General features: G+C 46.4%; 1 protein-coding gene across 1 annotated transcript; it reads left to right on the top strand.

Moving 5' to 3' along the window:
* Positions 1-40,831: 40,831 nt before the first annotated feature.
* Positions 40,832-71,510, top strand: GPA33 (glycoprotein A33). The gene is made up of 7 exons (XM_073670857.1): positions 40,832-41,037; positions 63,389-63,540; positions 65,414-65,624; positions 67,264-67,428; positions 67,738-67,854; positions 68,165-68,291; positions 70,655-71,510. The coding sequence occupies exons 1-7, from the start codon at positions 40,998-41,000 to the stop codon at positions 70,845-70,847; spliced, it is 1,005 nt and encodes a 334-aa protein (XP_073526958.1). The 5' UTR covers positions 40,832-40,997; the 3' UTR covers positions 70,848-71,510.
* Positions 71,511-72,089: the final 579 nt, after the last annotated feature.

Genomic DNA, 72,089 nt, shown 5'->3' with positions numbered 1-72,089 from the left:
CAGTGGTGGGCTCTATTACATAGGGGGTATAAGAGTGGTGGGCTCTATTAAAGAGGGGGTATAAAGGTGGTGGGCTCTATTACAGAGGGGGGTATAAGAGTGGTGGGCTCTATTACATAGGGGGTATAAGAGTGGTGGGATCTATTATAGAGGGGGTATAAGGGTGGTGGGCTCTATTACAGAGGGGGTTATAAGAGTGGTGGGCTCTATTACATAGGGGGTATAAGAGTGGTGGGCTCTATTACAGAGGGGGGTATAAGAGTGGTGGGCTCTATTACTGAGGGGGGTATAACAGTGGTGGGCTCTATTACATAGGGGGTATAAGAGTGGTGGGCTCTATTACACAGGGGGTATAAGGGTGGTGGGCTTTAGAGATGAGCGTTGTTCTACTCGAACTGTTCGCCAATCTCAAATTCGAGCTGTTTTGGGCGGTGTTCGAGCCGTTCGGCGAACACGAACAATTTGAGAAAAATTCGGCTGTTCGAGGTTATGTTCGATAACTGTTCGTGCACCAAAATCATAACTGGATTTTTTCTCAGTAATGATGAAAATTAATGTTAATACGCAGTTTGAGTGTACAGCGGGGTGGGGGGAGGGGCAGGGGATGGATCTCTGCAGGAACAATGAAGATCTCCATTTTTTTTTCTCTTTCCCGCATTTACAGTGGGGAGGTGCAATCTGTCAGCCTATCAGCAGCGCACACACGGAGCGAAGTGCTTTTTTTCACACAAGCAAGGGCATGTGTGATTGGCAGTGTATGTCACATGTCCTTGCCCTATAAGACCAAGCCATTTTCCCCGTCGCCACCATTTTCTCACTGCTGCAGCTGCGTGTTAGACGGCACCGCTGTTGCTGTGTGCGCTATACCTTGTTAATTTCAAGCCAATTTTCGCACAAATCTACAGATAGCTTGTAAGTAGGGAATAGTTGTGATTGCAGTCCTTTTAAGGACTAGGTTACAGCATTTCCTACGACTTTTATCAGGGAGGTCTGTGCTCTTAAATAGATAGATTGTGGGAGTAAAGACTAATTGTAATTGCAGTCCTTTTCAGGACTAGGTTACATCAGTTCCTATCAGTTTTTGCCAGGCAGGTCTGTGCCAGTGCTGTGCAAGTTTTTTTCACAGCATTTGGCTGAATCTAGCAAAGCTAATCCTTTTTGGCCTATTGCAGAGTGTGTTAGTCAGTGGAGTAGCCTATCTGTGTTGCAAGATATACCACCTGTGTATAGAATACCAATTTTTTTACTGCACCTAGTGAAGTAAAATCTTTTGGGCATAGCATCATTCTATTAGTCCATCTATACTGACCTCCATCAGGTTGCAAATTGAATATAATTTTTTTCTGCATCTAGCTCTGAAAAAATATTGGGCTTCTAGCTGTGTGTGGGACTTGTTGTATTAGTCCATCTATACTGACCTCCATCAGGTTGCAAACTGCATATATTTTTTTCTTCATCTACCTCTGAAAAAATATTGGGCTTCTAGCTGTGTGTGGGACTTGTTCTATTAATCCATCTATACAGACCTCCATCAGGTTGCAAACTGAATATATTTTTTTCTGCATCTACCTCTGAAAAAATATTGGGCTTCTAGCTGTGTGTGGGACTTGTTGTATTAGTCCATCTATACTGACCTCCATCAGGTTGCAAACTGAATATATTTTTTTCTGCATCTACCTCTGAAAAAATATTGGGCTTCTAGCTGTGTGTGGGACTTGTTGTATTAGTCCATCTATACTGACCTCCATCAGGTTGCAAACTGAATATATTTTTTTCTGCATCTACCTCTGAAAAAATATTGGGCTTCTAGCTGTGTGTGGGACTTGTTCTATTAATCCATCTATACAGACCTCCATCAGGTTGCAAACTGAATATATTTTTTTCTGCATCTACCTCTGAAAAAATATTGGGCTTCTAGCTGTGTGTGGGACTTGTTGTATTAGTCCATCTATACTGACCTCCATCAGGTTGCAAACTGAATATATTTTTTTCTGCATCTACCTCTGAAAAAATATTGGGCTTCTAGCTGTGTGTGGGACTTGTTCTATTAATCCATCTATACAGACCTCCACCAGGTTGCAAACTGAATATATTTTTTTCTGCATCTACCTCTGAAAAAATATTGGGCTTCTAGCTGTGTGTGGGACTTGTTGTATTAGTCCATCTATACTGACCTCCATCAGGTTGCAAACTGAATATATTTTTTTCTGCATCTACCTCTGAAAAAATATTGGGCTTCTAGCTGTGTGTGGGACTTGTTGTATTAGTCCATCTATACTGACCTCCATCAGGTTGCAAACTGAATATATTTTTTTCTGCATCTACCTCTGAAAAAATATTGGGCTTCTAGCTGTGTGTGGGTCTTGTTCTATTAATCCATCTATACTGACCTCCATCAGGTTGCAAACTGAATATATTTTTTTCTGCATCTACCTCTGAAAAAATATTGGGCTTCTAGCTGTGTGTGGGACTTGTTGTATTAGTCCATCTATACTGACCTCCATCAGGTTGCAAACTGAATATATTTTTTTCTGCATCTACCTCTGAAAAAATATTGGGCTTCTAGCTGTGTGTGGGACTTGTTCTATTAATCCATCTATACAGACCTCCATCAGGTTGCAAACTGAATATATTTTTTTCTGCATCTACCTCTGAAAAAATATTTGGCCTTCTAGCAGTGTGTGGGACTTTCTCTATTAGTCCATCTATACTGACCTCCATCAGGTTGCAAATTAAAAATAATTTTTATCTGCATCTAGCTCTGAAAAAATATTTGGCCTTCTAGCAGTGTGTGGGACTTTCTCTATTAGTCCATCTATACTGACCTCCATCAGGTTGCAAATTAAAAATAATTTTTATCTGCATCTAGCTCTGAAAAAATATTTGGCCTTGTAGCTGTGTGTGGGACTTTCTCTATTAGTCCATCTATACTGACCTCCATCAGGTTGCAAATTGAATATAATTTTTTTCTGCATCTAACCCAGCCAATAGTTTTGGCCTAATACCACTGTTTGGCCACTCAGCTCTGCTCGGTTCCCATCCATTGTTTTTTTGTGCAAACAACTCCAGAGTTGTTAATTAGTTAACCACCAAAATGAGTGGAAAAAGGCCTGCTGCTGGTGGAAAGGGGAATAGGCATGTTGGGAAGGGGAAAAAAGGTTGTGTCCGTGGGGTAGGTGTTAAAGCAACAGTAACATCTGCAGAAGAAAGACCATCTTCCAGCCAAACTAAAATGTCTACTTCTTTTAGCGGACAATGTGATAAGATCCCTTTCTTACGGCCACGCCAATCGCTACAAATTCCAGATGAGGCACAAAAACAGCAGGTGCTTCAACGGATATCAAGTGCTCCTTTAAGTGGGCTCTCCTCCACATCAATTTCAACATCACAAATACTCCAGTCCTCAAAGGTGTCACCCCAATCGCACTTGCTTCCTCACAGCTCCCAAATCTCCAGCTGCCCGTCTGAGTATGAGGTAGAACAGATGGTTGAGTCTGCAGAGCTGTTTACTCATACTATAGCCTGGGAATCAGAGGTCGACTCCAGCGCTTCTGTGAATCCAGACGAGGAAATGATCTGCACTGATGCCCAGAATCTTTATGAGTCGGATCCAGGACCAGACGCAGAAGGTTCTGACCATAATGTAGACCCTCATTCCCAAACTGTAACTCCTGTTGGTGGAGACAATGAGGAAGACGATGATAAGACTCAAATACCTGATTGGAGCGACAACTTTAGTTTTTTGTCAGGGCAGGAACAGGTTGGCTCTGAGAACGACGGGTGTGATAACGCACAGGGTGATGATGATGAGGTTGGAGATCCCACTTACTGTCAACCCACAGTCAGCCAAGAGATGAGGTCAGCAGAGGAGGTGGAGGAAGATGCTAGTGACGACGAGGTCAGGTTGCGCCTTCCTGGACAGAGACGTAGTACTGGAAGCACGTCAACAACTGCATCCTCAAACACAACTCTGCCTCTCACCACAAGTCGTGGTGGCTCTTCAGGTCGCATGGGTGCTAAGCCTTGCATAGCCTGGGCATTTTTTCAGATCGATAAAGATGACCAACTCGTGTTATCTGTAACATTTGTCAGCAAAAGCTAAGTAGAGGCCAAAAAATACATAGTTTGAGTACTTCATGCATGAACCGGCACATGGACATGAAGCATAAGTTGCAGTGGGAAGCTCAGTGTGCTACAATGCGGCCTAGCCGGCCGGGCCAACCACCGTCTGCCATATCTTGTGCATCCGCGGCCTCTTCATCCCCTGTGACTGAGGGGACAGCAGTCACACCTGTTTTGGGGCGCAGACCTGCCACCTCTTTACCCGCAACAGCCAGCGTGATTGGCAGGTCATCATTTTCTTTGGAGGTGGTAACACCAGCTGGTGTTGAGCGCTGTCCGACATCGATAGCACCACCTTTGGATCAAGGCAACCTAACATGTCTGCCTGCATCTTCCTCACAGACTGGCAGTTTGCCGGGGACACCCTTATCAACCCCGTCTAAGCACAATAGCCAGCCCTCGGTCCCTCAGATGTGGACAAGTAAAAGACCATTTCCTCCTAGCCATGAGAAAGCTAAGAGGTTGAATTTCACCATCTGCAAGCTCTTGGCTACAGAAATGCTGCCTTTCCGCCTGGTGGACACAGAGGATTTTTGAGACCTTATGTCCGTCGCAGTGCCCCAGTACCAGATGCCCAGTCGGCACTACTTCTCAAAGAAAGGTGTGCCTGCGCTCCACCAGCATGTCGCACACAACATCACCGCTTCTTTGAGAAACTCTGTGTGTGACAGGGTGCATTTCACCACAGACACTTGGACGAGTAGGCATGGACAGGGGCGTTACATGTCGCTGACTGGGCACTGGGTAACTATGGTGACAGCAGGACAAGGGGCTGCTGTCCAAGTCTTGCCGCCCCCACGAGTTGTGCGTCAATCCTCTTTATCTCAAAGTTCCTCCACTGCTTCTGCCTCCTCAACCTCCTCTCGGTCTTCCACCTGCACCCAAAGCCTGTCTGGTCATGCCACAAGCTTTCTAACTGCGCAGAAGGGATCCTGCACACCTCCTTACTATGCTGGCAGTAGGGCTCAACGTCATCAGGCGGTTTTTACATTGAAATGTCTGGGAAATGTGAGTCACACAGCTGAGGAGTTGTGGTCAGCTCTGGAGAACCAATTTCATGAATGGTTGTCTCCACTGGACCTGAAACCAGGGAAGGCCGTGTGCGACAATGCTGCAAACCTGGGTGCGGCCCTTCGCCGGGGCAATGTCACACACGTGCCTTGTATGGCTCACGTGTTGAACCTGGTTGTCCAGCAATTTTTAGCCCACTATCCCAGACTAGATGGCCTTCTGCAGAGGGCACGGTCGCTGTGTGCTCACTTCCGCCGTTCGCATCCCGCAGCTCAGCGACTTACATCTCTACAGAAGTCGTTGGGCCTGCCACTTCACCGGCTAAAATGCGATGTGCCTACCCGGTGGAATTCAACTCTGCACATGTTGCAGCGACTGTGGCAGCACCGACAAGCCCTGGTGCAATACGTTCTTACGTATAGCCTGGGCCAACGAGATCCAGAGGTGGGGCAAATCACGCTGGAGGAGTGGTCTCAGATCAGGGACCTATGCACCCTTCTGCACAGTTTTGAAATGGCGACGAAGATGTTTAGTGCTGACGATGCCATTATCAGCATGACTATTCCGGTGATTTACATGCTGGAGCACATGTTAAACAGAATTCGGAGTCAGGTGGTGGCACAAGAGGAGGTGGAGGAAGTAGAGGAGGAGGAGTTGTATGCGGAAGGGCTAACATCTGCAAGGTCCAGACGGTCGGCAGCACCAAGGCGGCAGGCATGTGAGGGTGGGGGAGATGGTTTTACCAGGGCGCATGGTAGCAGCCAAACTAGTGAGGAAGGTGCAGGAGCCCAGGAAGAAGTGGAGGATGAACTGATGGAAGACTCATCAGATGAGGGAGACCTTGATCACATTTCTGTTGTGCGAGGTTGGGGGGAGAAGACAGAGGAAGGAAGCATGATTGTTACCTCGCCACCAACACAACAGGGACTTGGTGCTCCTGGATGCGCAACACACATGAGTGCCTTCTTGCTGCACTACCTGCAACATGACCCTCGAATTGTGAGAATTAGAAATAATCCTGACTACTGGGTTGCCACACTGTTAGATCCCCGGTACAAAAGTAAATTTGCAGAAATTATTCCTGCCATAGAAAGGGATGCACGCATGCAGGAGTATCAGCAGAGACTGTTGCAGAATCTTACATGTGCTTTTCCACAAAATACCAGTGCTGCACGTAGTGAATCTCACAGTTCCAACTTGCCAACCGTGGGACCGTCAAGTGTTCAGCACTCAAACCGTAACAGAACCACAGTATCTGCTGGTAACATCAATTTTGCGGAATCATTTCACCACTTTTTTAGCCCATCCTTTGCAAGGCCACAGGAGACAAGAAGTCTGACACATAGTCAGCGCCTAGAGACGATGGTACAGGAGTATCTCCAAGTAAACATTGAAGCCACGACTGTGTCACTGGACCCTTGCTCTTTTTGGGCTTCCAATCTGGATAAATGGCCGGAGCTAGCCACTTACGCCTTGGAGATCTTGTCATGCCCCGCAGCCAGCGTTCTGTCTGAACGTGTGTTCAGCGCTGCTGGTGGTGTGCTGACAGATAAGCGCACGCGGCTCTCCACTGATAATGTAGACAGACTCACGTTCATAAAGATGAACAAATCATGGATCCGAAACGACTTTTCTACCCCTGTGTCATCCTGGGGAGAGTAAAAGCTTGATGATTGGTTAAAATCACCCTACCAACCGTTTTAAGCTTTCAAATTACTAATCATGTTTATCTGTATCTTGGCTGGAAAATAATTTGGGCTTTGTAGCAGTGTGCAGCACTGATCCTATTAGGCCATCTATAATAAGCTTCACCAGATTTAAAATTAATAATAATTTTTAGCTGCATCTAGCCCGGAAAATAATTTTGGGGCTCCGAGATGCGCAAGACACATAAGTGCCTTCTTGCTGCACTACCTGCAGCATGACCCTCATATCGAAGTAATCATGACTACTGGGTTGCCACACTCTTAGATCCCCCAAACTTTTCGATCAACCTTTTCATTTTAATAAAGACCAAAAAAATGGTCATTTTTGAAATTATAAGCATTAGCAGGTTGTTAGAAACTGAAATCAAACAGTTTTCAACTCAAAACTTTATTCTAGGTGATGTTACATTTTCACATAGGACCCCTTGTTCGAAAGGAGCTTCTGAACTCTCTCGTCCATTGAATTTGTCAGGTTTTGGATGGTTTCTGCTTCAATTGTTTTGCATGAGGACAGAATACCCTCCCAGAGCTGTTGCTTAGATGTGAACTGCCTCCCGCCATCATAGACACTCCTTTTAATGATGCTCCAAAGGTTCTGAATGGGGTAGAGGTCAGGGGAGCATGGGGGTCACACCATAAGTTTGTCCCCTTTTATGCCTATATCAGCCAGAGATGCAGATGTTTTATGTGCAGCATGAGATGGTGCATTATCATGCAGAAAAATGATCTTGCTGTGAAATACACGGTTCTTCTTCTTGAACCATGGCAGGAAGTGCTGTTTGAGAAAATCCACATACATTATGGAGTTCATCTTTAGCGCCTTCAGGGATCCTAAAGGGGCCGACAATCTCTCTCCCCATGATTCCAGCCCAAAACATTACTCCACCTCCTCCTTGTTGGCGCTGTAGCCGTGTTTGCGTGGGGTGTCCATCAACCAGCCATCCTCCACTCCATCCATCTGGACCATCGAGCGCTGCACGGCACTCATCCGTGAACAAAACAGTTTTGAAATCAGTCTTCATGTAATGTTTGGCCCACTGGAGCCGTTTCTGCTTGTGTGAAGTGGATAGAGGAGGTCGACAGGATGGCATATGCACAGCTGCAAACCTCTGAAGGACCCTGCATCTTGTTGTTCGGGGGACGTTGGAGGCACAAGCAGCTTCAAAAACTTGTCTGCTGCTATGACAAGGCTTTTTTGCCGCTGCTCTTTCAACCTGACATAATTGCCTGTAGGAAAGAGTCCTCAATTTGCCCTTATCAGCACGCACACGTGTGTACTGTGAATCAGCTACATACTTCTTGATTGCCAAGACACTTCATCCTGATCATCGCACAATGTTGATTGTAGTCATGCCTTGACCTAAACACTCCACAATTTGTTGCTTCTCAGCAGCCGACACATCCTTTTTCTTTCCCATTTTGGCAGAAAATGTAGGCTGCTTAATAATGTGAGACAGCCTTCTTAAGTAGTCTTGCCTTTCATTGGACACACCTGCCAAACTAATTAGCACAGGTGTCTGCAATTGCTTACAGTGATATAAAGAGCCCTGACACACATCACCATCAATGAGTTTAACTGACAAACAAACAAATTCTTCCCTTATCACTCCTAAACACTTTTTGCATAATAATTTGGAACACAGTGTACATGTGCTTTTCCACAAAACACCAGTGGTTCACGTAGTGAATCTTACAGTTCTAACTTGCCAACCGTGGTCTGTATGGAGTTGTTCAATAAAGGGCCCAAAATTAAGATAACATAGATGGGAGAGGTCTCTATGAATAGGAATTCCTAAGTATTTGATACCCTGTGAGGGCCAGGCAAAGGGAAAGTTGGACTGGATGGAATCCTATATGGATTTAGGGAGGGAGACATCGAGGGCCTCAGACTTCGCTGCATTGATTTTAAAATTTGACCATGTAACAAAGTGATCTATTTCAGCCATAACAGCAGGGATGGATATATGTGATTGAGTGATATATACTAGGACATCATCAGCAAATAGAGAGCACTTGTACTCGGTGCCTCCCACCTCAATCCACCTAATATTGGGTTTATGGCGAATTGATGAGAGCAGGTGCTCCGTCACTAGGATGTATAAGAGAGGGGACAGAGGACATCACTGCCTTGTCCCATTGGTGATTGTGAAAGGTGATGAAAATGTTCTGATGCACCCCCTGGGCCTTGGGACACCCGGAGCCGGACCCTTTTTGGTGGATGCTGGTGGTTGTAGTCTCCGTGGCGGCAACCCGGTTCCGTGGCTCAGGGTGGTCAAACCAGTGGCGGAACTATTTATGTGGTTTTGATGTTTAAATGTCCGACTACGCCACCCGTGGATTGCGGTCAGAGTGAACCGCCGCTCCAGGGCAGACCGCTAAGGCTGGTGTTGTGGGTGCAGCAGAGCGTAGCATAACTCCCCACGGGAGGAGTATAGCCTCAGGGCAGTGTATGCGGAGGATGGGGGTGATGGTGCAGGGCAGCAGCAGAAATGACACGGAGTCAGTGATGCAGTCCAGGGCCTTTACTCACAGTTCTTATTATCCAGACCACGTCTGCAGGTAACGGCTGCCCACGTCGTACTGTGCTCACCAGGTGAGGGGCTCAGACAACTCCCAGATAACTTTGGAGTGCTTCACAGGACCCCCTTTGTGTGTCCTTTGTCTGGCCTTTCTTACCAACCCTTCTGTCCGGCTGCCTCGGGCCTCCTCTTGGTAAACTTGGCGCCAGTTTCCCTGACCCTATGTGGTGCCTTCCTAGCGGGTGTAGCGAGGGGCTGCGCCACATAAAATGTCACAGCCTCCTGTTTCTAGCTGAGGGTCGTTTCCTGCCTCCACTAGTTTCGGGGACCGGTCTCCCCCTTTGGCCTGACCCCTCCACGCAGGTGGATTCGGGCGTGCGGTGGCGACTCGCCCGTCCGCACCCCTGAGATCCCTTCGTTCCTCGTTCCTGGAGCCTTCTCCGCTCCTCTTCCTTCCTTCTCCCTCTTCCAGGCCTGGGCCTCTGTTACTAGGCCCGCCTCCGGAGCAGAGCTCATGCAGAGCCCCTGCTCCCTGCCACTTCTGCTCAGACTTCTCTGCACTGAACTAAGATGGTGCCCACCTTTTATACTCCCTTCTCAATGCACCCAGGAACTGCTTCCTCCCTGCTCCTGCACTACAGGGTTCCCCTTCCTCAGTGTTCCCTCCCCCCACTCCAGCCAGGGACAGGGACTGTCGTGCCCATCTCAGGGGCATATTGGTCGCCCTGCCCCACGGCAATGTGGTGTAATGCATGCAGGTGTCGGGTCCTGATCCACACTACATCCTTACCTGAGAGTGAGATATCACACCTCTGGGTGAGGTGCAATACCTCTGTAGCAACCGAGCCCTCAGGGTGCTACAGTTCCATTTATCTTCAGCCTAGGTGACGTATTGCGATACAGGGCCGTGATTTTGGCTATAAAAGGGTCCCCTAGACCCCTACCCCAAGCTTTTTAAGAGAATCATATATGGCGTGCCAGGAGACTCTATGGAATGCTTTCTCAGCATCCAACGAGAGTATCTAATTACAAATTTTTAACTGCATCTAGCCCAGGAAATACTTTGTGCCTAGTAGCAGGGTCTGCTAGTCAGCGGATTATCCCGGCTGTTAAGCAAGCTACACCACCTGTAGTTTGGACACTTCATTTTTTCAAAGGAAATGCTTCGGGACCACGGGATACTCAGTGAAGAGCATCAGGAGGCACCCCAAGGCATAGGGGCTGGGACTGGCAGTAGGATGCCTTGCGGTGGACAGCCGAGCTCGATCCTTATAAAAGCTTTTTAACTGCAGCAGCTTTAGTGGACGCTACTGGAGCTGGAATTACGCGGCTGCTGGCATGAGACTTGCCCTCCAATAGATCCTTGTAAATGGATTTAAAGTGTATTTATTCAAATTAGAGAGACAATTTAAATTAAAAAGCTTAGAGCTGCCTCCACCACAGGGGGGCTCGCTCGACCCACCAGCGGACAGGCACCAGTATTGGGAGAGGGGGGCTGGCCGTCAGGGTTCACGGCGGCTCTGACACAAACCCGGCGACACGGAGGTGGCACGGGCAGGAGCGGACTGAACGTGTCGGCTTCTCACTTTTTGGATTTTAGAAGGGCATGACATGCCTATATCTGTGTCTCCCCCTCCTTTTACTCCTCCACCTCTTTTCTTTTCGCATGACTATATGTACTTGTCACTTTTCCATGTGTTAGTTGTGTCTTCTGAGCAGTTTGTCAGCTTTTGGACACCTTTGAAGGTGTTTTCTATGTGTTTCTATGTGTTTTTGTTTGCCTGCCATTGGTTTTAACGGTGTTCGAAGGTGTTCGACGAACAGTTCGACGAACAGTTCGGCGAACACACGGGTGTTCGACGAACCGAACCGAACTCGAACACTACGGGGGTGGCTCAACACTAGTGGGCTCTATTACAGAGGGGGTTATAAGAGTGGTGGGCTCTATTACATAGGGGGTATAAGAGTAGTGGGCTCTATTACAGAGGGGGGTATAAGAGTGGTGAGCTCTATTACAGAGGGAGGTATAACAGTGTTGGGCTCTATTACATAGGGGGTATAAGAGTGGTGGGCTCTATTAGAGAGGGGGTATAAGGGTGGTGGGCTCCATTACATAGGGGGTATAAGAGTGGAGGGCTCTATTACAGAGGGGATGTAAGAGTGGTGTCCTCTATTACAGAGGGGGACATCAGAGTGGTGGGCTCTATTACAGAGGGGATATAAGAGTGGTGGGCTCTATTACAGAGTGGTATAAAAGTGGTGGGATATATTGCATAGGAAGTATAAGAGTTGTGGGCTCTATTACAGGGGGTATAAGAGTGGTGGGCTCTATTACATAGGGGGTATAAGAGTGGTGGGCTCTATTACATAGGGGGTATAAGAGTGGTGGGCAATATTACATAGGGGGGTATAAGAGTGGTGGGCTCTATTACAGAGGGGATATAAGAGTGGTGGGCTCAATTACAGAAGGGATATAAGAGTGGTGGGCTCTATTACAGAGAAGTATAAGACTGGTGGGCTCTATTACAGAGGTGGTATAAGAGTTGTGGGCTCTATTACATAGGGGGTGTAAGAGTTGTGGGCTCTATTACATAGGGGGTGTAAGAGTGGTGGGCTCTATTACAGACGAGATATAAGAGTGGTGGGCTCTATTACAGTGGAGTATAAGGGTGGTGGGCTCTATTACAGAGGCGATATGAGTGGTGGGCTCTATTACAGAGGGGGGTATAAGAGTGGTGGGTTCTATTACAGAGGGGGGTATAAGAGTGGTGGGCTCTATTACATAGGGGGTATAAGAGTGGTGGGCTCTATTACAGAGGGGGTATAAAGGTGGTGGGCTCTATTACAGAGGGGGGTATAACAGTGGTGGGCTCTATTACATAGGAGGTATAAGAGTGGTGGGCTCTATTAGAGAGGGGGTATAAGGGTGGTGGGCTCCATTACATAGGGGATATAAGAGTGGTGTGCTATATTACAGAGGGGATGTAAGAGTGGTGGGCTCTATTACAGAGGGGGTCATCAGAGTGGTGGCCTCTATTACAGAGTTCATATATGAGTGGTGGGCTCTATTACAGAGTGGTATAAGTGTGGTGGGCTCTATTACATAGGGGGTATAAGAGTGGTGGGCTCTATTACATAGGGGGTATAAGAGTGGTGGGCTCTATTACATAGGGGGTATAAGAGTGGTGGGCTCTATTACATAGGGGGGTATAAGAGTGGTGGGCTCTATTACAGAGTGGTATAAGAATGGTGGGCACTATTACAGACAGGGGTTATAAGAGTGGTGGGCTCTATTACAAAGGGGGTATAAGACTGGTGGGCTCTTTTACATAGGGGGTATAAGAGTGGTGGGCTCTATTACATAGGGGGTATAAGAGTGGTGGCCTCTGTTACATAGGGGGTATAAGAGTTGTGGGCTCTATTACATAGGGAATATAAGAGTGGTGGGCTCTATTACATAGGGGGTATAAGAGTTGTGGGCTCTATTACATAGAGGGTATAAGAGTTGTGAGCTCTATTACATAGGGAATATAAGAGTGGTGGGCTCTATTACATAGGGAATATAAGAGTGGTGGGCTCTATTACATAGGGGATATAAGAGTTGTGAGCTCTATTACATAGGGAATATAAGAGTGGTGGGCTCTATTACAGAGGGGGGTATAAGAGTGGTGGGTTCTATTACAGAGGGGGGTATAACAGTGGTGGGCTCTATTACATAAGGGGTATAAGAGTGGTGGGCTCTATTACAGAGGGGATATAAGAGTGGTGGGCTCTATTACAGAGGGGATATAAGAGTGGTGGGCTCTATTACAGAGTGGTGGAAGAGTGGTGGGCTCTATTACAGAGGGGATGTAAGAGTTGTGGGCTCTATTACAGAGTGGGGGTATAAGAGTGGTGGGCTCTATTACATAGGGGGTATAAGAGTGGTGGGCTCTATTACAGAGTAGGGATATAAGAGTGGTGGACGCTATTACAGAGGGGATATAAGAGTGGTGGGCTCTATTACAGACGCGGGCATCAGAGTGGTGAGCTCTATTACAGAGGGGATATAAGAGTGGTGGGCTCTATTACAGAGTGGTATAAGAGTGGGGGGCTCTATTACATAGGGGGTATAAGAGTGGTAGGCTCTATTACAGAGGGGATATAAGAGTGGTGGGCTCCATTACAAAGGGGATATAAGAGTGGTGGGCTATTACAGAGGGGTATAAGAGTGGTGGACTGTTACATAGGGGGTAGAAGAGTGGTGGGCACAATTACAAAGGGGATATAAGAGTGGTGGGCTCTATTACTTAGGGTGTATAAGAATGGTGGGCTCTATTACATATAAGGTGTAAGAGTGGTGGGCTCTATTACTGAGGGGGGTATAAGAGTGGTGGGCTCTATTAAAGAGGGGGTATAAGAGTGGTGGGCTCTATTACAGAGTGGGGTATAAGAGTGGTGGGCTCTATTACATACTGTGTATAAGAGTGGTGGGCTCTATTACTTAGGGGGTATTAGAGTGGGGGCTCTATTACGTAGAGGGTATAAGAGTGGTGGTCTCTATTACATAGGGGGTATAAGAGTGGTGGGCTCTATTACATAGGGGGTATAAGAGTGGTGGGCGCTATTACATAGAGGGTATAAGAGTGGTGGGCTCTATTACATAGGGGGTATAAGAGTGGTGGGCTCTATTACATAGTAACATAGTAACATAGTAACATAGTTTGTAAAGCCGAATAAAGACTTGCGTCCATCAAGTTCGACCTGTTAGTTCTGTAATTGCTAAAGTTGATCCAGAGGAGGGCAAAAACCCCAAATGATTTGGCCAATCTTCATCTGAGGAAAAATTCCCTCCCGACTCTGAAACCAGCAGTCAGAATAAATCCCTGTATCAACCTACTATTTTATTTTATTTTTAAGTATATGCTGAAATCTGCCTGGTATCTAGAAATGCATCCAGTCCCCGCTTGAACTGGTGTAGTGAATCTGACATTACCGTCTCCTCACTCAGTGAATTCCATATTCTCACTGCTCTTACCGTAAAGAACCCCTTCCTATGCTGGTGCTGAAACCTTTTCTCTTCCAGTCTTAGTGAGTGCCCTCTTGTTACCGTAATATCCCTCCTTTTGAACAAATCCCGGGCAAGATCTCTATACTGTCCCCTAACATATTTGTACACATTTATTATGTCCCCCCTCAACCTTCTCTTTTCCAGGCTGAATAGTCCTAGTTTTGCCAACCTCTCTGGGTATTGCAGTCCCTCCATTCCCTTTATTAATTTTGTTGCCCTCCTTTGTACCTTTTCAAGCTCATTTATATCCTTTCTATATATTGGGGCCCATAACTGAGCACAGTATTCCAAGTGTGGTCTGACCAGTGCTTTGTACAGTGGAAGAACAATGTTCTCCTCCTTTGCAGCTATACCTCTTCTGATACATCCCATTACCCTGTTTGCCCTTACAGCAGCCGCCTGACTTTGGGCACTCCAATTTAGTTTGCTATCAATCAAGATGCCCAAGTCCTTCTCCATCTCTGAATTCCCCAATGATTTCCCATTCAGTGAGTACTGGTGACTTCCATTTTTCCTTCCCATATGTATGACCTTACATTTCTCCTCGTTAAACCTCATTTGCCATTTAATGCTCCACCTACCCAGCTTATCCAAATCCCTCTGTAGGTCTGCACTGTCCTCTTTTGTATTAATTGTTTTACATAACTTTGTGTCATCTGCAAATATTGATATTTTACTATTTATCCCGTTGACTATGTCGTTAATAAAGATATTAAATAACATTGGGCCTAGTACAGACCCCTGTGGTACCCCACTAGTGACGCTTACCCAATCTGAGTATATTCCATTTATAACCACCCTCTGCCTTCTATCCTTTAGCCAGTTAGCTACCCACTTGCAGACATTTTCCCCCAGCCCCATCATTCTCATTTTGTATACCAACCTATTATGTGGCACGCTATCGAACGCTTTTGAGAAGTCGAGATACACGACATCCACTGGTTCCCCCTGATCTACTCGAGAGCTAACCTCCTCGTAGAAGTCAATCAGGTTTGTTTGGCAGGAGCGATTCCTCATGAATCCATGTTGGTTCGGGGTTAATAGATTATTAGCATCAAGATGCTCCGTAATTGCCTCATTAATGAAGCCTTCAAAAATTTTGCCCACAACGGACGTCAGACTCACCGGCCGATAGTTTCCGGCGTCACTTTTCGCTCCCTTTTTGAATATTGGCACTACATTCGCCTGTCGCCAATCAAGTGGCACAGACCCAGTCTCAACAGAGTCCTTAAATATAAGATATAACGGTCTGTCTATCACATTACTTAGTTCCCTTAGTACCCGTGGGTGTATGCCATCAGGTCCTGGTGATTTGTTTATTTTAATGTTACTGAGGCGTTTCTGTACCCCAGCTTGGGTTAGATTTGTCATACTTAGTGGAGGATTAAGTTTGTCACTTCTCATTTCGCCTGTTAGTTCTTTTTCCTTTGTGAAAGTTGACGAAAAAAATTTATTTAATAGATTAGCTTTATCCTCATCTTTCTCTATGATTTTGCCTTCATCACTTTTTATCGGTCCAATATTATCCGATTTAATCCTTTTACTATTTATATACGTAAAGAACAGTTTGGGATTTGATCTACTTTCCCTAGCAATACGTCTCTCTGTTTCCTCCTTCGCTATTTTTATTTGTTTTTTGCAGGTTCTCGTTTTTTCCTTGTAACACATTAGTGCCTCCTTACTGTTTTCCTGTTTTAATCTCTTGAATGCCTCTTTTTTGCTATTTAACGCCCCTTTTACGTTCTTGTTCAACCATATTGGTTTCCTCTTATTTCTTGTCCTTTTATTCCCATACGGTATATACCTCTCGCACTGAGTATTCAGAATTCTTTTGAAGGTTTCCCATTTACTATTCGTATTCCTTTGATTAAGAACTTTGTCCCAGTCAATAAGTTGAAGGTTTTCTTTCAGCTGATCAAACTTCGCCCTCCTAAAGTTTAATGTTTTTGTTGTTCCTTTATTGACAACCCTACTGAAGGGCATTTTGAAATTGATAATATTATGATCGCTATTACCTAGGTGCCCCCCTATCTGTACCTCAGTTATTCTATCAGGCCTATTAGTCAATATTAAGTCCAACACGGCCTTCCCTCTCGTTGGTTCCTGCACTAGTTGGGAGAGATAATTATCCTTAGTATTTGTCAAGAACCTTTTTCCTTTCTGAGATCTACAGGTTTCTGTTTCCCAGTCAATATCCGGATAGTTGAAATCCCCCATTACAATCACCTCATTATGTTTTGCTACTTTGTCTATTTGTCCTAATAGCAGTTTCTCATTCTCCTCTGTTATATTGGGTGGCTTATAGCAGACCCCCAGTAATATTTTATTATTATTTTTTGCCCCCTCTATCTCTACCCACATGGACTCGACCCACTCTTCTCCCTCTCCTATATCTTCCCTTAGTCTGGGCTTTAGACGTGACTTTACATATAAGCAGACTCCTCCGCCCTTCCCCTGTTTCCGGTCCCTTCTAAATAAACTATAATCTGTTAAATTTACCGCCCAGTCGTAGCTATCGTCTAGCCAAGTCTCTGTTATACCTACGATGTCATACCTCTCCTCCGATATAAGCGCCCGCAGCTCATCCGCCTTATTGGTCAGGCTTCTTGCGTTGGTCAGCATGCAAGATAAAACTTTGGGGTTATTTAGCATCCTATTCTTCTCTAACGATCTAACTGTACTATCCCCACCCCCCTCTCCACCCTCATTATATTCACTTCTCCCCTTCCCCCTTGCTTGCCTCACATCCCACCTATTTCCTTGGTTTCCCCCCCCCGTCTCTAGTTTAAAAACTCCTCCAACCTATTAGCCATCTTCTTCCCCAGCACCGCTGCACCCTCCCCATTGAGGTGCAGCCCGTCCCTACGGTAGAGCCTGTAGCCGACAGCGAAGTCGGCCCAGTTCTCCATGAACCCAAACCCTTCTGCCTTGCACCAACTCTTTAGCCACTTATTCACCTCCCTAACCTCCCGTTGGCGCTCCTGTGTGGCTCGCGGGATTGGTAGTATTTCTGAGAAAACTACCTTGGAGGTCCTTGCCCTAAGCTTCCTACCTAGATCCCTGAAATCATTTTTAAGGACCCTCCATCTACCACTCACTTTGTCATTGGTGCCAATGTGGACCATGACCGCTGGGTCTTCGCCAGCCCCACCCAGTAACCTGTCAACCCGATCCGCGATGTGCCGGACTCGAGCGCCAGGGAGGCAGCACACCGTTCGGCGATCCCGGTCTTTATGACAGATTGCCCTGTCTGTCCCCCTAATAATAGAGTCACCCACTACCAGGACCTGTCTAGCCTGCCCTACACTTCCCCCCTCCCCCTCATTACTGGAGCATACACTCCCCCGGCGAGGGTATAAGAATGGTTGGCTCTATTACATAGAAGGCATAAGTGTGGTGGGCTCTATTATAGAGGGGATATAAGAGTGGTGGGCTCTATTACAGAGGAGTATAAGAGTGGTGGACTATTACATAGGGGGTATAAGAGTGGTGGGCTCTATTACAAAGGTGGTATAAGAGTGGTGGGCTCTATTACAGAGGGGGTATAAGAGTGGTGGGCTCAATTACAGAGGGGATATAAGAGTGGTGGGCTCTTTTATAGAGGGGATATAAGAGTGGTGGGCTCTATTACAGAGTGCTATAAGAGTGGTGGGCTCTATTACAGGGGGGGTATAAGAGTGGTGGGCTCTATTACATAGGGGGTCTAAGAGTGGTGGGCTCTATTACAGAGGGGATATAAGAGTGGTGGGCTCTATTACAGAGGGGATATAAGAGTGGTGGGCTCTATTTCATAGTGGTATAAGAGTTGTTGGCTCTATTACATAGAAGGTATAAGAGTGGTGGGCTCTTATAGAGGGGATATAAGAGTGGTGGGCTCTATTACAGAAGAGTATAAGAGTGGTGGGCTCTATTACAAAGGGGTATAAGAGTGGTGGACTATTACATAGGGGGTATAAGAGTGGTGGGCTCCATTACACAGGGGGTATAAGAGTGGTGGGCTCTGTTACAGTGGTGTATAAGAGTGGTGGGCTCTATTACAGAGGGGATATAAGAGTAGTGGGCTCTATACAGAGTGGTATAAGAGTGGTGGGCTCTATTACAGAGGGGGGGTATAAGAGTGGTGGGCTCTATTACAGAGGGGATATAGCAGTGGTGGGCTCTATTACAGAGGGGATATAACAGTGGTGGGCTCTATTACAGAGCAGTATAAGACTGGTGGGCTCTATTACATAGGGGGTGTAAGAGTGGTGGGCTCTGTTACAGTGGAGTATAAGGGTGGTGGGCTCTATTACAGAGGAGATATAAGAGTGGTGGGCTCTGTTACAGTGGAGTATAAGGGTGGTGGGCTCTATTACAGAGGCGATATGAGTGGTGGGCTCTATTACAGAGGGGGGTATAAGAGTGGTGGGTTCTATTACAGAGGGGGGTATAAGAGTGGTGGGCTCTATTACAGGGGGTATAACAGTGGTGGGCTCTATTACATAGGGGGTATGAGTGGTGGGCTCTATTAAAGAGGGGGTATAAAGGTGGTGGGCTCTATTACAGAGGGGGGGTATAAGAGTGGTGGGCTCTATTACAGAGGGGGGTATAAGAGTGGTGGGTTCTATTACAGAGGGGGGTATAACAGTGGTGGGCTCTATTACATAGGGGGTATAAGAGTGGTGGGATCTATTACAGAGGGGGTATAAGGGTGGTGGGCTCTATTACAGAGGGGGTTATAAGAGTGGTGGGCTCTATTACATAGGGGGTATAAGAGTGGTGGGCTCTATTACAGAGGGGGGTATAAGAGTGGTGGGTTCTATTACAGAGGGGGGTATAACAGTGGTGGGCTCTATTACATAGGGGGTATAAGAGTGGTGGGCTCTATTACACAGGGGGTATAAGGGTGGTGGGCTCTATTACAGAGGGGTTTATAAGAGTGGTGGGCTCTATTACATAGGGGGTATAAGAGTGGTGGGCTCTATTACAGAGGGGGGTATAAGAGTGGTGAGCTCTATTACAGAGGGAGGTATAACAGTGTTGGGCTCTATTACATAGGGGGTATAAGAGTGGTGGGCTCTATTAGAGAGGGGGTATAAGGGTGGTGGGCTCCATTACATAGGGGGTATAAGAGTGGAGGGCTCTATTACAGAGGGGATGTAAGAGTGGTGTCCTCTATTACAGAGGGGGGCATCAGAGTGGTGGGCTCTATTACAGAGGGGATATAAGAGTGGTGGGCTCTATTACAGAGTGGTATAAGAGTGGTGGGATATATTACAGAGGGGGTTATAACAGTGGTGGGCTCTATTACATAGGGGGTATAAGAGTTGTGGGCTCTATTACATAGAGGGTATAAGAGTGGTGGACTCTATTACATAGGGGGTATAAGAGTGGTGGGCTCTATTACAGAGGGGGTTATAACGGTGGTGGGCTCTATTACATAGGGGGTATAAGAGTGGTGGGCTCTATTAAACAGGGGGTATAAGGGTGGTGGGCTCCATTACATAAGGGATATAAGAGTGGTGTGCTCTATTACAGAGTGGATGTTAGAGTGGTGGGCTCTATTACAGAGGGGTATAAGAGTGGTGGGCTCTATTACAGAGGGGATATAAGAGTTGTGGGCTCTATTACAGAGGGGGGGTATAAGAGTGGTGGGCTCTATTACAGAGGGGATATAAGAGTTGTGGGCTCTATTACAGAGGGGGTATAAGAATTGTGGGCTCTATTACAGAGGGGGGTATAAGAGTGGTGGGCTCTATTACAGAGGGGGTGTAAGAGTTGTGGGCTCTATTACAGAGGGGGGGTATAAGAGTGGTGGGCTCTATTACAGAGGGGATATAAGAGTGGTGGGCTCTATTACAGAGTGGTATAAGAGTGGTGGGATATATTGCATAGGAAGTATAAGAGTTGTGGGCTCTATTACATAGAGGGTATAAGAGTGGTGGGCTCTATTACAGAGGGGATATAAGAGTGGTGGGCTCTATTACAGGGGGTATAAGAGTGGTGGGCTCTATTACATAGGGGGTATAAGAGTGGTGGACTCTATTACATAGGGGGTATAAGAGTGGTGGGCCCTATTACATAGGGGGGTATAAGAGTGGTGGGCTCTATTACAGAGTGGTATAAGAATGGTGGGCACTATTATAAACAGGGGTATAAGAGTGGTGGGCTCTATTACAGTGGAGTATAAGGGTCGTGGGCTCTTTTACAGAGGGGGGGTATAAGAGTGGTGGGCTCTATTAAAGAGGGGATATAAGAGTGGTGGGCTCTATTACAGAGGGGGTATAAGAGTGGTGGGTTCTATTACAGAGGGGGTATAACAGTGGTGGGCTCTATTACATAGGGGGTATAAGAGTGGTGGGATCTATTACAGAGGGGGTATAAGGGTGGTGGGCTCTATTACAGAGGGGGTTATAACAGTGGTGGGCTCTATTACATAGGGGGTATAAGAGTGGTGGGCTCTATTACAGAGGGGATATAACAGTTGTGGGCTCTATTACAGAGGGGGTATAAGAATTGTGGGCTCTATTACAGAGGGGGGGTATAAGAGTGGTGGGCTCTATTACAGAGGGGATATAAGAGTGGTGGGCTCTATTACAGAGGGGGTATAAGAGTGGTGGGATCTATTACAGAGGGGGTATAAGCGTGGTGGGCTCTATTACAGAGGGGGTATAAGAGTGGTGGGATCTATTACAGAGGGGATATAAGAGTGGTGGGCTCTATTACAGAGGGGGGGTATAAGAGTGGTGGGCTCTATTACAGAGGCGATATGAGTGGTGGGCTCTATTACAGAGGGGGGTATAAGAGTGGTGGGTTCTATTACAGAGGGGGTATAACAGTGGTGGGCTCTATTACATAGGGGGTATAAGAGTGGTGGGATCTATTACAGAGGGGGTATAAGGGTGGTGGGCTCTATTACAGAGGGGGTTATAACAGTGGTGGGCTCTATTACATAGGGGGTATAAGAGTGGTGGGCTCTATTAAACAGGGGGTATAATGGTGGTGGGCTCCATTACATAGGGGGTATAAGAGTGGTGGGCTCTATTACAGAAGGGATATAAGTGTAGTGGGCTCTATTACAGAGGGGATATAAGAGTTGTGGGCTCTATTACAGAGGGGGTATAAGAATTGTGGGCTCTATTACAGAGGGGGGGTATAAGAGTGGTGGGCTCTATTACAGAGGGGATATAAGAGTGGTGGGCTCTATTACAGAGGGGGTATAAGAGTTGTGGGCTCTATTACAGAGGGGATATAAGAGTGGTGGGCTCTATTACAGTGGATTATAAGGGTGGTGCGCTCTATTACAGAGGCGATATGAGTGGTGGGCTCTATTACAGAGGGGGGTATAAGAGTGGTGGGTTCTAATACAGAGGGGGGTATAACAGTGGTGGGCTCTATTACATAGGGGGTATAAGAGTGGTGGGCTCTATTACAGAGGGGATATAAAGGTGGTGGGCTCTATTACAGAGGGGGGTATAACAGTGGTGGGCTCCATTACATAGGGGATATAAGAGTGGTGTGCTCTATTACAGAGGGGATGTAAGAGTGGTGGGCTCTATTAGAGAGGGGGTATAAGAGTGGTGGGCTCTATTAGAGAGGGGGTATAAGGGTGGTGGGCTCCATTACATAGGGTTTATAAGAGTATTGTGCTCTATTACAGAGGGGATGTAAGAGTGGTGGGCTCTATTACAGAGGGGGGTATAACAGTGGTGGGCTCTATTACATAGGGGGTATAAGAGTGGTGGGCTCTATTACAGAGGGGGTATAAGGGTGGTGGGCTCCATTACATAGGGGGTATAAAGTGGTGGCCTCTATTACAGAGTGGTATAAGAGTGGTTGGCTCTATTATATAGGAAGTATAAGAGTTGTGGGCTCTATTACAGGGGGTATAAGAGTGGTGGGCTCTATTACATAGGGGGTATAAGAGTGGTGGGCTCTATTACATCGGGGGTATAAGAGTGGTGGGCTCAATTGCATAGAGGGTGTAAGAGTGGTGGGCTCTATTACAGAGGGGTATGAGAGTGGTGTTCTCTATTACAGAGGGGTATGAGAGTGGTGGGCTCTATTACAGAGGGGGTATAAGAGTTGTGGGCTCTATTACAGAGGGGGTATAAGACTTGTGGGCTCTATTACATAGGGGGAATAAGAGTGGTGGGCTCTATTACATATTGGTTATAAGAGTGGTGGGCTCTATTACAGAGGAGTATAAGAGTGGTGGGCTCTATTACATAGGGTGTGTAAGAGTGGTGGGCTCTATTACATAGGGGGTATAAGAGTGGTGGGATCTATTACATAGAGGGTATAAGAGAGGTGGGCTCTATTAGAGTGGTGGGCTCTATTACATAGGGGGTATAAGAGTGGTGGGATCTATTACATAGAGGGTATAAGAGAGGTGGGCTCTATTACATAGGGGGTATAAGAGTGGTGGGCTCTATTACATAGAGGGTATAAGAGTGGTGGGCTCTATTACATAGAGGGTATGAGTGGTGTGCTCTATTACATAGGGGGCATAAGAGTGGTGGGCTCTATTACAGAGAGAGCATAAGAGTGGTGGGCTCTATTACATAGGGGGTATAAGAGTGGTGGGCTCAATTACACAGAGGGTGTAAGAGTGGTGGGCTCTATTACATAGAGGGCATAAGAGTGGTGGGCTCTATTACATAGGGGGTATAAGAGTGGTGGTCTCTATTACATAGAGTGGGGTATAAGAGTGCCGGGTTCTATTACAGAGGTGGGTATAACAGTGGTGGGCTCTATTACATAGGGGGTATAAGAGTGGTGGGCTCTATTACAGAGGGGTTATAAGGGTGGTGGGCTCCATTACAGAGGGGGGTATAACAGTGGTGGGCTCTATTACATAGGGGGTATAAGAGTGGTGGGCTCTCTTACATAGGGGGTGTAAGGGTGGTGGGCTCCATTACATAGGGGATATAAGAGTGGTGTGCTCTATTACAAAGGGGATGTAAGAGTGGTGGGCTCTATTACAGAGGGGGGTATAACAGTGGTGGGCTCTATTACATAGGGGGTATAAGAGTGATGGGCTCTATTACAGAGGGGGTATAAGGGTGGTGGTTTGTGACGCCTCTACTCAGAGAAGCCCGTGTTTTACCCTGGGTGTTGGGGGACTCGGTGTCGGGCCCTGTGATGGAGAGATGGGATGCAGCCGTGTCCCGGGCCCGACCCGTGCTCAGGGCCGTCACATTAGAAAAAGATGGTGTGGGCTTGTCCGGGTTGAGTGGCTGATTAACGACTACGCCACCTGTGGTGCCTGGTGAAGGGTCTCCAGCGCCACTACAGTCCGCCGAGGCCTGGTGTCATGGCGGCCAAAGTTCTCACTGCTCCCCACAGGCGGAGCAAGGCCTCAGGGCAGGCAAACAGGATGGAGGGAGTAGTAGTGCGAGGAGTACGGGCACCGCGTCGCATGGTATGGCGCAAATGAACAGTCCGGAGGCCATAGGGGTGAACTTCCAAGGCTTTACTCACTTAGAGATGATAGCGGGAAGGCGACTCCCTGCTCCCCGCGGAGTCCTGCGGCCACCAGGGACGGGGGTCCGACTACCCCCGAGAAAGTCCAGTTTTCGGTAGCGACCCTACACCAGAGTGTTCCTGCACTACAAACTTCACCCTTTCCCGTCTGTGCTTGTGTAGATAGGCCGGGTCTCCCTCTGAGCTCCTCTCAGGACTAGGGCACGGGTGGCAATTCCTCTCCATCCGATGCCCGGTGGAATCCTCAGGACCTAATCGGGCTTTCCCGTCCAGGACATGGAGTACAAGGTAGGGTGTCGGGGGCCGGTACTCCTCTTGCAGCCGGAATCCCTCTGAATAGATCAGGTAGGCGAGGACAGATGGCGTGCTCCGCTCCGTCTGCATCCTCCCCGGGACCCATTTGCTGGGGAGCCACACTCTAAAGCTCCCGGGCCTTCTTGATCCTGGTCCTTGGCCGGGTTGAGACATTCCTTGTCTACAACCTACCTCTCCTCCCAAGGCCAGGGTACGAGGGCTGTGTCCCTTGCCGGTGCAGGCCCACACAGGATCTGCGCTCCCGGAGGGAAGTCATATTACACACAGTAGTTTTACAGCAACCGAGACTGCTTGACAGACCAAGAACCAAGATCAAAGATGGCTTTTTATTAAATATGAAATCTGAAGTGTTCCTACCACTTTGTGTTCCCCAGTCTCCCTGTAACCAGAGGAGCAGCACCTAGTGCATACTAGCCCCCTCTGGTGGAGAAATGTGGTGTTGGATGCAAGGCTGGGTCACGACTATCACACTGGCCTTACCTCAAAGGAGGAACACTACACTCCATTAGAGAAGTGCAGCATCCCTGTGGCGGTCGAACCCTCAGGGGCGCCACAGTGGGCTCCATTACATAGGGTTTATAAGAGTGGTGGGCTCTATTACAGAGGGGATGTAAGAGTGGTGGGCTCTATTACAGAGGGGATGTAAGAGTGGTGGGCTCTATTACAGAGGGGGGTATAACAGTGGTGGGCTCTATTACATAGGGGGTATAAGAGTGGTGGGCTCTATTACAGAGGGGGTATAAGGGTGGTGGGCTCCATTACATAGGGGGTATAAGACTGGTGGGCTATATTACATAGAAAGTATAAGAGTTGTGGGCTCTATTACATAGGGGGTATAAGAGTGGGGGGCTCTATTACTGAGGGGGCATAAGAGTGGTGGGCTCTATTACAGATGATTACAAGAGGGGTGGGCTCTATTACAGAGGGGTATAAGAGTGGTGGGCTCTATTACATAGGGGGTATAAGAGTGGGAGGCTCTATTACAGATGATTACAAGAGGGGTGGGCTCTATTACAGAGGGGTATAAGAGTGGTGGGCTCTATTACATAGAGGGTGTAAGAGTGGTGGGCTCTATTACAGATGATTACAAGAGGGGTGGGCTCTATTACAGAGGGGTATAAGAGTGGTGGACTCTATTACATAGGGGGTGTAAGAGTGGGGGGCTCTATTACATAGGGGGTATAAGAGTGGTGGGCTCTATTACATAGAGGGTATAAAAGTGGTGGGCTCTCTTTCATAGAGGGTATAAGAGTGGTGGGCTCTATTACATAGGGGGTATAAGAGTGGTGGGCTCTATTACAGAGGGGTATAAGAGTGGTGGGCTCTTTTACAGAGGGGGGTATAAGAGTGGTGGGCTCTATTACAGAGGGGATATAAGAGTGGTGGGCTCTATTACAGAGGGGTATAAGAGTGGTGGGCTCTATTACAGGGGGTATAAGAGTGGTGGGCTCTATTACAGGGGGTATAAGAGTGGTGGGCTCTATTACAGAGGGGATATAAGAGTGGTGGGCTCTATTACAGAGGAGTATAAGAGTGGTGGGCTCTTTTACAGAGGGGGGTATAAGAGTGGTGGGCTCTATTACAGAGGGGTATAAGAGCGGTGGGCTCTATTACAGAGGGGTATAAGAGTGGTGGGCTCTATTACAGAGGGGATATAAGAGTGGTGGGCTCTATTACAGAGGGGGTATAAGAGTGGTGGGCTCTATTACAGAGCAGTATAAGAGTGGTGGACTCTATTACATAGGGGGTTTAAGAGTGGTGGGCTTTATTACAGAGGGGTATAAGAGTGTTGGGCTCTATTACAGACGGGTATAAGAGTGGTGGGCTCTATTACAGAGGGGTATAAGAGTGTTGGGCTCTATTACAGAGGAGGGTATAACAGTGGTGGGCTCTATTACAGAGGGGATGTAAGAGTGGTGGGCTCTATTACAGAGGGGTATAAGAGTGGTGGGCTCTATTACAGAGGGGTGTAAGAGTGGTGGGCTCTATTACCTAGGATTTATAAGAGTGGTGGGCTCTATTACAGAGGGGGGTATAAGAGTGGTGGGCTCTATTACAGAGGGGTATAAGAGTAGTGGGCTCTATTACCTAGGATTTATAAGAGTGGTGGGCTCTATTACAGAGGGGGCTATAAGAGTGGTGGGCTATATTACAGAGGGGGGTATAAGAGTGGTGGGCTCTATTACAGAGGGGGTATAAGAGTGGTGGGCTCTATTACAGAGGGGTGTAAGAGTGGTGGGCTCTATTACAGAGGGGGTATAAGAGTGGTGGGCTCTATTACAGAGGGGTGTAAGAGTGGGGGGCTCTATTACAGAGGGGTATAAGAGTGGTGGACTCTTACATAGGGGGTATAAGAGTGGTGGGCTTTATTACAGAGGGGTATTAGAGTGGTGGGCTCTATTACAGAGGGGTATAAGAATGGTGGGCTCTATTACAGAGGAGTGTAAGACTGGTGGGCTCTATTACAGAGGGGTATAAAAGTGGTGGGCTCTATTACAGAGGGGTATAAGAGTGGTGAGCTCTATTACAGAGGGGGTATAAGAGTGGTGGGCTCTATTACAGAGGGGTATAAGAATGGTGGGCTCTATTACAGAGGAGTGTAAGACTGGTGGGCTCTATTACAGAGGGGTATAAAAGTGGTGGGCTCTATTACAGAGGGGTGTAAGAGTGGTGAGCTCTATTACAGAGGGGGTATAAGAGTGGTGGGCTCTATTACATAGGGGTATAAGAGTGGTGGGCTCTATTACAGAGGGGGTATAAGGGTGGTGGGCTCTATTACAGTTGGAGTATAACAGTGGTGGGCTCTATTACATAGGGGGTATTTGAGAGGTGGGATCTTTTACAGAGGGGGGTATAAGAGTGGTGGGCTCTATCACAAGGGGTATAAGAGTGGTGGGCTCTATCACAGAGAGGGTATAAGAGTGGTGGGCTCCATCACAGAGGGGGTATAAGAGTGGTGGGCTCTATCACAGAGGGGGGTATAAGAGTGGGGGGCTCTATCTCAGAGGGTATAAGAGTGGTGGGCTCTATTACAGAGGAGTATAAGAGTGGTGGGGTCTATCTCAGAGGGGGGTATAAGAGTGGTGGGCTCTATCACAGAGGGGGGTATAAGAGTGGTGGGCTCTATCTCAGAGGGTATAAGAGTGGTGGGCTCTATCTCAGAGGGTATAAGAGTGGTGGGCTCTATCTCAGAGGGTATAAGAGTGGTGGGCTCTATTACAGGGGGCGTTATTAGAGATGGGTCTGTATTTGAATAATGGTCTCTATGACTTTGGGGTCTGTTTGTAAAAACGTTATTACGAAGGGCGGAGACTAATATTGGGGGATCTACAAAATGATATTTACTCCATAACAGGAGAGAGGGGAAACAGTTCTTTAAATGTGGAGGGTGGGCTCTAGAAAAAAAGTAGAACCTGGAATAATAGAAGGGGTGTCACAAATATATGAAACCCCCCATCACTGAAGCCTACAGGAGGTATGGAGATTTCTGAGACAGACAGAACCTTAAGGTCTCCATACACATTGGAGTAAAGCCGGGCACAAATAATGATTTTCGTGGGGTCATCAATTGGGGGAGAGGTCAGTGTGTATGACACCTTTTTGAAAAACAAACAAACAGCCAAATATAGTACAAAATCATCTCTGATCTTCCTAGCCCCCCACCAATACTCACTCTATATACAGTACAGACCAAAAGTTTGGACACACCTTCTCATTTAAAGATTTTTGTGTATTTTCATGTCTATGAAAATTGTACATTCACACTGAAGGCATCAGTGTTGGAAGACCATTTCCGGTGACTACCTCTTGAAGCTCATCAAGAGAATGCCAAGAGTGTGCAAAGCAGTCATCAAAGCAAAAGGTGGCTACTTTGAAGAACCTAGAATATAAGACATATTTTCAGTTGTTTCACACTTTTTTGTTAAGTATATAATTCCACATGTGTTAATTCATAGTTTTGATGCCTTCAGTGTGAATGTACAATTTTCATAGTCAAGAAAATACAGAAAAATCTTTAAATGAGAAGGTGTGTCCAAAGTTTTGGTCTGTATTGTATGTCTATTTTTTCTATTGTGTGACAGCAACACAATTCATTTCTAAAATCACTGTGTAATGCATAATTTCACCAGTGGTGGTGCTGCAGGACTACCAGACACTTCTGGAAAAATCAAATCTGAATGGAATCTTCATTCCTAAGAAAATCTACAGTAACATCACCAGAGATACACATTAGTCACTATGTAATTATATCCCAGGCCTGATCCTTCTACTCACAGAGAAGTGACTCACTGCCCAAACAGGGAAAGGTGATAACATCTACATTCCTGCCTATTGTGGCAGTATTATAGTAGTTATATTCTTGTACATAGGAGCAGTATTATAGTAGTTATATTCTTGTACATAGGAGCAGTAATATAGTAGTTATATTCTTGTACATAGGAGCAGTATTATAGTAGTTATATTCTTGTACATAGGAGCAGTATTATAGTAGTGATATTCTTGTATATAGGGGCAGTATTATAGTAGTTATATTCTAGTACATAGGAGCAGTATTATAGTAGTTATAGCCTTGCACATAGGGGCAGTATTATAGTAGTTATATTCTTGCACATAGGAGCAGTATTATAGTAGTTATATTCTTGCACATAGGAGCAGTATTATAGTAGTTATATTCTTGTATATAGGAGCAGTATTATAGTAGTTATATTCTTGTATATAGGGGCAGTATTATAGTAGTTATATTCTTGCACATAGGGGCAGTATTATAGTAGTTATATTCTTGTACATAGGAGCAGTATTATAGTAGATATATTCTTGCACATAGGGGCAGTATTATAGTAGTTATATTCTTGTACATAGGAGCAGTATTATAGTAGTTATATTCTTGTATATAGGGGCAGTATTATAGTAGTTATATTCTTGCACATAGGGGCAGTATTATAGTAGTTATATTCTTGTACATAGGAGCAGTATTATAGTAGATATATTCTTGTACATAGGGGCAGTATTATAGTAGTTATATTCTTGCACATAGGGGCAGTATTATAGTAGATATATTCTTGTACATAGGGGCAGTATTATAGTAGTGATATTCTTGCACATAGGGGCAGTATTATAGTAGATATATTCTTGTACATAGGGGCAGTATTATAGTAGTTATATTCTTGCACATAGGGGCAGTATTATAGTAGTTATATTCTTGTACATAGGAGCAGTATTATAGTAGTTATATTCTTGTATATAGGGGCAGTATTATAGTAGTTATATTCTTGCACATAGGGGCAGTATTATAGTAGTTATATTCTTGTACATAGGAGCAGTATTATAGTAGTTATATTCTTGTATATAGGGGCAGTATTATAGTAGTTATATTCTTGCACATAGGGGCAGTATTATAGTAGTTATATTCTTGTACATAGGAGCAGTATTATAGTAGATATATTCTTGTACATGGGGCAGTATTATAGTAGTTATATTCTTGCACATAGGGGCAGTATTATAGTAGTTATATTCTTGTACATAGGAGCAGTATTATAGTAGATATATTCTTGTACATAGGAGCAGTAATATAGTAGTTATATTCTTATACATAGGAGCAGTATTATAGTAGTTATATTCCTGTACATATGGGCAGTATTATAGTAGTTATATTCTTGTACATAGGGGGCAGTATTATAGTAGTTATATTCTTGTACATAGGAGCAGTATTATAGTAGTTATATTCTTGTACATAGCAGCAGTAATATAGTAGTTATATTCTTCTACATAGGAGCAGTATTATAGTAGTTATATTCTTGTACATAGGAGCAGTAATATAGTAGTTATATTCTTATACATAGGAGCAGTATTATAGTAGTTATATTCTTGTACATAGGAGCAGTATTATAGTAGTTATATTCTTGTACATAGGAGCAGTATTATAGTAGTTATATTCTTGTACATAGGAGCAGTATTATAGTAGTTATATTCTTGTACATAGGAGCAGTATTATAGTAGTTATATTCTTGTACATAGGGGGCAGTATTATAGTAGTTATATTCTTATACATAGGAGCAGTATTATAGTAGTTATATTCTTGTACATAGGAGCAGTATTATAGTAGTTATATTCTTGTACATAGGAGCAGTATTATAGTAGTTATATTCTTGTACATAGGAGCAGTATTATAGCAGTTATATTCTTGCACATAGGGGGCCGTATTATAGTAGTTATATTCTTATACATAGGAGCAGTATTATAGTAGTTATATTCTTGTACATAGGGGGCAGTATTATAGTAGTTATATTCTTATACATAGGAGCAGTATTATAGTAGTTATACTCTTGTACATAGGGGTAGTATTATAGTAGTTATATTCTTGTACATAGGAGCAATATTATAGTAGTTATATTCTAGTACATAGGGGGCAGTATTATAGTAGTTATATTCTTGTACATAGGAGCAGTATTATAGTAGTTATATTCTTGTACATAGGGGGCAGTATTATAGTAGTTATATTCTTGTACATAGGAGCAGTATTATAGTAGTTATATTCTTGTACATAGGAGCAGTATTATAGTAGTTATATTCTTGTACATAGGAGCAGTATTATAGTAGTTATATTCTTGTACATAGGGGGCAGTATTATAGTAGTTATATTCTTATACATAGGAGCAGTATTATAGTAGTTATACTCTTGTACATAGGGTAGTATTATAGTAGTTATATTCTTGTACATAGGAGCAATATTATAGTAGTTATATTCTAGTACATAGGGGGCAGTATTATAGTAGTTATATTCTTGTACATAGGAGCAGTATTATAGTAGTTATATTCTTGTACATAGGAGCAGTATTATAGTAGTTATATTCTTGTACATAGGAGCAGTATTATAGTAGTTATATTCTTGTACATAGGGGGCAGTATTATAGCAGTTATATTCTTGTACATAGGAGCAGTATTATAGTAGTTATATTCTTGTACATAGGGGGCAGTATTATAGTAGTTATATTCTTATACATAGGAGCAGTATTATAGTAGTTATACTCTTGTACATAGGGGTAGTATTATAGTAGTTATATTCTTGTACATAGGAGCAATATTATAGTAGTTATATTCTTATACATAGGAGCAGTATTATAGTAGTTATATTCTTGAACATAGGAGCAGTATTATAGTAGTTATATTCTTGTACATAGGGGGCAGTATTATAGTAGTCATATTCTTGAACATAGGAGCAGTATTATAGTAGTTATATTCTTGTACATAGGGGGCAGTATTATAGTAGTTATATTCTTGTACATAGGAGCAGTATTATAGTAGTTATATTCTTGTACATAGGAGCAGTATTATAGTAGTTATATTCTTGTACATAGGGGGCTGTATTATAGCAGTTATATTCTTGTATATAGGGGCAGTATTATAGTAGTTATATTCTTGTACATACGGGGGCAATATTATAGTAGTTATATTCCTGTACATAGGAGTAGTATTATAGTAGTTATATTCTTGTACATAGGGGGCAGTATTATAGTTGCTATATTCTTGCATATAGGGGGCAGTATTATAGTAGTTATATTTTTGTACATAGGGGGCAGTATTATAGTAGTTATATTCTTGTACATAGGAGCAGTATTATAGTAGTTATATTCTTGTAGATAGGAGCAGTATTGCAGTAGTTATATTCTTGTACATAGGAGCAGTATTATAGTAGTTATATTCTTGTACATAGGAGCAGTATTATAGTAGTTATATTCTTGTATGTTACGCACACACCCAGACTGACTGGCGTGAGCGTGGTTAGTGATCCCACTGTACCATGAACCGAGGAGTGCCTGGACGGGCGTAACTAAGTATCAACTCGGTCTGACCAAGGTCACATGGCAGCTCAGTCGACTCCGTGAACCAGGGAGGAGCCGAGCAGAGGGACCAGGTGCTACTCCAGGTCAGACCCCGGTCACAGCTGTTGACCCACACCGGGGAATGCAGGATCAGGCAGGTCAGGCTGGCATACAGACAGGTGGATACTGGCAGGCACAGCTGGTATGCAGACAGGTGGGTATTGGCAGCCATGGCTGGTATGCAGACAGGCGGGTACTGGCAGGTAGGAACGCAGGCAGGATAGGGACCAGTACAGACTGGGACACAGGAACGGAGCCGCAGGTGCGGTAGACAAGCAGAGCAGAGCAAAACCCGCAGATGTGGTAGACAAGTAGAGCAGAGCAAAACCCGCAGGTGCGGTAGACAAGCAGAGCAGAGCAAAACCCGCAGATGTGGTAGACAAGTAGAGCAGAGCAAAACCCGCAGATGTGGTAGACAAGCAGAGCAGAGCAAAACCCGCAGATACGGTAGACAAGCAGAGCAGAGCAAAACCCGCAGATGCAGTAGACAAGCAGAGCAGAGCAAAACCCGCAGATGCGGTAGACAAGCAGAGCAGAGCAAAACCCGCAGATGCGGTAGGCAAGCAGAGCAGAGCAAAACCCGCAGATGCGGTAGACAAGCAGAGCAGAGCAAAACCCTCAGATGCGGTAGACAAGCAGAGCAGAGCAAAACCCGCAGGTGCGGTAGACAAGCAGAGCAGAGCAAAACCCCCAGATGCGGTAGACAAGCAGAGCAGAGCAAAACCTGCAGATTCGGTAGACAAGCAGAGCAAAGCAAAACCCGCAGATGCGGTCGACAAGCATAGCAGAGCAAAACCCGCAGATGCGGTAGACAAGCAGAGCAGAGCAAAACCCGCAGATGCGGTAGACGAGCAGAACAGAGCAAAACCCGCAGATGTGGTAGACAAGCAGAGCAGAGCAAAACCCGCAGGTGCGGTAAAGAAGCAGAGCAGAGCAAAACCACAATTGCGGTGGACAAGCAGAGCAGAGCAAAACTGCAGGTGCGGTAAACAAGCAGAGCAGAGCAAAACCCGCAGGTGCGGTAAACAAGCAGAGCAAAACCCGCAGAAGCGGGAGACAAGCAGAGCAGAGCAAAACCCGCAGATGCGGTAGACAAGCAGAGCAGAGCAAAACCCGCAGATGTGGTAGACTAGCAGAGCAGAGCAAAACCCGCAGATGCTGTAGACAAGCAGAGCAGAGCAAAACTCGCAGATGCGGTAGACAAGCAGAGCAGAGCAAAACCCGCAGATGTGGTAGACGAGCAGAGCAGAGCAAAACCCGCAGATGCGGTAGACGAGCAGAGCAGAGCAAAACCCACAGGTGCGGTAAAGAAACAGAGCAGAGCAAAACCACAGGTGCGGTGGACAAGTAGAGCAGAGCAAAACCGCAGGTGCGGTAGACAAGCAGAGCAGAGCAAAACCCGCAGGTGTGGTAAACAAGCAGAGCAGAGAAAAACCCACAGAAGCGGTAGACAAGCAGAGCAGAGCAAAACCCGAAGATGCAGTAGACAAGCAGAGCAGAGCAAAACCCGCAGGTGCGGTAAACAAGCAGAGCAGAGCAAAACCCGCAGATGCGGTAGACAGGACAGGGCTCTGTTCACATGGAACAGATTGGAAAACACAAGAAGATAGCTGGAACACAGGAGTTAGATATGGAGGCAGGGAAACAGAACGAGCAGAACCAGATACACACAAGGTACTTGCAATGAAGTAGCGAGTGGACACAAAACTCACAAACAGAAGTACAGAGACAATGAGTTGGAGTTAGGTGCAGGTTCAGATTCTGCAGGAAAAGGGAAAGGTACAGACATAGAGACAAACAAGTAACGGACTAGGACACTCTTCAGACAAGCTCTGAACCAGGAACAAGATACAGGAATGAGCCTGGGAAATCAGCCCCCAGGGTGGCGGAAACTGACTAGAAGTCACAGGTACAGGTAACAGGCCTGGGTATACAGCCCCCAGGGTGGCAGAAACAGACTAGAAAAAGGACAGGACCTGGCAACTCAGTTGTAAGAAACACTCAGATGGAAAGTGTTGCTCAGGCCCCTCCTACTGGGTGGAGGGGGTTTAAGTATCCAGTGACTCACAGCAATAGGCTGGGGACGCATTAGGACTGCGCACACTGTAGCTTTAAGAATCAGGAAGCAACAGCGCCGGCCCTAAGCCAGCAGACAAGAGACATACAAACAGCAGGTACTGGTGCAAAGTGTGCAGCCTGGCCAGATAGGTAAGATTGCCGTCTTGCATGGTGGGAGGTGGTAAGCCATGCAAGCACGCCGCCAGGGATGTTACATTGTACATAGGAGCAGTATTATAGTAGTTATATTCTTGTACATAGGGGCAGTATTATAGTAGTTATATTCTTGTATATAGGAGCAGTATTATAGTAGTTATATTCTTGTACATAGGGGCAGTATTATAGTAGTTATATTATTGTACATAGGGGCAGTATTATAGTAGTTATATTCTTGTACATAGGGGCAGTATTATAGTAGTTATATTCTTGTACATAGGGGCAGTATTAGGGCTCATACTCACTTGTGAGTTAAACGAACGACTGCAATCCGATAAAACATTGGATTGCACTCGGACCAATGTTAATCAATTAGTGACATCTCATCTGTATCTCGGACCAGACTCGCCAATGCAAGTCAATGGGTGCGTGAAATAAATCGCACGCCACTCAGACTATGCGAGTGCCATCCGATTTTCACGCACCCGCCTCTTAAAAAAAGATGGCAATTAATCAGCTGCGTACAGATACAATACAGCGGTACCCAAGAGTTTAGAATAGAAAGAATAGATCTACACACATAGAATTGATAGATAGAAAGATGTCAGTCACATATATATAATTAGTACAGTGACTGTGTTGGTTACTGTACTTGTCATTTATTGTTAAATTAAAGAAGTTATTTAAAAAAAAAATTGGCGTGAGGTCCCCTTTAATTTTATTAACCAGCAGAGGGAAAGCGGGCAGCTGGGGCAGATGTTTTTAGCCTGGGAAGGGGGTAATACCCATGGAGGTTCCCAGGCTATTAATCTCAGCCCCCAGCTGTATACATAGCCTTTACTGGCTATTAAAATGGGGCCCCCCAAAAAAATCACAAGGGGTCCCCCTATTTCAACAGCCAGCAAAGGCTATGTAGACAGCTGGGGGCTGATATTAATAGCCCAGGAAGGGTGCCATGAATATTGGCCCCCTCCCAGACTAGAAATACCAGCCGTCAGCCGCCCCAGAAATGGCGCATCCATAGGATGCGCCAACTCTGGCACTTAGCCTCGCTCTTCCCACTTCCCTGTAGCGGTGGCAGTGGGGTAATAGGGCTGGGGTTGATGTCAGCTTATAATGCCAGCTGACATCAAGCCCAGGTTAGTAATGGAGAGGCGTCTATAAGACATTTTCCCGGTAATTCTTGCTCCTGCTGAGTCCTGAGCGCCAACATCCCTGGAATCCAGTTACCGCTGATAGGTTTTCCGATATTTGCGTTGTGTGGACAATCCCTTTAACCTTTACACTAGGGGGATATATACTCAATACGCAGCTAATCATTAACAGGTAAATACTTTCGCTATGTGGCTATTATCTAACAGAAGTGAGAATTATTGGGCTATAATGATAAGCAGTCACTCAGCCTCAGGAGACATGAAAGCTTCAGTATCAATCCCTCCCCCGCCGCTAAACAATCTGCTGCAAGTTTATCCACCGTTATATCACAACAGGGAGGAACCAGGGTCAGAATTAAAGGGTGTCAAAGTGGGCAATGGCCCCCAAGTGCTCGACCATCCGGAGAAATTTGTGACTGAAGCTTGTAAGGCTACACTGGAGCCACAGGGGCCTTTATATTAAACCTTTAGCTGTACGCACTGTATGGCGGCATTATTTATTATTATTATAGACAGAATGGCAGTGATATTTATATGGAATTATTTTTGGATAGTAATATTGAATTAGAAATATCTGGCCATGTTATGTGAACACATAATGGTAGATTTTTTTGGGGGAAGTTGAATGATGTTACTATTACAACATTATAAGGAAGTATTATTTGGACACTAAATGGCAGTATTATTTGAAACATGTGATTTTTGAATAGTACTATTATATTGGAAGTATATGACAATGCTATAAGGTCACTATATGGTAGATTTATTTGAAAACTGTTCAGAAGTATTATTTACTGTTGTATGGAGGTGTTATTCGGGCAGTTAGTGGCGGTATTATTCGGATTGGATTATCTTTGGATGGTGCAGTTGTGCTGGAAATTTATCACAATGTTATGAAGGGTACTATACAGTAGATTTATTTGGAAACGTATGGAGGTATTAATTAGCAAGGTATGGCAACATTATTTGGACACTTAATGGCAATATTATTTAGACACTTAATGGCAGTATTATTTGGATACTGAATGGCAGTATTATTTGGATTTGGGTTATTCCTGAATGGTACTAATATTTGGAAAATATATGGTAATACTATAAGGGTTTTATATGGTAGCTTTATTTGAAAACTGCATGAAGTTATTATGTAGGCACTGTATGGCGGAATTATTCAGCACTGAAGGGTGGTATTATTTTGATTGGATTCTTTTTGGATAGTGCTATTGTGTTGGAAATATATGGCCATGTTATGAGGGTATATTACAGCAGATTTATTCAGAAACTTATGGAGGTATTATGTAGCACTGTAAGGCAGTATAATTTGGACACTGAATGGCAGCATTATATGTATTTGATTATTTCCAAATTGTACTATAATGTGGCAAATATATAGTATTTCTCAGGGTAATGTATGTCAGATTTATTTGAAAACTATATGAGGGTATTATGTAAGCATTGTGTGCTGGTATTATTTGGACAATGAACGGCGGTATTATTTATATTGGATTGTTTCTAAATGGAGTTATTATGTGGCAAATATATGGAATTATTATGAGGGTAATATATGTTAAATTTATTTGAAAACTGTATGAGGGTATTATGTAAGCATTGTATGGCGGTATTATTTGAAATGGCAATATCATTTGGATTGGATTATTTTTAGATAGTACACTTATGTGGAAAATATATGTCAACGTTATGTGGGAACTCCATGGTGGATTTTTTAGGGGGAAAGTGGCATTTTAACAAGGTATTAATTGGCACTATATGGCAGTATATCAAATTTGCAATTATCTAAAGAGCAATGAAATGAGATTTCATACTTTTTTGTGCTGAACGTATCTGACGTTGAATGAAAGGCTCCGTAAAAATACTGGAACCTGATGCACGAGGTTTTAAGAAATCTTCCTTATTGCATTTTACACTGTCCGTTCCTTTATTTCTCCAGATATCAGTGGAAGCAGCGGAGCCCGGCAGCCGCTTATCTCTCCTACTACATGGACATAACTATTAGGTGATCGGTGGATCCAAAACTACGCAGCCATAGATCCCAGATTATCAAAGGTTCTGGATTATTGGAAGGTCCTGGCTTTTTTTTAGATTCTAGATTATCTTCTGTATTGGAAACAAATGCTGGATTATCAGAATATGTAGATATTTTAATGCCAAAGGAAGTTTACTGCATATCACAAATTGTGATCCATCTAGTTGATTTTATTTGCTTTTTTATTAATATTATTATTAATTATTATTATATTAACCCCTTCCTGCAAAAGAACATAAGTGTGCAAGTGCAGTAACGTACGGACACCCCTACATACAGCTCCGCCGCATGGTTATGTCCTGCGGATACTACAGCTGACACCTTGCTGCAATGCTAGTAAAACATAAAAAAAAACAAAAAAAAACATTGAATTTCCAAAAGCAAAAAAAAAAAACTAAAATATTGCAAAATTTTTTATTTTTGTTCCCTCCCAATTTAAAAATTAATGAACGTTTTTATATTCAACCTAACAACATAAAAAATACATCTTTTCCCGACAAAAAAAAAAACGACAAAAAAATTAAAGCGTTATGGGTCTCAGATGGCGGTGATCGTAAAAAAAAAAAAAAAATGCTCTTCATAATCGCCTTCTGTAGCACCAAAGGGTTAATAACACAGATGACATTCCTTGGGTGCACACTAGAGGGCAGTCTATACACATCTGTATATGGCTCCTATTTTGCACACAGGTTGCCCTCTAGTGGTGACAATAGGGATATGACATAGTGAGAGGATCAGGTTGCTTGCTGCAGGCTATCAGGGCTTGCTGGGAGTTGTAGTTTCACAACAGCTGGAGAGTACATTGCTGGGGTATAGTGGTGGTCTCCTCATTACTATTAGTTTCTAGTATTCGCCGCCGGTGAGACGCTTAACTCCGAATTATTAGTTCTATAAAACTGCTAATTACTGGATTTTATGGGTCACTAATGAAGCTTTTATTGAGGCATCTACATGTTTTATAGCAGGGAAAGATCCTGAGCCGGTCCTGCCAGGATTATCTGGATATTACAGATGAGGGAGAGAACTTAGAGCTCATCTTCAGCTCTTTTTGGGCAGGAAATACTCAGATCATGGGAATGCTCCCTGCAGCACAGAGCATTTCAGGAGAGGTGTGTGCTGATTTTTGGAGGGATGAGGGAAGTGACCGGTCCTCTCATCTGATGATTTTATTAAGAACAGGGCTGCATGTAACAGGATAAAATATTTACCCTGGCTGGAACAGGATTGCTTAAGCACCGCAGCAGCACAGAGTGTTTCAGGAGAAGAGTTTGGGGTCGGTGACCCTTCCTCTTATGTGATATTATACAGGACATTGGTGAATGAGTCAGATCGCGGGAGAGAAAATAGTGGAAGGAATAGGGTTTTCCAACTCCAAAGCAGCACAGAGTATTTCAGGCTAAGAGCGTGTCGTTTTCAGTAGGTCCATGACCTTTATTGTTATGTTAAGAGGTTAGTGAGGAGGGGAATGGAGACAAGTGGAAGATCACAGACTGAATGGAAAATAATGGAATGAGCCGGGCTCCCAGCAGCACAGAGTATTTCAGGAGAGGAGTGTGCGGATCTCTTTCGGGGGCAGTGACCCATCTTCTCATGTGATGATTTTATTGAGGACAGTGAAATGCCTGAGACTTGCATAATGGAAGGAACAGGATTTCCTAGGTTCACAGCAGCACAGAGTATTTCAGGATAAATTAAAAAAAAATAAAAAAAATTAGGCCCCATAACAGACCCCTAAAATAATTCAGATTCCAGATGAGACCCCCTGAATTTATTCTGACCCTAGATTACACCCCTAAAGTAATTCAAAACTGAAACCAGCCCTGCTTAATTAATTTAGACCACAAACCAGACCCCCAAAATAATATAGACCCCAGTCCCCTCAATTAGTTCCGAAACACAAACTAGACCCGAGATTAATTAAACCTTGAAGTTGACCCAGATACAGAGCCCAGACCCCCATAAAAATCAGCTCCCAGACTGGACCCCACAACTAGACCCGAAGATCAGACCACAGATCAGACAACTAAATACAGAGCCGAGACCAGACCCCAATATAGTTACTGACCACGACCCTCCTTCCTTCCTGGCACCACCTCGCTCCCGCTGCTGACCTTGGCCATCATCAGGACCCTGTGCCCCTTCATCATGATCCTGTACCCCATCATTAGGACCCTGTGCCCAATCATCAGGACCCAGTGCCATCCCATCAGGACCTCTTTCCCCCTCCTCAGGACCCTGTGCCCCCTCATCAGGACCTTGTGCCTTCTCATCAGGACCCCGTGCCCCCTCATCAGGACCCTGTGCCCCCTCATCAGGACCCCGTGCCTTCTCATCAGGACCCCGTGCCCCCTCATCAGGACCCTGTGCTCCCTCATCAAGACCCTGTACCCCCTCATCAGGACCCCGTGCCCCCTCATCAGGACCCTGTGCCCCCTCATCAGGATCCCATGCCCCCTCATCAGGACCCCGTGCCCCCTCATCAGGACCCCGTGCCATCTCATCAAGATTCCGTGCCCCCTCATCAGGTCCCTGTACCACCTTTTCCGGACCCTCTGCCCCTTCTTCAGGACCCTTTACCCCCTCATCTGCACCTTGTGCCCCCTCATCAGCTTCTCAGAAGAAGCTCCATCTGTTCACAATCCAAATAACTGTGCCCCCCATTGAGTTGGCACCACGGACCTCCACACTCCCAGGTGGTAGTGACAGCCCTGATGTTTGATGCTGCAGCTGCCACATATATTGTGATATCCGCCATGTTCTAGCCTTACGCTTTGTTCACACTGTGCTTTTTTCCACCAGTTAAACACTTCAGTTTTTCATGCTGAAGACGTCTCACAAAACTCTCCTTTTCTCAGGAGCTTTATAACCCAGAAGCGTCTTTTGTGGCATTTTTTTTTATTCTTTCCGGATAGTTTTTCTTGCCTTTTTTTTTTTTCTTATTCTTTTTTGTTCTCCAGATTTTTTTTATGTCCATAACGAAATGAAATAAGAAAAATGTTCACAATTTGTAAGACTGAAATGCAGAAAAAAATTGCAAAAAAACCCACCTGAGCGTCTTCTAGGAGTTTTTTTATAGTGAAAATGAAAACATCAGAAAAAAATACTTGTTGAATGTCTGAAGCCGAAAAGAATAAAATATAATATAAACAGGGAATGAGAACATTACAATGCAATCACACAGCTGAGGATTTGTGACAATGTATCAGTGCGGACAAATCTCTGCTGTTATTACATGCAGTAGATTTATCTGCAGTCCTATGTAAACCCCAGATATGAGTGCTTGTAGTAAGGTGTGTGTGAATGAGGCCCAGTGGGGAGGGGGGGATGGGAGGGGCAGGGACTCGGAGACATCGCTGGTTTCCTATTGGTTGTTACCTGCAGGTTTCAGGCAGGAAGAGAAGAAGAAAGAGCGGAGGCGGCGGCTGGGAACTAGTTTTTGTGAACAGAGTTTTGGAGGTTCTTTGGGTCTTTACAGTCGGTGACGAGATTCGGATACAGAGCCCCCCGGACTGCAGTGACTATGCGGAGAACAGAGCCGGTGGTGCTTTACCTGTGCACAGGTGAGTGCTGCCCTCCCCAGGTGGCTCCTGCCCTCACCTGCTCTCAGGTTACTCTGGGAACTGACTGCGGGGAGCTGCCAGCAATGGAGCGACTACAGAAAAATGCTGCAAATCCTCCAGAAGCGATGGCGCCCAGTTTTACACCATTTTTATCACTGCGCCAATATCCAGAATTGTTTCCTAAAGGTTGAGGCGAAGTAGTGGAATCTGGTTCCCATAGAAGATTCAGTGATCGTTAGTGATCACATCCGATCCTAGTCAGGGGTCGCAGGCGTCGGGCGGTGATCGCCAGGGGTCGCAGGCGTCGGGCGGTGATCGCCAGGGGTCGCAGGCGTCGGGCGGTGATCGCCAGGGGTCGCAGGCGTCGGGCGGTGATCGCCAGGGGTCGCAGGCGTCGGGCGGTGATCGCCAGGGGTCGCAGGCGTCGGGCGGTGATCGCCAGGGGTCGCAGGCGTCGGGCGGTGATCGCCAGGGGTCGCAGGCGTCGGGCGGTGATCGCCAGGGGTCGCAGGCGTCGGGCGGTGATCGCCAGGGGTCGCAGGCGTCGGGCGGTGATCGCCAGGGGTCACAGGCGACGGGCGGTGATCGCCAGGGGTCGCAGGCGACGGGCGGTGATCGCCAGGGGTCGCAGGCGACGGGCGGTGATCGCCAGGGGTCGCAGGTGACGGGCGGTGATCGTAACCAGTTACACATCAGTCCTACTCCAGCAGCCAGGTGGAAAGATTCCTATAAGTTACGGAGCGCTATCATTTATGGCCGCTATGAAGATATCTAATCTACTTCCTATAAGATACGAGGATGTAAAGGAAACAGTCTGGTAGATAAAAAGGAAGCTAGCTGTAAAAAAAAATATATCCTTTCCGTCTGAATACAATCTATTACTCTCTGTTATCAGCCATTTCAGGCAGGGGAGTATCTGAGCTTAGTGTTCCTCAATGGGGAAACTGTAGCACACTCCCTGCCCGCGGGATCCCTGCTGCACGTCACTTCTCTGCAGCGCTGGGACCTCCGCCTACATAGGTGTGATGGCTCACTATAGGGTTACTGGCCCTTTAAATCTCTTAAAGGCACACTGTGCAGTGAATATGACTTTCACACTGAACTCTAATCATCTGTGAGGAACTGTTTTGGTCTAAGTCACAGTTTCAGGTTACCTCCTCTCCTCTGTTCTCCGGACCCAAGAAGGGCATTACTAAATCTGTCACTTCTGACCAAAGATCTGAGAATTCGGCTTGTGGCTGACGGGCGGAAAATTGTAACTGACACTTAATAATACATAAAATATATCTAATACATCTCGCTGAGGGTTTGTGACAATGAAAAAGTAAAAATAATAATCTTGTTGTTTTTCACTGATAGCAAGCCGAGATCTGGAAAATGTTCTGAAATTTCCATATAGGTATTAATTGGGGTTTAAATTGTGTTTTTGGTTGCAAAATTGTTGCTTTGTATTGTACAATTTTGCAAAAAAAAAAAAAAAAACTTCTGCGTTTTGCCACATTTGTGCCAATTGTAACGAAAAGTGCAGATCGGCTGCTCCGTGTGAATGTGCCCTTGTATTTCTCACCCCACACCATGGGGGTAACTATAGGGGGTGGAGGTTGGGGTCTGCGAAGCCTGAGGGTCTGATGGTCTCTGCCTCATATGATGAGATCAGAATTATAAATAACACATTATACATTGGGGGTCCTGCTGCCCATCATACAGTATCGCTCATACAAGACGCACACGTATAGTGCCCGTCATACAGTATCGCTCATACAGGACGTACACCATATAGTGCCCATCATATAGTATTACTCATACAGGATGTATAGTGCCCGTCATACAGTATCGCCCATCATACAGGATGTACATCATATAGTGCCCATCATACAGGACGTACACCATATAGTGCCCGTCATACAGTATCACTCATACAGGACGTACATCATATAGTACCCATCATACAGGACGCACACATATAGTGCCCGTCATACAGTTTCATGCATACAGGACGTATAGTGACCATCATACAGTATCGCTCATACAGGACGTACACCATATAATGCCCATTGTACAGTATTGCTCATACAGTACGTATAGTGCCCATCATACAATATCGTTCATACAGGACGCACACATATAGTGCCCGTCATACAGTATCGCTCATATAGGACATACACCATATAGTGCCCATTGTACAGTATCACTCATACAGGACGTACACCATACAGTGCCCATCATACAGTACGTACATGAAAGTGTCCATTGTACAGTATCACTCATACAGTATATACCCAATATAGTGCCCATCATACATGACATACTGCATGTTGAACACCATATAGTGTATGTCCTGTATGAGTGATATACTATATGGTGTTCAACATGCGGTATCACTCATACAGGACATACACCATATAGTGTCCATCATTCAGGGCGTACATTATATACTGCCTGTCAGAGCCAGGGTGGGGGATAGGCAGGTTACATGACAGGTTCCCTTTAAGGATATATTGGGTGATGTAGGTTCAATGAAATACAAATGTATATGGGCCTGACTTGACATTCCAATTTATCGCTGTACTAAGCTTGGTGATTAGTCATGCACTGATGGTGGTTCTGGTACTGTATTTATGTACTATTGATGGCTCTGGTGTTCTATTTATGTACTGATGATGATTTTGGTTTCACATTCATGTATTCGTGATGGTTCTGGTGATTAATATATCACCAGAACCTTCATCACTAAATGAATACATCACCGGAGCAATCAGTAGCAACAACCATCGCTACATGAATACGTCACCACAACCACCATCAGTACCATCATCAGTTTTGTTGAAACCTGTGTTTGTTGCATGATGGGATGTAAAAACCATAATACTTATTCCTTTATCTATGATGAGGGTCTGTTTACTTTTTATTAGGATATCCAATTCCTGAACGCCTTAATTATAATGGGGGGCCATTTGGTTTCAATTAAGTCATATTAGTTTCCATGACCATCCATGGGTCTGACATATAAAATATAGCATGTCAGAGATGAATATCACTATTTGTCCCTCATATTGTGTAAATGGTCCACAAAAAATGATTAATCATATCTAACTGTGAAAACGCACTACCTGTTAAGTTGCATCCCTAAATACACCACCTTTTTTAAGTTTTACTTTTGCTGGTATTTTCTGGTGAAAAAAGGTAACAAAGTGGAAGTGGTCGTCAGAGCTTGTTACCTGACCCATTGTAGGGAAAACGATCATACAGGGGACGTACGCATATAATGGCCATCATACAGTATCACTCATACAGGACATACACACAGTGCCCATAACTCAGGATCTACATTATAATGTACAGCAATATTACTACTCCTGAGCCCAAAAATTCAATTAATTAGGGGGTAAATGAGATAAGCTATCTCCCTTTTATATACCCTAATTAATTTAATATTATATTCTACAGGGCTCTTTTTTGGGGCTCAGGAGTAGTGATATTGAGTTATATATGGAGATAAAACCTGGTCATGTATTTGGGATACCTTGTGAGCATAATGTATATAATATCCATCATGCACTATAAATACTGTGTGAGCAATATATTGTATGATGGGCATTATATAGTGTATGGTGGACACTATAGTGTTTTTCATACAGTACACATACTATAGTACCCATCATACAGTGTGAGAGATGGTGCTATAGTTACAGGTACAGTACAAACACTAATACCCATTGTATAACATACACTGCTCAAAAAAATAAAGGGAACACTTAACAGAATATAACTCCAAGTAAATCAAACTTCTGTGAAATCAAACTGTCCACTTAGGAAGCAACACTGATTGACAATCAATTTCACATGCGGTTGTGCAAATGGAATAGACAATAGATGGAAATTATTGGCAATTATCAAGACACCCTCAATAAAGGAGTGGTTCTGCAGGTGGGGACCACAGACCACATCTCAGTACCAATGCTTTCTGGCTGATGTTTTGGTCACTTTTGAATGTTGGTTGTGCTTTCACACTCGTGGAAGCATGAGACGGACTCTACAACCCACAGAAGTTGCTCAGGTAGTGCAGCTCATCCAGGATGGCAAATCAATGCGAGCTGTGGCAAGAAGGTTTGCTGTGTCTGTCAGCGTAGTGTCCAGAGGCTGAAGGCGCTACCAGGAGACAGGCCAGTACACCAGGAGACGTGGAGGGGGCCATAGGAGGGCAACAACCCAGCAGCAGGACCGCTACCTGCACCTTTGTGCAAGGAGAAACAGGAGGAGCACTGCCAGAGCCCTGCAAAATGACCTCCAGCAGGCCACAAATGTGCATGTGTCTGCACAAACGGTTAGAAACCGACTCCATGAGGGTGGTATGAGGGACCGACGTCCTCAGATGGGGTTTGTGCTCACAGCCCAACACCGTGCAGGGCGCTTGGCATTTGCTACAGAACACCAGGATTGGCAAAGTCGCCACTGGTGCCCTGTGCTCTTCACAGATGAAAGCAGGTTCACACTGCGCACATGTGACAGACGTGACAGAGTCTGGAGACACCGTGGAGAACGATCTGCTGCCTGCAACATCCTTCAGCATGACCGGTTTGGCAGTGGGTCAGTAATGGTGTGGGGTGGCATTTCTTTGGAGGGCCGCACAGCCCTCCATATGCTCACCAGAGGTAGCCTGACTGCCGTTAGGTACCGAGATGAGATCCTCAGACCCCTTGTGAGACCATATGCTGGTGCGGTTGGCCCTGGGTTCCTCCTAATGCAGGACAATGCCAGACCTCATGTGGCTGGAGTGTGTCAGCAGTTCCTGCAAGATGAAGGCATTGAAGCTATGGACTGGCCCGCCCGTTCCCCAGACCTGAATCCGATTGAGCACATCTGGGACATCATGTCTCTCTCCATCCACCAACGTCACGTTGCACCACAGACTGTCCAGGAGTTGGCGGATGCTTTAGTCCGGTCTGGGAGGAGATCCCACAGGAGACCATCCGCAACCTCATCAGGAGCATGCCCAGGCATTGTAGGGAGGTCATACAGGCACGTGGAGGCCACACACAATACTGAGCCTCATCAGGAGCATGCCCAGGCATTGTAGGGAGGTCATAAAGGCACGTGGAGGCCACACACAATACTCAGCCTCATCAGGAGCATGCCCAGGCGTTGTAGGGAGGTCATAAAGGCACGTGGAGGCCACACACAATACTGAGCCTCATCAGGAGCATGCCCAGGCGTTGTAGGGAGGTCATAAAGGCACGTGGAGGCCACACACAATACTCCGCCTCATCAGGAGCATGCCCAGGCGTTGTAGGGAGGTCATAAAGGCACGTGGAGGCCACACACAATACTGAGCCTCATCAGGAGCATGCCCAGGCGTTGTAGGGAGGTCATAAAGGCACGTGGAGGCCACACACAATACTCAGCCTCATCAGGAGCATGCCCAGGCGTTGTAGGGAGGTCATAAAGGCACGTGGAGGCCACACACAATACTGAGCCTCATCAGGAGCATGCCCAGGCGTTGTAGGGAGGTCATACAGGCACGTGGAGGCCACACACAATATTCAGCCTCATCAGGAGCATGCCCAGGCGTTGTAGGGAGGTCATACAGGCACGTGGAGGCCACACACAATACTGAGCCTCATCAGGAGCATGCCCAGGCGTTGTAGGGAGGTCATACAGGCACGTGGAGGCCACACACAATACTCAGCCTCAACAGGAGCATGCCCAGGCATTGTAGGGAGGTCATACAGGCACGTGGAGGCCACACACAATACTCGGCCTCATCAGGAGCATGCCCAGGCGCTGTAGGGAGGTCATACAGGCACGTGGAGGCCACACACAATACTGAGCCTCATCAGGAGCATGCCCAGGCGTTGTAGGGAGGTCATACAGGCACGTGGAGGCCACACACAATACTGAGCCTCATTTTGACTTGTTTTAAGGACATTACTTCAAAGTTGGGTCAGCCTGTAGTGTGTTTTTCCATTTTAATTTTGGGGGTGACTGCAAATCCAGGCCTCCATTGGTTAATAAATGTGATTTCCATTAATGATTTTTGTGTGATTTTGTTGTCAGCACATTCAACTTTGTACAGAACAAAGGATTCAATGAGAAGATTTCATTCATTCAGATCTAGGATGGGTTATTTCAGGGTTCCCTTTATTTTTTTGAGCAGTGTATTATTCATACAGTAGATGCACTGTGCAGTAATCATCATGCAGTAGATGGGGTATGATGGGTTCTACCATATATCACTCATACACTATATTATTTGTATTGTACATGACCTGGAAACCACCCATCATACATTATATCACTCCTATAGCACATAAACTACAATTCCCCTGACACACTATATCACCCCCCATACACCATACTGTACGGGACTCTTCATACGCTATATCACCCCCCCACTGATCGCTTTGCATTACCGAGGTCCGGGGTACAAATCCGACCAAGGATCAGATTGGATGGATCATGTATGTTCTCTCCGTGTTTGTGTAAAGCTTTGTGGAAAATACAGAATACATATTACTCATACAGCACACATTGTGCAAGAGCTGATGGGAAAGGTGCGACGCTCATGCAGAGCCGACGCTGAATCACTGATGGCTGAGAGTCTCAAAAGCTTCACATGGTCGCCATATCCAGACTCCAAACCATAAGTAGTAATAGTGTGAGAGTATTAGTGTGTGTGTGTGTGCTGTATGAGTAATATGGTGTACGATTAGTATGATTGTGTGTGTGTTGTATGAGTAATTTGGTGAATGATGTGTTCTTTATTGTGTGTATATCAGATAGTGTATGAGTGATGGGTACTACGTAGTGTATGTATAGTGCCCCGAGGGTTCGGTTGCTACAGAGGTGTGATATCTCACTTCCAGGTAAGGATGGAGTGTGGCTCAGGACCCTAACACCCACATGCACTACACCACATTTCCGGGGGACAGGGCGACAATGCTCCCAAGAGTGAGCACAACTGTCCCTGTCCCTGGCTGGAGTGGGGGGAGGGAACACCTAGAAAGGGGGAACCCGGTAGTGTGTGGGTGGGGAGAGTAGATCCCGGGTGCACTGTAAAGGAGGAGTATATAAGGTGGGCACCATCTTAGAGTCAGAGAGAGAAGGAGGCGGGGAGCTGAGGCTCTGCACGGGCTCTGCTCCACAGGCAGGCCAAGTCTTAAGGCTTGGGCCTGGAGGAAAAGTAAGGAAAGGAGAAGAATGGAGGAAGCTCTAAGAGAAGACTGAAGGGACCCCAGGGGTGCGGACCGGCCAGTCGCCACCGCACGCCCCCGCCGCTACGAGAGTAGGGGGGTCAGGCCAAGAAAAGGGAACCGGATCCCTCATCTAGTGGAGGAGAGCAACTACCCTCAGCTAGTAACCAGAGGCTGTGGCATTGCACATGTCACGGCCCCTCACTACACCCGTTGGGAAGCAACCATATAGGTCCCAGGGAAACGGAACATACGTTTGCCCGCCAAGGCCCAAGGCAGCTGGACAGAAACGTGGTCACTTGTGGGGTACGACAGGCCAGAGAAAGGACACATGAAGGGGGTCCTGAAAAGCACTCCAAAGGTACCTGGGAGTTGGCGGAGCCCCTCACCTGGTGAGCACAGGACGACGTGGGCAGCCATAATCTGCAGAAGTGGCTTGGAGTGTAAAACTGTGAGTAAAGACCCTGGACTGCATCACTGGACTCTGAGTCATTACTGCTGCTCCCGCGCACCATCACCCACACCATCTGCACTCACTGCCCTGAGGCTATACTCCTCCCGTGGGGAGTTATACTACCCTCTGCTGCGCACACAACATCAGCCTCAGCGGTCTGCCCTGCAGCGGCGGTTCATGCTGACCGCAATCCACGGGTGGTGTAGTCGGACACTTGAACATCATCAAAACCACATAAATAGACTGCCACTGGTTTGACCGCCCTGAGCCACGGGACCGGGTCGCCACCACGGAGACTACTACCCCCAGTATTGCACAGAGACCCGGCTCTGGGTATCCCCCTACACATACGGCCCAGGGGGTGCGTCACATGTACTGTAGGAGTGGTTTAGAATATGTGCTGTACACTCAGTTCATACACTATAGTGCCATCACACACTGTTACTCATCTAGTATATGATGGTGCTATAATGTATGAAGCATATAGTGTCTGTATGATGAGTATTATATAATATAGGCAGTCAACTAATAAAAGTTATTGTAGCACCCTGAGGATTCGGCTGCTACAGGGGTATTGCACCTCAACCCAGAGGTGTGATATTCCACTCCCGGGTAAGGAAGGAGTGTGGAACTGAGCTCAGATAGACTGCATGCACTACATACATCCCATTCCAGAGGAGCAGGCCGACGGTACTCCCACTTAGAAATGTGCAGGTGCAACCGAGCCTGTTCCTGGCTGGAGTGGGAGGGGGGTGGTACATCCCATGTAGTGTAGGGGCAGATAGGGGGAGCAGTCTGGGTAGTGATAGGAGCTCATTGGGTGCTGGTCACCTGAGCTCACACATAGAGGGATATATAAGGAGGGCACCAACTTAGATCAGGGTCAGACGCTGAGAACAAGTCAGTTGGAGAGGAGAGAGAAGGAAACAGCAGCCCTGGAGAGAGAGAGAGTGGAGCAGAGAAAGACCCAGAGGGGGAAGACTGAAGGGACCCAAGAACCCAAATTAGAGCACCGGGTGAGGAGTCAGCAAGAGGGTACCGGAACCCAAGCTGGTGGGGGCAAAGACATTCCCCAGCCAGAGACCGGAGACCGTGGGCAGTGTCTGTCACGGTCACCCACCACATTCACCCCGAAGGCACACCACATGAAGGGTCAGGGAACCCAGGGCCAAGGGTGTCCCAAAAGAAGGCCCGAGGGAGCTGGACCTAGGTGAATCACTGGTGGGGACGGCTGAAGAAAGGACAGAGGGAGAGCTCAGGGCCACGCTCTGGACTTGTTTGGGGGTTGGCCGGATCCAGGACCTGGTGGACGCAGCACGGCTCGGGTGGTCACTAGCAGCTGGAGTGACCAGTACAACATCAGCAGTAAGTAAACACCCTTAACTGCACAACCCGAGTCTGTCTTCATTGCCGGCTGCATCGCACCACCACAACCCCCATCCTCTGCGCCTGTCCCCTCTGAGACTATACCCCTCCCGTTGGGGGTTATCTCACCAAGCTGCGCACCCACCATCAGCCTCAGCGGACCCTGCAGCAGCGGCGGCCACAGTGACCGCATCACAACGGGTGGCGTAGTCGACACAAAAGAACTTTAGTAACATCTGTAAAGCTGCCACATAACACTTAGCTTGACGCCCTGGGCACGGGACCGGGTCACAGCCGCTCGGAGACTACAACCCCCCCATCTGATCCGGTGCCGGGTATTCCCCTCAAAAAGGAATATGTCCCAGGGGGCGCGTCAACTTTGGCGTAGTCGGCAGGATTACGTGCCCGCAACACCCGGGTACTGCGTGCCTGAAGAAAAGTGCAAGTTTACCTCAGAAAGAAGTCTCCCGCCGGTTCCGGGGGGTCCACGCCATCGGATTCCATCACCAGTCGTTTCCCGCCGATTGTCCGCCATTTCCAACTTGTTCCCGCCATCTGCAGTTTCCCGCCACTGGGCGACGCTTCCCGCCAAAACCGCAGATTTCCCGCCTTGGAAGAGCAGCGGACGCCATTATGGGCGTGCCAAAGGAGGGCAAGAGGCCACCTCCCATCGTGGGCCAGGACAGAAAATGGCGCCAAAAGTGGAAACCGCCCCCACCAACAGAGACTGTGATGCTGGAGGTGTCTGTCAGCGTGAAAGAACTCCCCCTGGAGCTGACAGTCACCGAGTTGCCCCGGGACCGCCCTCGAAGTGGGAGGAGACGAAAGAGAAGAGAAAAGATGGGTGTCGCTTGGAGGAGTCTGGAGCGAGCGCACCCGGAGGCAGGAAGCCTGGAAAGAAAGCAGAGCAGCACCGGCCCGCTGGCCAGGAGCCTGCCGGAAGCCGAGCAGAGCAGCACCGACCCGATGGTCAGGAGCCTGCTAGAGTCCACAACCCCGCTAGGTCTAGCGGAGATCCTAGCGCAGCTCCCCCGAGACCGGGAGTGTGCACAAACTGCCCTGGAGGGCCTCGCAAGGAGGATGGCCCGGGTACAGCGCGAGATACTGGCGGAGTGGGGCCGGGAGATGACCCAGCAAGCAGAGACCAGTCAACGGAGCACGCTACCCTGGAAGAGGAAGCAGACCGCCTCTGAGGATGGCGCGGGAGGACCCAAGGCCGGAGACGGCGCCGAGGAGGGAGCCGAGCGCATGGAGGCAGGTAAAGGGGACGCCTATACCCCAAGCCGTGACACCGCTTACCTGCCCCAGCTCCCCGTCGCAGAGCCCGAAAGTCCCCCTGCTGTGCCCGTAGCCGCCATGTCACCGCCATGGACTAGGCCCCGACCGGAAGCCGCCGCAGCGACCCCTGTGACGTCACGCGCCCCGACCCGGAGCGTGACAAAGCAGGAATTACCACCAGCCTGGTCGCAAGGCCTAGTACCCCCGGGCGCCGCACCACCAACAGCGCCCCCTACCTCCGCGGAGCCTCCGGCCTGGCCGCAAGGCCAGGTAGCCCAGGGCGCCGCCGTCCTAACGGTGCCCTTCACCTTCCAGGTGCCCCAGGCCTGGCCGCAAGGCCTGGGCAACCCGGGCGCCACCACCACCGCGCCCGCGCCCGCAATACCTAGGGTGCCACACCTGGGGGAGGACCTCTTCGGCCAGCTCACATGGCCGGACGGGCGGCCCTTCATCTGGCCCGAAGGGTACCCTGAGCTGGAGCGGCAGCAAAGACTAGGGCCCTTGTGTGAGCCCCTAATCCCGGCTCCGAAGCCCGTGGCTCGGGTCTCGCCTCCTCTAGCAGAAGCCCAATTCGTGTGGGACCCCACGGGAGAAGATTTGATGGGGTTCACCGGAGAAACTCGGGCAGCCGCAGCTGAACGTACAGAGTGTTGCCGTCAACAGCTGGCAGAGTTTAAGAGAGAACGGGAGGAGAGGCGGGTCAGAGAACAACAGGCCCAAATCCAGAGCGCGGAGCAGAAGAGCCGGACTAGGAGGAACCCCCGTGCAGCGCATTGTCCCCGCACCATCGGGACAGTGATAAAGTTCAACCCGCAGCATGGGTGGGGCTTTATTCGGGACCGTAACAACCGCGGTGACGTTTTTGTGACCCGCAGAGACGTCGAGTCCCACCTGCCGGAAGGTCACAAAGGCCGTGACCTCTACGGCGGAGACGAGGTCACTTTCACCCGGCACAAGTGTGCCAAAGGACCTTACGCCCTCCACGTACACCGCTTGACGGAGGAGGAGTTGCGGTACGGGGAGGAGGAGTCAGAGGACCCGGACGGGTCTGAAGAAACATCATATCAAGAAAGAGCAGGAGGAAGACGCCGTTGAGTGCGGCAGAGCAGGAGCTGTAAATAGTTACCCAATCGGGGTATATAGAAACTGAAACTGTTGCTGCTAAAATAGTCCCCGTTGGGACCAGGGAACTGTTTACCCGTTAACCCCTTCATCCTACAGGCTGAGGACTGTGAGCAGCCATTCCCTACCCTCTACCTGGCCGAGGACTGAGAGCGGCCAACTTTCAACTTTCCCTGTATATAGTTGCGCTTCCTAAAGCGCCCCCTACCGGTTTTATAGAAAACCAGTTTTTCTAAGAGACTGTCGCACTTTTCCCGGACACACGTTGCACAGTGTCCGGAGGAGGAACCAGAGACAAGAGAAGTCTACGAGAATGTTTATATAAAAAGTTTTATATATATATAATGTTTATATGTTTTATATGTTCATATAAAAATTTTGTATGTTTTGGTGTTTTATGTCTTACAGCCCGAGGACGTGCTGTGATTTACCAGGGGGGAATGTAGCACCCTGAGGATTCGGCTGCTACAGGGGTATTGCACCTCAACCCAGAGGTGTGATATTCCACTCCCAGGTAAGGAAGGAGTGTGGAACTGAGCTCAGATAGACTGCATGCACTACATACATCCCATTCCAGAGGAGCAGGCCGACGGTACTCCCACTTAGAAATGTGCAGGTGCAACCGAGCCTGTTCCTGGCTGGAGTGGGAGGGGGGTGGTACATCCCATGTAGTGTAGGGGCAGATAGGGGGAGCAGTCTGGGTAGTGATAGGAGCTCATTGGGTGCTGGTCACCTGAGCTCACACATAGAGGGATATATAAGGAGGGCACCAACTTAGATCAGGGTCAGACGCTGAGAACAAGTCAGTTGGAGAGGAGAGAGAAGGAAACAGCAGCCCTGGAGAGAGAGAGAGTGGAGCAGAGAAAGACCCAGAGGGGGAAGACTGAAGGGACCCAAGAACCCAAATTAGAGCACCGGGTGAGGAGTCAGCAAGAGGGTACCGGAACCCAAGCTGGTGGGGGCAAAGACATTCCCCAGCCAGAGACCGGAGACCGTGGGCAGTGTCTGTCACGGTCACCCACCACATTCACCCCGAAGGCACACCACATGAAGGGTCAGGGAACCCAGGGCCAAGGGTGTCCCAAAAGAAGGCCCGAGGGAGCTGGACCTAGGTGAATCACTGGTGGGGACGGCTGAAGAAAGGACAGAGGGAGAGCTCAGGGCCACGCTCTGGACTTGTTTGGGGGTTGGCCGGATCCAGGACCTGGTGGACGCAGCACGGCTCGGGTGGTCACTAGCAGCTGGAGTGACCAGTACAACATCAGCAGTAAGTAAACACCCTTAACTGCACAACCCGAGTCTGTCTTCATTGCCGGCTGCATCGCACCACCACAACCCCCATCCTCTGCGCCTGTCCCCTCTGAGGCTATACCCCTCCCGTTGGGGGTTATCTCACCAAGCTGCGCACCCACCATCAGCCTCAGCGGACCCTGCAGCAGCGGCGGCCACAGTGACCGCATCACAACGGGTGGCGTAGTCGACACAAAAGAACTTTAGTAACATCTGTAAAGCTGCCACATAACACTTAGCTTGACGCCCTGGGCACGGGACCGGGTCACAGCCGCTCGGAGACTACAACCCCCCCATCTGATCCGGTGCCGGGTATTCCCCTCAAAAAGGAATATGTCCCAGGGGGCGCGTCATTATCACCCACTGAAGTCTCTCAGCTTTTTTGTATTTTATTCTCTCTACTAGCTAACACTGTGCAGGTATTTTTCCCCATAGAACACTGTACAGGGTGGGCCATTTATATGGATACACCTAAATTAAATGGGAATGCTTGTTGATATCAACTTCCTGTTTGTGGCACATTAGTATATGGGAGGGGAAAACTTTTCCAGATGGGTGGTGACCATGGCTGCCATTTTGGATCCAACTTTATTTTTTTCAATGGGAAGAGGGTCATGTGACACATCAAACTTATTGAGAATTTAATAAGAAAAACAATGGTGAGCTTGGTTTTAACGTAGCTTTATTCTTTCATGAGTTTTTTACAAGTTTATGACCACTTATAAAATGTGATCAAAGTGCTGCCCATTGTGTTGGATTGTCGATGCAACCCTCTTCTCCCGCTCTTGACCCACTGATAGCAACACCGCAGAAGAAATGCCAGCACAGGCTTCCAGTATCCGTTGTTTCAGATGCTGCACATCTCGTATCTTGATGGTATGGTGTGGTATATGGGGTACACAGATAGTGGGACCATTCTTCATCAATGGAAACCTCAATGCCACTGGATATCTGAAATTGCTCCATGATGACTTGTTGCCCTCTTTATGCACTGAAGATGGAACGTTCACTGAGTTTTTCCAACAAGATGGTCATCACCACATAATGGTGTCAGGTCCGAGCATTCCTACATGAACAGTTTCCTGGAAAGTGGATTGGTCATCGTGGGCCAGTTGAATGGCCACCAAGGTCTCCCGATCTGACCCCCTTAGACTTTTATCTTTGGGGTCATCTGAAGGCAATTGTCTATGCTGTGAAGATATGATATGTGCAGTATCTGAAACAACGGATACTGGAAGCCTGTGCTAGCATTTCTCCTGTGGTGTTGCTATCAGTGGGTCAAGAGTGGGAGAAGAGGGTTACATTGACAATCCAACACAATGGGCAGCACTTTGAACACACTTGAAAAAAATAAAGTTGGATCCAAAATGGCCGACTTCAAAATGGCTGCCATGGTCACCACCCATCTGGAAAAGTTTTCCCCCTCCCATATACTAATGTGCCACAAACAGGAAGTTGATATCACCAACCATTCCCATTTAATTTAGGTGTATCCATATAAATGGCCCACCCTGTATATTACTCATACAGCACATTGACAATAGTACCGTCATACACTATATTACTCAGATAATATGGTGTGTAATACTCTATCATACACTCACTGACACAGGACATGCATAATAAAATACATATTATACACTAAATCACTCATGCGGTGCACACAAACATTGTATAGTACCCATCATACATGATATCACTCATATAGTCAGTGCACTGTTTAGTACCATCATACTCGTCGTTCATTCACTATAGTCACCATCATGCAGTGTCTGTTATATCTACTATACAATACATACACTGTAATACACATCATACTTTCCTTACACTATAGAATACCCATCATACACACTATTACTGATACAGTGCAGACACTATAGTCCCATCATCCCCCTATATCCTCCATATATTACGGTAGCCCTCATACAGTACAAATATCCCGTTCATACACTCGCACCTGTACAGTAAGGATAAACCTACTCGGTCACATGCAGAATAGTGATTCTGTACTCTGAGACTCCCGGCATCTATTAGACCCTATAGCTGGCTACCCATCAGATAAAAGCCCCCTGAGCCCACGGATTACAGCAAAGTGTCAAGTGACTAATATTAGGGGCTCTGCCTCTTTAAGAACAATAATAATAGTTCTCCATTGGTTCTAATATATTCTGCTATACTGACAGTCATAGAAGAGGAGATAAGATCACTGCTGCTGAGGCACCAGGAGCCTTATACCTCAGAGGTAGGAGAGAGCACGGTGTGAATACCGTCATATGGCGCAGGACGAGCCATTACTCATTTACTTGGTTTCACTTGCATCGGTATTGAGCGGTATAATGATTGGACAAGTGTCGGCTGCCGTGTCTCCTATTTATATAGCGCTCCCATACTGTATACTGCAGCGCGGTCAGGGTCGGCTCCAGGTGTATACAGGCCCCAATGGGCCCCTCTTTTTCCATTTTTCCTTCTCATCTTCTAACAATAATAACTCCTTATTATTTTCCAGTTTGTAGAGTTTTATCAGGGTTTTTTTGCAGTACAAGTTGTGTTTTGTTTTTTTGTTTTTTTATCATTACCGTCTGTACAACTTTTTAGATCTTCTTCTTTTTTTCTTTCTTTTCTTTCTCCACAGCGACGACACCAGGGAGATCACGCAATATCTCACTGTTGCCGTCACTCTGTCAGGGATTCGCGAGAACACGATCCAGACTACTCACTACTTGGGTATCGGCAAGCGAGTGAGCGTATGGCGTCACACCTCCGAATTCCAACGCTTGGAATATGTGTACACGCCCCATACAGTCACTGTCCGCTTCATGATAGCCCAATTAATATTATTCGCTGCCACTACCGTCCAGATTTAAAACATAATACAGGCCTTGCCGGACGCCTGCATTCTGGTAGCGTATAAGGCTTCAGGGAAGGGAACGATTACAGAGCAAAACAAAAAGAACTATTAAATTTTATATTTAATCCAAAATGGAGGCAGTGTTATGAAAAATAATATACAAGATTTTACAAAAGGGGGCAATACAATACATATGCAGTTACACAAAATAATAAGGATTAAAGAAGACTTACTATAAGATCACTGAGATGATTCAATATAGGTGCAGGGAAGCACTCCACTTCTGGCCGATATCGAACAGGACCTGTGCTACATATAAATATGTACTTCCAACCTCTGCAGATTCTTTTATGATGAAGAGAGAGAGCTACCCACACACCCCCTGGGATGACATCACGGGGCTGGTCTCCAGCCTTCATATTTTAATTAGATATCTGTTTTTTGTGATAACTTATCGTGGGTTGATCGTAGACGCCCGAAAGTGATACAATTTTTTTCCGTTATGAATTTACCTTCATTTAGAGACCACACACGATATAGTTGCGGCCTGTCATTCTGGGACTTTTGCGTCACAGCCCCCAGAGGAGCCTACAGCGACAGGAAAATATCCATATTGTTCCTTAGTTGACCCTGTCACTAAAAATATGGGTCCCATTATTACCAGAATTATGGAACTTGCAATATTCCATATTTCGTATTGGTGCCGGATGGCCTGGGAATAAAGTTTCATCAGCTGGCTGTAGATTTATCACAAGCCTGCGTCTAATTATCCCCTGTGTCTGCCAGGGATAAATACTCTCGCATTTTAAGTGGGTGGGTAGCACCTCTCTTGTGCCAGCATTTGTCTACAAGGCCTTGCTCATGTGTGTGCTAATTGGGTTTTTGTGCTAGCATTTGTCTACTTAGCCACTTTTCCTGTGTGCTGAGATGTACATGGGGACAACTCTTGTACTGACAAATGGTTGATAAGGAAGGAGGGAAGAGGGGCTTCAGGGAGAGAAAGAGAATATTTTCAATATTTCCCTGACAATGCCAAATATACTAATCTTATTTTTAGTCATATTTTCTTTTTAAAATTTTACTTATTTTCCAAGAAAATAGGGTCATATGAGGTTCTTTACAGGTTACTGAATGAGGACCAAAAACTCAAAATATTAATGTTTACTAATTGCTAAAAAACTTACTGACTGTGGTGAACAATATATACTAAAATGTAACTTTTATTAGAACATTAAAAACAAATGTAGTCATCCACCGTACTTGTTTGCAGTCTCTTCTCTAATTCTTATACAAGGACAAAGTCGGATACTAATATTATTAACATTTGTATCAAATAGTGCAAAACCCGATGTATCCTATACCCTGTCTCTTTATTATTTCAACAGAATACTTAATATCCCCCACTTGTCATTTATATTATCCGATGCCTCAATTCCTGCATGGATATTCACTTTCACGTCAAGTGAACAGAACCTTTTATTGCACTTAACCCGGCACTTCAGAACCTGATCCTCATTACCTGTAGTACTGGCTCCTCTGTCCTCCACTCATTACCTGTAGTACTGGCTCCTCTGTCCTCCACTCATTACCTGTAGTACTGGCTCCTCTGTCCTCCACTCATTACCTGTAGTACTGGCTCCTGTTTGAACTTGTTATCAGTATAAAAGACACCTGTCCGCAACCTCAAACAGTCACACTCCAAACTCCACTATGGTGAAGACCAAAGAGCTGTCGAAGGACACCAGAAACAAAATTGTAGCCCTGCACCAGGCTGGGAAGACTGAATCTGCAATAGGCAAGCAGCTTGGTGTGAAGAAATCAACTGTGGGAGCAATAATTAGAAAATGGAAGACCTACAAGACCACTGATAATCTCCCTCGATCTGGGGCTCCACACAAGATCTCACCCCGTGGGGTCAAAATGATCTCCAGAACGGTGAGCAAAAATCCCAGAACCACACGGGGTGACCTAGTGAATAGCCTGCAGAGAGCTGGGACCAACGTTACACAGGCTACCATCAGTAACACACTACGCCGCCAGGGACTCAGATCCTGCAGTGCCAGACGTGTCCCCCTGCTTAAGCCATTACATGTCCGGGCCCGTCTGAAGTTTGCTAGAGAGCATTTGGATGATCCAGAAGAGTATTGGGAGAATGTCATATGGTCAGATGAAACCAAAGTAGAACTGTTTGGTATAAACACAACTCGTTGTGTTTGGAGGAGAAAGAATGCTGAATTGCATCCAAAGAACACCATACCTACTGTGAAGCATGGGGGTGGCAACATCATGTTTTGGGGCTGATTCTCTGCCAAGGGACCAGGACGACTGATCCGTGTACATAAAAGAATGAATGGGGCCATGTATCGTGAGATTTTGAGTGCAAACCTCCTTCCATCAGCAAGGGCATTGAAGATGAAACGTGGCTGGGTCTTTCAGCATGACAATGATCCCAAGCACACTGCCTGGGTAATGAAGGGAGTGGCTTCGTAAGAAGCATTTCAAGGTCCTGGAGTGGCCTAGCCAGTCTCCAGATCTAAACCCTATAGAAAACCTTTGGAGGGAGTTGAAAGTCCGTATTGCCCAGCGACAGCCCCGAAACATCACAGGAGATCTGCATGGAGGAATGGGCCAACATACCAGCAACAGTGTGTGCCGGCCTTGTGAAGACTTACAGAAAACGTTTCACCTCTGTCATTGCCAACAAAGGATATATAACAAAGTATCGAGATGAACTTTTGTAATTGACCAAATACTTATTTTCCACCAAAATTTGAATAAAATGTCTTTCCAAATCAGACAATGTGATTTTCAGGATTTGTTTTCTCATTTTGTCTCTCATAGTTGAGGTCGACCTATGATGTCAATTACAGGCCTCTCTCATCTTTATAAGTGGGAGAACTTGCACAATTGGGGGCTGACTAAATACTTTTTTCCCCCACAGTATTTTATCAGAGAAATCTGCTTCTTTCTCCTCCTGGACTGATCTTTCATTTTTAATTCATGGGTAAAATGTGTTTTCAGTGAAGACAGATTTTACCTGTGAATTGAGAAAGAAGCAGATGTCTCTGATAACATCTATTACAAAGCGTCTTATTTTCATGTGCACTATTGATTTATGAAAAAATAATTAATCCGACGGTTACACTTTAAACGCATGTATTTCAGGTTCACGTTAATTCTTGCAAATGGGCTTCATTAGATATTTGTCACAGTTTGGCTTTTCCAGGCTCTTAGTTTCCTGCACATTCAGCTTTGATGTGATCTGTGGTCATAAATCAGCTGAAAGGAGCTAAAAAAAAAAAAAAAAAAGTTAAAGTCCCCATTAAACTATCATAACGAGCTCACTGACCGTTCCTCAGTTAGCTTATTCTGCAGCCAGCAATAGACAGAGAAACACAAAGGCTGCAAAAGCTAAATCTTAAATGAAACCCAATCGCAAAAATGTTTAGCCCCAATTATACAAGAAAGAAAAGCGTCCTGAAAAGTGGACAGCCCCTTTAGGGTATGTGCACACCGGGTCTTTTTTGCTGAGCTTTTTTAGAGCGGAAACTCCAATTGTTTGAGGAAAATTTGCAAAGTTTCTGCACCAAACACTCCTAAAAAAATAATCTTGGTGTGAACATACCCTTAATGCGAAGAACTTGGCTCTTTTTCTAGACTATATCGGTCTCCAGCCGACTCTGGATGAAAACGATCTCATTCAATATCGAGCAGAGATCATGAAAATACTGAGATAGAAACACAAAGTTTCTTGAAAAGTTTCAGAACTTTTATTGCACAGATGACCCTTTATTTGCTCACATCTGGACAATCCCTTTAAGTCTCTCTTTGCGATTTGATATAGAAGTGTCACGGTTCCTGTATTTTTATTTATTTTTTTTTTCATTTTTCTCCAAATTATCAGTCGGCGCTGACTTCAACCGTGAGACTGTACTGAAGAATCCTGACCTGGGGCGGCGAGAGGGAGGAGGGGGCTCGGGACAAACCAGAAAAACCGGCTCCTGGCCTTCCCTGGAGCTCATAGATTACACTGCGGTTATAGCCTGTGTGCACAGGGAGCGTAGATTGTCAGCTCCTGGGGTCAGATGAACAGGGTGCAGGTGAAATCAACCTTAGTGGGACCCCCTGAATAACTTGTGTATATGGGGGGTGGGGTGTCCCAACTGTCCCCCAATTTTCTGAGAGTGAATCAGGGGTGTTGCATTTGCACCCGGGCCCTGCAGCCTTGGTGGGGCCCTTTGGCCAATATGAAAAGACTAATACTATGAAGGACCCCTGACAGTTGGGGGCCCTCTGGAGATTTTGCATTGGGGCCTTGAGCTTCAGGTTTCGCCACTGAGGGTCAGAGATGAGTGACTTCAATATTCCAGAACGTTATGTCCCACCGGAGATGAGCGTCTGGCAGCTGCTTATCTCCTCTATATTGTAAATCCTAGCATGACCGATGGTAGAATAGATTGTGCAGTATCGAGAGGTTACATTGTAAATTCCCCTCCAGGAGAGGGATGATGGGAGTGATACATTGTATGAGAATGCGAGATCTGATTGTGAGCTCCTGGGGTCAGCAATGATGGGAGTGATACATAATGTATCAAATTGGGAGCTCGATCAGCCAGAGATGATACATTGCGTATAATATAGGATGTACACTCCTGGGGTCGGGGATGATGAGAGTAGTAGTGTGGGATACTGGTGTTGGATTGAAAGCTCCTTGGGTTCAGAGATGCATTGTGAAAACGAAGATTAGATTGCGGCTCGTTCAACCAGAGATGGTGAGTGATCCATTAGGGGACTAGATTGTGAGCTACTTGGATCAGAGATGATGGGGGTGATACATTATTTGATTGTGAGCCAGAGGTGATGAGGGTGATACATTATGTTGGATAGAGAGAGTAGATTGTAAACTCCTAGGATTCAGAGATGAAGAGTGAAAAATAAGATGAGATCTTGTGATCCAGAGATGATGGGAGTGATACAATGTGATGTTGGATGATGAGAGTGATGCTGCATTGTGTGGTATAGGGAGATTAGATTGTACGCTCCTGGGGACAGGGATGATGAGGGTGATCTGCTGTGCAGAATACATTAGTGGCGCAGGATTTCCTTTTCCCTTGATGTGCCGGGTTCTGGAATCAGATCTTATTGTTTCCTTTTCCTTCGGCTGTGGTTTCGCTCCTGTTCTTGGATCACAGACCAGTCGGCGCACGCTGCGGTGACGCCTCGTCCTCCCGCTGACAGGCGTTGCTTGCATTCCTGGAGCTGGATACCTTCTGAGCGGGAATCCTTCTAGATAAGTTACTTTTTGGGGGGGGTTTCATCCCTTTCAGGACCCTCATCTTGTAATTGGTGCAGCTACAAAAGAGCATCTCGCTCTCTGGAGGACCCAACACCTTCATACATTATATTGATTCCAACTGGAATTGTGTAATACTTCATTTCTCCTGTGGTGGTGCTGCAGGGAAACTGAGCACCTACTGCTTATGGATTACAGCAGGTTGCTGGGAATCCTGCAGCAAGAAAACCCATTATCAGCTGGGACAGTCCAAAATGGAGACCCCCCCCCCCCCCTCCAAATAACATGTTCAGGGAATTGCATAAGTAACAATTCCCTTCTGATTAGCCTTTTTCTCGTTGGCCTTGTAATTATATTACACAGAACTGTGAGGGTGCGATTTAAATGTGGCAAAAGGATTGTTGGGACTCTGTTACTCTTCTGATTCCAGCTGATAGAAAAGATTTGGGGGGGTAACGGCCTTTGTGACCATGTCGCCCATTAGCGCTTTCTTAATATTTCATTCCGAAACCATGATTCTTAATTTTAGCAAAGTCCTCGCCCTTAAAAAGTTAAGTGAGGTCTGATATTGGGCTGTAATAACGAGTTATACCCTATTTGAAGTGAAGATGTCTGAGCTGCACTACCACACACAACCTGTGGACAGGGGTGGCGCTGTTTTTGGAAAGAGGCAGCCATGTTTTTCTAATCCTCTGGTCGGTTGTGACTAATGACATAATTCTGATCTCTCTCCTCTATATAATCCACCGCTTATTTAGTGATTCATTTTTTATTACGGATGATGAGCGGCGTGTTCAGCATGAAGAATAAATGTCATTACTGAGGAATAAACCACAAGACCTTTGAGACGCAGGTGGGGCGGCCGAGATTAGGACACCAAATGGGGATCTGACTTTTTTTTTCTTCTGCGGTTTTTGATGATTTTACTTGCAAATTTAAAAGTTTTGCAACTTTCTATAGATTTTATTGTTTCAGACCCCCACTCCCTCCGTTTGCAGTCCGTGAAGGAGAACGCTCTGGTTTGCATTCAGAGGCAGGACCCCAATACCCCTCCTGCTCACTGCTGAGAAGTGATACAATGTATCCAGTGTGGACAATGCTCTGTGGACTCCAGACTGATACATTGTAACAAACCAGTAGAGATTTGTGCAGCTGCTGATGGATTTGGCTCTGGAGCATTGTCCACACTGGATACATTGTATCACTTCTCAGCAGTGATCAGGACCGGGATCCTCTGAATAAGTGTTTTCATTCACTTACAGTCAGCAGAGGTATTGAAATGGTCAGAAAATAAACACAAAGTACATTAGAAAGCTGTAGCAATGAGAAAAAGATGTGACGTATCACATTTGGGGTACGCTGATGACTCCTTTTTGCACTTTCCGGGGCCCCGGTATGATTGCGGTACGCCCTCAGCCATATTTGTTGTCACTTTTCCGGATATGTCGGTGATCCTAGTAATCAGATCTGTCATGTCTGCCTCGTTAATCATCTTTTCTCCCCTCCTCCAGTGTTGATAGCGGTCGGCGCCATCACTGTACAGACGCAACCAAACTCTGTCGAAGCGGCGAGAGGAAAAAGCGCCAAACTGCCGTGTCGGTACCAAACCACGGTCACCGACTTCACCGGAAGCAGCATATTCTGGAAGAAGGTTCCTGACGAGGTAAAGGAGCGACGGTTATTGATCTTGTCTATAAAAAGAGGCATCGGGGGTCCGGGAGATTCCCTGGGGCGTCGGCGAGGTCCCCTCCATCCATTGCTGGATACATCCTTACATACTAGGTGAAGGTCCTAAACGCCTGTTTATAAGATTGTGGCCCCAAAAGTGGAGATTCTGATAGAAAGGATAAATGCCGGAATTGCTGGGTGCCGTGAGGACATGGCATTACTGTGTGATCAGCGGGGGGATGAGATGCAGAAGCTGGACAGAGAACATGGTCCTGAGCTGCAGAACCCACGTCCTAGGGATCAGATAGTAATGGCGTATTGTAGGTCTCCACCTGGTACTATGGTGTGAACTGCGCTTATCAGACAGCAGAGGGCGACAGAGTCCAGAGGAATCCACACCATGAAACCTCATACACTACAGGGAGGAAAGTACCGGGGCGGCACATAGTAATCAGTGGATTGTTTTTTCATTCAGTACCCCAGTGTATAACCTCCGGCCCCTCATCCCCCAGTGTATAACCTCCGGCCCCTTGCCCTCTGTCTTTAACATCTGGCCCCCCGCCATGCCCTCTGCCTTTACTACCATGTGACCGAGCGGCTGGTGGCGCAGAGCTCACTGATACCAGCGCCATCCTGGAATAGGAGCCACCGGGGTAACAAGTCCGTCCATGACATTTCTTCCCTCCTGAATCTTCCCCCGCTAACTACAAGTAATATTACTGAGAAGTGGAAGGAACCGCGGCAACTCAGTCAGGAAGTGGAGACCCCATAATGTTACAGAGCGGGGGGCTGAGTGCGGAGGAGTAGAGGGCAGAAAAGTCACCACCGCTCTGCTGACCCCATAACTGCAGAGTCCAGATCTCCTCTGATATTGACATCAGCATAAACACAGCTCCCCCCGCTGGGAGCTTCATGGCCGAGCAGCTGCATGCAGCCGTACATCACCAAGCACAATGACGAGCGTTGGATGGAGTGGTGTAAAGCCGCCACCACTGGACTCTGGAGGAGACATGTTCTGTGCAGTGAGGGATCACACTTCTCTATCTGTTTCTGATTGAGGAGTCTGGGTTTGGTGATTCCAGGACATTACCCCCTGACTGCATTGTGCTGCTGTACAGATGGTGGAGGTTGATGATGCTATGGGCTGTTATCAGGGGTCGGCATTGGGCCCTTAGTTTAGTGAAAGGAAATCTTAATACTTCAGCACAAGACATTGTGGACAATTGTAGCTTCCAGTTTTGTGGGAACAGTTTGGGGAAGAACTTTTTGTGTTCTCCATGACTGTGCCCAGCGCACAAGGGTCTGACCCCACAAATGCTCTACTGGATGAAGGGGCAAAAATTCCCACAAACGTCTCCAAAATCTTGTAGAAATCCTTCCCAGAAGAGCAGGAGCCGTCAGACTGGCGACTGCATATTAAGGTTTATGGATGTAGGATGGGGGTCAGAAAAGCTCCTGGAGGGGGCACATACTTTTCTTCATACAGTGTATATCCTGTGCATCCAATTAATGATTTGAGGACAGACAAATCTTTAAGCTAAACATATCAAATCTCTCTGTTGTCCTGATGGTTTGTTACAATGTGTCAGTCTGGAGTCCACAGAGGATTGTGTAGATTATATCCAGTTGGAGCAAACCCTCAACTATGAGTATTCTGTATTATAGCTATCAGGTGGGGGGCGCTGTTGCATTGGCTCCTATGGGGATATTTGGTCACCAACTCTGGTGAATAATGGTACTGCATGTGTCAATCAGATTATTTTGATAAAGTTTGCACACCTCGTGTTTTAATCAGAAACTATTAAGTAAATCAAATACGTTAGTAACACTGATTGTTTTAAATAATACATTTTTTTTTTTTTTTTCAGATTGTAGCACTCGCCTTTCTGGGAAGCAGAAACCAAAGCGATGATCAGTATAAAAATAGGGTGTCGTTTACCGGCAACTTCAAGACAAATGACGCCACGATCGTCATCGATCAACTCATAATGGAAGATAACGGGACCTATCAGTGTGAAGTCCAAATCCCCGACGATTTCAAAGGAACCCGTTCTGCCAGAGTGGACCTTGTCGTCTTGGGTAGGTACAATGATTGTCGGGATGATGGAGGCTTTCATATAAAAGGTTAACAGAGGCTGGGTGCCACCAATCAGAAGCATTGGATACAAGAGAGTCTCTAGTCTACACATTACAAGTTCTGTGCAATACTTCATCTCTCCTGTGGAGGCGCTGCGGGGATATTAAACACCCGGTGCCTCTCCAGATCCGAGCCGATTCCCGGAGATCCCAGCTAAGGATAGTGGGCTCACTATGGTGGAACGTCACAAACTGTGGGAAAAGGGGTTAACCGCTATGGACTGAGGCTCAACTCACTTTGGTGTTGGATACACAGGGGTCTCCGTTTTCTTTGGGGTCTGACATTTTGGAGTTTCAATTCTCTCTGGGGTCAGATAGATGGTGTAACTATTTTTTCTTTGGGGTTTGATTATATGTATTCTCAATTCTCTTTGGGGTCGGATATAAGGGGTCTCGTGTCTCTATAGGATCGGTTAGATGGGGTCTCTGGTTCTTTTTGGGGGAAGATGGATGGGATCTCAGTTCTTCTTGGAGGCTGGTGTATGGGGGTCTTGGGTTCTCATTAACAACAGATGGATGCGGGTTCTCAGTTCTCTTGGGCGGTGGACAGATGGAGGTCTCAATTCTCTCTGGGGGGATAGATGGGGTCTCTGTTCTCTTTGGGGGCAGATAGATCGGGGCAGATCTATGGGGTCTAGGTACTTTTTAGGGGGTGGAGAGATGGGGTCTTGTTTCTCTTTGGGTGTGGATAGATGGGAGGTCTCAGTTCTCTTTGGGGGGCGGATAGATGGGGTCCTGGCTGTCTTTGGGGGCGGATAGATGAGGTCCTGGCTGTCTTTGAGGAGTGGATAGATAGGGGGTCTCTGTTCTCTTTGGGGGCAGATCTATGGGGTCTAGGTACTTTTTACAGGGTGAAGAGATGGGGTCTTGTTTGTCTTTGGGGGTGGATAGATGGGATCCTGGCTCTCTTTGGGGAGCAGATAGATGGGGTCCTGGCTGTCTTTGGGGAGTGGATAGATGGGGGGTCTCGGTTCTCTTCGGAGGTGGGTAGATGGGGTCTTGGCTCTCTTTTTGGGGATTGGATAGATGAGCATCTTGGCTCTGGGTTTAGATGGGGTCTCTGCTCTCACTAGGGGATAGATAGATAGATCTGTTCTCTCTGGGGGTGGATAGATGGGTGTCTCGGCTCTCTTTGGGGAGTGGATAGATGGGGGGGGTCCTCTGTTCTCTTTGGGGCGGATGGATGGGCATCTTGGCTCTAGGTCTAGATGCGTTTCTCTCTGGGGTGGTAGATCTGGTCTCCGTTCTCTCTGGGGGTGGTTAGATGGGGACTTGGTTCTCTTTGGGGAGTTGATAGATGGGGTCTTGGTTCCCTTTTGGGTGGGGGGGTGGATAAATGTGAGGATAGATATGTGGAGCAGACTTTCCTCCGTCTGAGAAGCTGCAGGATGGCATAAGATGTATTGTGTCTTGTAGTGGTGTGAAGAGGAACCTGACTGGGATGGGAGTCGCTTGCTGCTGTATTTTGTGATTTCCTACTTCTCTAGTCATCAGGAATTAATTGCTCAAACTCTAAATTCTTGGAAGATCTGCAAATTACCCAGACTGTTCATTAATGTTGTTTTTCTTTTTCTCTCTCCAGTTGCTCCATCAAAACCAGTTTGTGGGATTGAGGGGACGGCAGAATATGGCCAGGTCATAAAACTGACTTGTAACTCACAAGAGGGCTCTCCGGTCCCTACCTACTCGTGGAAGAGCTACACCCCACAAGATGTGGGACGGTCACTACCGCAGACTGCAGTCATAGGTATCTACTCGTATAGCTCCAACATAAACTGTAGCGTTGCACACAATGGATCCCTACAAGACGAGGCCAATTAAAGGGGAGTCGAGAATGAGGATAAATCTCAACTTTTATTCAAGACTGCACCACTGCCTGTGTCTGGTCTTGCAGCTTATCTCTATACACTGGGGCTCTGCAGTACCACACATACTTGTAGGACTGTTCTGTTTCTGGGGGGGGGGGGGGAAACCCAAATTACGGGCTCTGTTTTAATTTGAACCCAGAATCCAAGCGCTAAATGATAATCTGTTGATTGTTTCCTTCCTGCTTTAGAAAAAGGAGAACTCACCTTGAAGAACATTTCAATGGAGTCATCAGGATTCTTCATCTGCACGTCCACCAATAAAATCGGATCGGACTTCTGTAATCTCACCCTGGCCGTGATGCCACGTAAGATGCCAGCCTTCCCTGCCTCAGTCATCATTGGTTATAGGACACTTCTGCAGGATCTGAATATTCCAGTTGAAGCCATGCTAAAGTTGTCCTATTACGTCCCTGTCCCGCGAGCTTGTACATCTTTTAATACATGGCTTTAGAAGCCGCTGACTGGCATTGTTGCTGTTATTTAGCCTGTGATCTACAAGTACATCCAGATCCTCCTCTGCCAGTGACTCTCCTAGTTTTATTCCCCTGGAATATATGGTGTTCTCAGGTTATTAATGCCCTGATGCATAACTTTTTTTTTTTTGTTCTTGATCAGCATCCATGAACATAGCCTTGTATGCTGGAGTAATAGGGGGCAGCCTACTCGGAATCATAGCCATCGGTGTCATCGCCTACTGCTGCTGCTGCCGGGACCGCGACGACAAAGAAGACTATGAGATGGCGTAAGTTCTCACCTAAACCTACATATTGTATCTCACTGACTGTAATTTCCTATGTAAATATTCAACTGAATCCATCAAATATCCAAACTGAGTTTCCTTCTAATCGTGGAAATATCCAGCATTCTCCAGTAGTCAAAGTGGTGATCCTTCCAACCCTGGTCAAAACAAGCCCTCCCCATGGTCACAGTATCCTCGGCTCAGTAGTCACAGCATACCTTCACCTTCTCCACTCAGTAGCTGCAGCATGTCTTTCCCCGTTTCCCTCAGTAGCTGCAGCATGTCTTTCCATTTTCCCTCAGTAGCTGCAGCATGTCTTCCCCCGTTTCCCTCAGTAGCTGCAGCATGTCTTCCCCCGTTTCCCTCAGTAGCTGCAGCATGTCTTCCCCCGTTTCCCTCAGTAGCTGCAGCATATCTTAACCGTTTCCATCAGTAGCTGCAGCATGTCTTCCCCTTTTCCCTCAGTAGCTGCAGCATGTCTTTCCCCGTTTCCCTCAGTAGCTGCAGCATGTCTTTCCTTTTTCCCTCAGTAGCTGCAGCATGTCTTTCCTTTTTCCCTCAGTAGCTGCAGCATGTCTTCCCCCGTTTCCCTCAGTAGCTGCAGCATGTCTTCCCCCGTTTCCCTCAGTAGCTGCAGCATGTCTTCCCCCGTTTCCCTCAGTAGCTGCAGCATGTCTTACCCGTTTCCCTCAGTAGCTGCAGCATGTCTTCCCCCATTTCCCTCAGTAGCTGCAGCATGTCTTTCCCTTTTCCCTCAGTAGCTGCAGCATGTCTTTCCCCGTTGCCCTCAGTAGCTGCAGCATGTCTTTCCCCGTTGCCCTCAGTAGCTGCAGCATGTCTTTCCCCGTTGCCCTCAGTAGCTGCAGCATGTCTTTCCCCGTTGCCCTCAGTAGCTGCAGCATGTCTTTCCCCGTTGCCCTCAGTAGCTGCAGCATGTCTTTCCCCGTTGCCCTCAGTAGCTGCAGCATGTCTTTCCCCGTTGCCCTCAGTAGCTGCAGCATGTCTTTCCCCGTTGCCCTCAGTAGCTGCAGCATGTCTTCCCCCCGTTGCCCTCAGTAGCTGCAGCATGTCTTCCCCCGTTGCCCTCAGTAGCTGCAGCATGTCTTCCCCCGTTTCCCTCAGTAGCTGCAGCATGTCTTCCTTTTACGCCTAGTAATTCCCCTGTATTCGCAGCATGCCTTCCTCTTTTTATCCAGTAATCTAATCCAGCCACTAATCACAGCAGGGTCACCCCAAGCAATCTGTAATAGCCTGCCTCCCTCACATGAGAGAAACTGTATCCGAGACATTCCCAAGCTCCCCAATAATCAGATCAAGGCTTTCCCTTCAACCACTCACCCCATGTACTTCTACAATCTGCTCTCTACTCGTGGGAAGCTACATATTAGCCAGATGTTGTAGGCACTACGTATGGCAGTAGTATGTGACCGCTTTTGCAAGGAAACATGGAGCCCGATGGTGGCATTGATGGCATCCAGATCCATGCATCTAATACTCAGAAGAAACTAATGCACAAAGGGCAGGGAGGAAACCCCATTGCCAGCCCCTCCGAATCCCACTCGGGGGGGAGCTATGCAGTACGTGCCTTACACTCCTCGTTGTGCTCTTTTTAACTTGTAGGTAATTTCTACACATAATTCTGGCCATTCTTATATTGTGTCTGTTGCTCCATTCGCAGCCAGAGCAGCCTTCAAAATCCCTATATAGTTAATTCACGATCGATAGAACATGTTGTGCTGTGGTTGGACCCAATCATTAACGATTCTGGCAGAATTCTGGGGTACAACTGTTTTGAATTGTGCAAAAAAAAAAAAAATAAATTGAGACTTCTAGATTTGTTTTTTAGTTTTTTTAAGTGGGCATAGATTGTATACAGTGTACACAATAAGCTACCAATCAGTAGTTGGGGACGAGCTTGGACTAGGAGGCATGAGACATCTAGTTCTTTAGTGATAATCTCCTGCTGATTAAAACACTGATTTTATTGAAATGGCAACACACAGCCCACTAAGTGACACATCGCTGGAATCAGGCTGTCTGCCGCTACATCATGCTGGACACAGATTAAATAGGAAAACACAGCTTAAATATTCCCTTTAAGAAGTGCACGCCTCTTAATGACGTTGGTGCATTTTACTCTAGTACACCCTTCATCGAGACTGGAGTACAAAATGCCAGTCTTGATAAATCGGGGGCAGTAGTATTTACACCAAGTGGTAGCTGGTTGGATTCTGGGTGCAGCTTTGGATGTAACCGGAGTATATGACATGATGGAACTCCTATGTAAGTAAATAAAAAAAAAATAATAATAATTTAAAGGGCAGCTCCATAATTTATTATCTTTCTGATTTTGGTTCCTAACTTAGGGACAGGGAAGAAGAAGAGGAGGAGGAACGAGAGCACCAGCCGCAACAGAAGAAGCCAATGCAGCAGCAGCAGCAACAACAGTACGATCAGGAGGAAGAGGAGGATGACGATTTGGACGACAAACCACCGCAAAAACCTCCCATGCTGCCAAAAAATAAACCGCGCCTGGTCATCGATCCTGTAGACGCCTAATTGGGCAATGTATGACTTTTTTTTTTTAACTTTTTTACTGGTTTGTATCAGGACTGCCATCAGGAATATGTTATCTACAGGAGCATCTGGAGTCGGAGAAGAGAAGATCCCAGTTTAAGACTTTTTTTTTTTTTCTTCCAGTTAAAAAAACAAAAACATATAGATTCAATGAAAGACATTGCGGGTCACTAGCATCACTTTTATATCTTCATTCTGCACTGGAAATCATCGTCAGACTTTATTATTTGCAGGTTTGTTTTTTTAAGATTGCATTTTTGAAATGGGTCCAATCTTTGATGACCACCCCCTGCAAGACTGATTGGATATTACACGTGTCATGCAAGTTATGGGGGGAGGGGTGTACTGTGTGACATAAATGCCATATGGCCACCCAGCAAATGATTGTTGCTCACTTTCTTCACCGTTGAGGGAACATCAGCGTTTAGCACGGGGGGTAGAATTGATGCCCATAGCCGTACCCCAAAAGTTATTTCTTGGCAACCAATTTCGGTGAGATCTTTAGGCAGTCCTGTTCACGGTGGGTCGCTGTGGACATTACATTGCCCAATGGTGCAAAAATCAAAAATTAAGGCAGCAAAGTACTTTGTTTCACTGAAAGTATATAATTTTTTTTTTATTATTCGGAAAACTTATTTTGTAAAATATCCTGTGCATATTAAAATGTTTTAAAATGAGTGACTACCTTTTTGTGTTTTTTTTCATTCTTTTTTAACCCCCTTCCTGCCAAAGCATATATCTGTGAAAAATTTCTCAACCACAGAACATACAAGATCTGACCACATGAAAATATAAAGGGGAAATTGCCGATATCGGGAGATGACGTGCGAACCTTCCTCCTCAGTTACAGTCTGCATAGAAAGACTAAAACGGAGTTTCAGGTGCATTGTGGGAGATACTTAGCATTGGGACTTTTGGTTCCTTTTGTTTGTTTGTTTGTTTTTACTCATACCCCGCAACTCATTAACAGTCTGGGTCCTGATACCTGCACTAATCACTGAAACCTGGTGTACGGGCTCATAGAAAGTCTATAAGCCAGTACACCACCCTGTGCACGCTCCTGCACGAGCAGCGCTTCTGCTTCCAGAAGAGGGCAAGTGTGGCAGGTCACAGCCACTCACTGACTCTCTGGGATATTGGTCCCTTGTGGATCTGCAATTCAAGACCCATCACATATTAGGACGGCGGGAAAAAAGGGTTTGAGCCCTCTGCTAGAAAACTACA

The sequence above is a fragment of the Phyllobates terribilis genome, unplaced genomic scaffold (genome assembly GCF_046119375.1).
Source record: "Phyllobates terribilis strain yellow unplaced genomic scaffold, ASM4611937v1 Scaffold_2__4_contigs__length_985480577, whole genome shotgun sequence".
NCBI lineage: Eukaryota > Metazoa > Chordata > Amphibia > Anura > Dendrobatidae > Phyllobates > Phyllobates terribilis.
Note: the sequence above shows the minus strand (reverse complement) of the source record. Positions and strands in the feature narration are given on the sequence as shown.

Excerpts from the sequence above, each read along its gene's own strand:
- GPA33 (XM_073670857.1), top strand. The coding sequence starts at position 40,998 with ATGCGGAGAACAGAGCCGGTGGTGCTTTACCTGTGCACAG. Across the intron at positions 67,429-67,737 it reads ACCGCAGACTGCAGTCATAG|AAAAAGGAGAACTCACCTTG; the intron begins GTATCTACTCGT and ends TTCCTGCTTTAG. Across the intron at positions 68,292-70,654 it reads AAAGAAGACTATGAGATGGC|GGACAGGGAAGAAGAAGAGG; the intron begins GTAAGTTCTCAC and ends TTCCTAACTTAG.